This window comes from Azolla caroliniana, unplaced genomic scaffold (genome assembly GCF_043228905.1).
Source record: "Azolla caroliniana isolate FFs.n. ecotype wild unplaced genomic scaffold, voAzoCaro1.0.p SCAF_1, whole genome shotgun sequence".
In the NCBI taxonomy this organism is placed as follows: Eukaryota; Viridiplantae; Streptophyta; class Polypodiopsida; order Salviniales; family Salviniaceae; genus Azolla; species Azolla caroliniana.
In genome coordinates, this window is record NW_028230436.1 from 2073184 (window position 1) to 2143335 (window position 70152).

At 40.9% G+C, this 70152-nt stretch overlaps 7 protein-coding genes across 13 annotated transcripts; 4 read left to right on the plus strand and 3 right to left on the minus strand.

The window, feature by feature from the left end:
• Window positions 1–7473: 7473 nt before the first annotated feature.
• Window positions 7474–12584, plus strand: LOC147868232 (aspartic proteinase 36-like). The gene is made up of 11 exons (XM_087339516.1): window positions 7474–7551; window positions 7653–8164; window positions 8895–9024; window positions 9560–9792; window positions 9892–10119; window positions 10366–10525; window positions 10631–10704; window positions 11076–11178; window positions 11648–11714; window positions 11844–11921; window positions 12103–12584. The coding sequence occupies exons 1-11, from the start codon at window positions 7474–7476 to the stop codon at window positions 12264–12266; spliced, it is 1827 nt and encodes a 608-aa protein (XP_087195642.1). The 3' UTR covers window positions 12267–12584.
• Window positions 12585–15839: 3255 nt separating this feature from the next.
• LOC147868233 (cucumber peeling cupredoxin-like) lies at window positions 15840–17580 on the plus strand. Its single transcript, XM_087316770.1, has 2 exons — window positions 15840–16071; window positions 17220–17580. The coding sequence occupies exons 1-2, from the start codon at window positions 15897–15899 to the stop codon at window positions 17567–17569; spliced, it is 525 nt and encodes a 174-aa protein (XP_087172896.1). The 5' UTR covers window positions 15840–15896; the 3' UTR covers window positions 17570–17580.
• Window positions 17581–18589: 1009 nt separating this feature from the next.
• Window positions 18590–22949, minus strand: LOC147868234 (Phospholipid/glycerol acyltransferase family protein). 2 transcript variants are annotated; one of them, XM_087316756.1, is made up of 7 exons: window positions 22514–22949; window positions 21636–21757; window positions 21466–21531; window positions 20562–20759; window positions 19652–19770; window positions 19482–19578; window positions 18590–19161 (listed from the first exon to the last, which is right to left on the minus strand). In XM_087316756.1, the coding sequence occupies exons 1-7, from the start codon at window positions 22878–22880 to the stop codon at window positions 18634–18636; spliced, it is 1497 nt and encodes a 498-aa protein (XP_087172882.1). In that variant the 5' UTR covers window positions 22881–22949; the 3' UTR covers window positions 18590–18633. The 2 variants fall into 2 exon arrangements, with proteins under 2 accessions (XP_087172882.1, XP_087172879.1); XM_087316753.1 differs by having other exon boundaries at window positions 19470–19578.
• A 2976-nt stretch (window positions 22950–25925) lies between these two features.
• Window positions 25926–27915, plus strand: LOC147868235 (Cyclophilin-like peptidyl-prolyl cis-trans isomerase family protein). The gene is made up of 3 exons (XM_087316763.1): window positions 25926–26793; window positions 27193–27252; window positions 27431–27915. Exons 1-3 carry the CDS (start codon window positions 25941–25943, stop codon window positions 27601–27603), a joined length of 1086 nt encoding a protein of 361 aa, XP_087172889.1. The 5' UTR covers window positions 25926–25940; the 3' UTR covers window positions 27604–27915.
• A 1093-nt stretch (window positions 27916–29008) lies between these two features.
• LOC147868236 (uncharacterized) lies at window positions 29009–34475 on the plus strand. Of its 2 annotated transcripts, none has more exons than XM_087316802.1 (4): window positions 29009–29324; window positions 29997–30054; window positions 30888–30947; window positions 34340–34475. In XM_087316802.1, the coding sequence occupies exons 1-4, from the start codon at window positions 29023–29025 to the stop codon at window positions 34352–34354; spliced, it is 435 nt and encodes a 144-aa protein (XP_087172928.1). In that variant the 5' UTR covers window positions 29009–29022; the 3' UTR covers window positions 34355–34475. The 2 variants fall into 2 exon arrangements, with proteins under 2 accessions (XP_087172928.1, XP_087172920.1); XM_087316794.1 differs by lacking the exon at window positions 34340–34475 and adding an exon at window positions 31178–31348.
• Window positions 32508–37159, minus strand: LOC147868237 (stromal 70 kDa heat shock-related protein, chloroplastic-like). Its single transcript, XM_087316775.1, has 8 exons — window positions 36335–37159; window positions 35468–35726; window positions 35174–35253; window positions 34885–35027; window positions 34376–34477; window positions 33923–34112; window positions 33205–33603; window positions 32508–32940 (listed from the first exon to the last, which is right to left on the minus strand). Exons 1-8 carry the CDS (start codon window positions 37037–37039, stop codon window positions 32608–32610), a joined length of 2211 nt encoding a protein of 736 aa, XP_087172901.1. The 5' UTR covers window positions 37040–37159; the 3' UTR covers window positions 32508–32607.
• A 1236-nt stretch (window positions 37160–38395) lies between these two features.
• Window positions 38396–49688, minus strand: LOC147868238 (uncharacterized). Of its 5 annotated transcripts, none has more exons than XM_087316819.1 (14): window positions 49094–49686; window positions 47488–47565; window positions 47345–47399; window positions 45971–46034; window positions 45750–45864; window positions 44785–44915; window positions 44585–44683; window positions 43350–43488; window positions 41771–41955; window positions 41175–41292; window positions 39728–39829; window positions 39541–39645; window positions 39154–39330; window positions 38396–38580 (listed from the first exon to the last, which is right to left on the minus strand). In XM_087316819.1, the coding sequence occupies exons 1-13, from the start codon at window positions 49250–49252 to the stop codon at window positions 39175–39177; spliced, it is 1506 nt and encodes a 501-aa protein (XP_087172945.1). In that variant the 5' UTR covers window positions 49253–49686; the 3' UTR covers window positions 38396–38580; window positions 39154–39174. The 5 variants fall into 5 exon arrangements, with proteins under 5 accessions (XP_087172945.1, XP_087172938.1, XP_087172960.1 ...); XM_087316812.1 differs by having other exon boundaries at window positions 45971–46037; XM_087316834.1 differs by lacking the exon at window positions 39728–39829 and having other exon boundaries at window positions 45971–46037; window positions 49094–49687.
• Window positions 49689–70152: the final 20464 nt, after the last annotated feature.

Consider the following 70152-nt stretch of genomic DNA (forward strand, 5'->3'; position numbering starts at 1 on the left):
TCATGAGAAGTGAGAGCAGCCGAGAGAGAGAGAGAGAGAGAGAAACGAAGAGGTCGACGCCTCTGTGTAATACCGCCGCCTGTGGCGAGGACAGCGAGCTCAAGGTCGTCGCCTTGCAGCTCGCCATTGTATATTCCAGTGTATAGTGATAGTTGGAGTCGTGCACTCCCGTGGTTTTTCCCGTTTAGGGTTTTCCACGTTATACCCTGTGTATTCGTCTCTCTGTGTCTTTTTTTCCCCATTTTCTGCTGCATTGATCCGTGTTGTCTCGGTTGTGGCCGAGAGGCGAAAGATTTGATAGCGTCAAATCCCAACAGGGGAGTGGCTGCAGATCGGCGGGTTTTTGAAGACAATGACGCCCGATGCGTCATGGACGAAGGACGAGGCCAACCGGATCCGGAAGAAAGCATATCGATTCTTTCTCCGAGATGGGCATCTATGGAAGCACCCGAAGAAGAGGGACGGCGTCCCGCTCCGGGTGGTGGCGATGAAGGAAGTACAGGAGGAGCTACTGGCGGCCTACCACGACAGCCCTTGGGCTGGACACCGTGGAACGTGGGCGACGTTTGAGAAGCTGAAGGGGAAGTACTGGTGGCCGGGATTGTACCGGGACGTGCATCGGTTCGTGTCAACTTGCGAGAGTTGTCAGATGCACTCGATAGTCCGACACCGGGACGGGCTTCACCCTACGTACCCTCCGACTATCCACTTCAAATGGATGGTAGATCTGGTGACGATGCCGATGGGGGTAGGACAGGTGCGGTATCTGGTCCTAGCGCGGGAAGACCTGACGAACCAGGTGGAAGGCCGAGCCCTTCAGAACAAGACGACCGCGGCCGTGTGTCGGTTCCTAGTAGAGGACGTGATATGCCGGTACGGGTGCGTCGGGAAGATCGTGGCTGACCGAGGGGAGTTGGACGCCGAAGAGGCCGCGGAGCTGTTCGACCGGCTTGGAGTCAAGCTCTCGCTCACCACTGCGTACAATCCGGAGGCGAATGGAAAGGTGGAGCGCGGACACGGACCGATCGTCAAGGCGTTGATTCGGGCATGCGGAGGCCGAGTCGGTAACTGGCCCCGGCTGCTACCTTATGCTTTGTGGGCAGACCGGACCACGCACAGTTCGGTAACCGGGTACATGCCGACGGAGCTCATGTTCGGCCAGAAGCCGATCATGCCGATTGAACGGACGATCTCCTCGTGGGCAACGGTCGACTGGAGGGTCGAGATGAGCCGGGAGGAGTTGTTGGCCGCACGTATACGACAGCTCGAGCGGAGACCGGAGGACGTGGCACTGGCTACGGAGAAGCTCCGGGTGGCGAGGACAAAGAACAAAGCCCGGTTCGACCGAACGCACCGGCTACGACCGAAGAAAATCGACGAAGGTGACTGGGTGCTCGTCTACGACAGCAGCCTCGACAACCAGCACCGAGCAACGCGGAAGTTCGCACGGAGATGGTTCGGGCCGTACACGGTACAGAGCGCCAACGACAACGGGACGTATCATCTGGCGGAGCTCGACGGTACGAGAATAGCGATACCCGTGGCCGGGAAGAGGATCAAAGCTTTCAAGAAGCGGCACGACGACGAACCCGACCCGATTCTCCTGGACAGCAGCGACGACCGATCCGAGGCCGAGGAAGGGCCGGCAGGCGAAGAGTAGAGGCGGGCCGGTTTTCTCCGTGCCAACTTAATTTGGCGCATGCCGGTGGATGCGCGGTTAGGTGGGGGCGGATGTCGTGAAGAAAACCGCCCACAAGAGGAATCGGAGGAACAAGGCGTGGGAAACGGCTCTACACACACACGCGCGCCAAGAAGTACCTAAGGACGAAGTAGGTACATACGAGGATCCTAGGTGGGTAGATTCGGTTGGTATGCAGTTAATGCCAAACGGCCTCTTGACGGGCTATAAAAGGAAGAGGAAGAATAGAAGTGGGGCATCTCCCGCGGAGAGGACGAAGTGCTGCCGAACCGATTTCGGAGCTTCTCTCTCACTCCTGCTCTCTCTGTCTTCTGCTCCATCGCGTACCTGTGCAGGTTTCGAGGAGGCTTGCGCTGTTCCGTGGAACGCCCGAGTGCGTCCTGCAGCACCTCCGACCTGTTTTCCCTTTCTGTGCGTCGCGGCATACAGGGGTCGGCAGCTGTTCGCCGCCCTGTTCGTTTTCGTTAGTATCTATTTTGTGCCCCACCGTGGGTTGTAATACTTTAGTCTGTTATTTTCTTGCATTCATAAGTACATATCTCTCGTTGTTGCGTCCATCTGCGTCGGCGTTTATTTGTGATCTCTGTTTGTTGGGCCGTGTCCCTGTGCAATCGTCGGTCCGGCGCAATCGGATCTTCGGTTCTGTGTAATCGGGTCTCTCTCTCTTACTCCTCTCTCTCTTGCTCTTCGGTTCGAGACCCCCGTGGTCCCTCCTCCTTTCTACACGCAAGGGCGTAGTAACCCCGACAGCGCTTTGTAGCAGTTGATGGAACCGTCGGCGTTGTACCTCACTTTGTAAATCCATCTGCATCTGATCGCCTTTTTGTGTGGTGAGGTGGGAACGAGATGCCACGTCTCGTTCTTGCGTAGTGCCTGCATCTCCTCGTTCATGGCTTCGATCCATCGCGGATCCTTGGCTGCTTCGGAAAATGTTTCCGTCTCGCATATTGTCGCCACCTTAATTATAAAGGCATAGTGATATGCCATGTAGTTGTTGTAGCCGAATCGGTTGACCGGATTCTTTTCACGGATGGAGCGACGAAGCTTTTCATTTGCAGAGATGAGGGCTTTCTTAGCTCCGATTGGTACATCGAAGCCGCCGAACTCACTGTCGAGTGAGTGAGTCGACTCATCGTCGTCGAAGCGATCGTCTTCATATTCCACCATTTTTGCCTTGCCTTTGTCCATCTTCGGGCTAGGCCGTGATGTGCTTTGATCGCTCAAAGGCTCTTGTGGTCTGCTTAGTCGGGTCGTGATCGGACTTTCTTCGAACATGCGCGTAAGGCTATTTTCATCCTCTATCTCTTGTTCGGCGGATTCTGGGTCGAGCGGAGTCGGAGTTGTCTCTGGTGTGTACCAGGATGCAGACTCATCAAACACGACGTCTCGAATTACTCGAGATTTTCGAGTTGTGGGGTTGTAGCACTTGTACCCCTTTTGTTCGAGTGAGTATCCTACGAGGATACATTTCTCCGACTTCGGGTCAAGCTTTTAACGCTTCTCGTCGAGGATGTGCACGTACGCTATCGTGCCGAATATCCGGATGTGTGATAAGTCCGGCCTCTTTCCGAAGTATTTTTCGTGCGGAGTGGCCTCGTGCACGCCGGATGTTGTGCACCGATTCATTAGGTAGACGATCGTATTTGCAGCTTCGGCCCAATAAGACTTGGGCATATGCTTCTCGTTCATCATGGCCCGCGCTACTTCGAGGATGTGCTGATTTTTGCGCTCGGCTACTCCGTTTTGTTGCGGAGTGTGTCGGCAAGTGACTTCTCGCCGAATTCCTTCTTTTCGGAGATATGCCGTGAAATCGTCTGAGAAGTACTCCTTGCCGCCATCCGATCGAAGGCATCATTCTTGTATTTTTGGAAGTGTCCGAACACTTCGCTCTTTTGCCGCATCGAGTAGATCCAAGTGTGCCTGGAGAAATCGTCGATGAAGAGCACGTAATATCGACATCCGCCGAATGTAGCCGTCTATGCCGGTCCCCATACGTCGGAATAGACTATGTCGAGTAGACCTTTGCTCACGTTCCGCTCTTTCGGAAATGGGTGTCAGTGTTGCTTGCTGAATTGGCACGCTTCCCATACACCTTCAATCTCCTTCTCTTTGAATGTCGGGAGTCCTATGACGACTCCTTTGGATTTCATTTCTTTGAGTTTGTTGAGATTGATGTGGCCGATTCGCTTGTGCCATAGCTCTATGTCGAAGTCGGCTTTCGTGCTTTTTGCGAACATGGCGGATTTCATCTCGTGTGAATCGAGAATGAACATCCGGCCCTCTCTTCTTCCGTGCACGATGATCGGCCCTCTTTTTCGATGAAGCACCCTTCTTGGTCGAATCGTATTTGCATCCCTTGCTCAACCATTTGGCCGACCGAGACGAAATTCTTCGTGATGGTGGGAACATGCAAGACATTTTTAATGCATGTTTGCGTACCTCTTTTGCCAAACAGAACATTGCTGATGTGCCGAATCGGGTGCGTAGTGTCATCTCCGGTTTCAACATAACTGGGTCGCTCCGGCTCTCGAAGTTCAAGAAACCATTCTTTATGAGATGTCATATGGTTTGAGGCTCCGGAGTCAACAAACCATACATCCTCCGGATTGAGGGCACTAGTTGAGGTAGAGGCCGACATAGAGATTGCTCTATGTTTCAGCATGAACATTCCGCCATGGTCGGAGTTGTGTGCGTACATTCCGCCACGATCTTCGTAGTCGGAGTTGTGCCCGTACATTTCACTATACTCTTCGTAGTCGGAATAGTGCGCGTAATTCGTGAGTTGTCGACTTGTGGAAGCCGAATCACGCATCTTCTTTCGGCACTCTTCTTCGTGGTGGCCGAGCTTTCTGCAATATCCGCATTCGATTGCGTTTTCATGGCTCGGTCCGGAGTGGAAGCTCCCCCTTCTTGCGAAGGTTCCTCGTTGGCTTTCGTTTTGCGGCCGAAATTGGGAGTTGTTGTCGTAGGTCGGATCTGGTCCGCCTTGTCCTTGGCCGAATCGGCCTCTCACTCGTCCGCGTCCTCTTCCTCCGTTCGAGTGCGTGTAGAGCATGTGGCCTTCCGACTCATTGCTCCTTGTACACACGTGGTTTTCTTCGACCAATAGCATTGATTGGAGCTCGAAGAAGGAGGGAGATTTCTCCCTTGCTAGAACGGTGGTTCGCATCGTGCCGAACTGTGGTGCGAGGCCGCGGAGGCATATTTGCACCATCTCATCATCATCGATACTTACGCTTATCGAGCCGAGCGAGTTGAAGCCTTCTTGCGGTTGTGTTCATTGCAAAAATCTTTCATAGATTTTCCCATGCCTCCTTCAATGTCTTGGCTTCGCGAATGTAGCCGAGCATGTGATTGTGAACACATGTCACCAAGCAATACATCACGCGGCTTGCGGCTTGCTCCCATGTCGCGTATCCGAGAGCCGCTTCGGCGGGTCGGTCTTCGTGCTCTCCTTTGATGTAGCTCCAATAGCCTTGTCCGACAAGGTATTGGTGCATCTTGTACTCCCAAGATGCGAAGTTGTTTCGATCCAACTTCTCGGTAGGGAGAGCACTCCCCATTTGAGTATTCATTATGTCAATTCTTCTTCTTCTTCTTCTCTCTTCTTCTTCAAGCTATGTAGCGAAGCTACGACAACGATGAGCCGGTTCTTCTTGAACATCGGCGTAAAACTCAACACACGTGGATGGGCTAGATGGAGCTACCAAACTGCTCTGATACCATGTAAAGAATCGTGTATGATTTTTGTGTAGTGGAATAGGTGTGAACTCTGTGTGTGTGTGTGTGTGTGTGTGTATGAGAGAGAGAGAGAGTGTGTGTGTGTGTGTGAGAGAGAGAGAGACAAGGAGTAAGACACAGAGTATACGCAAGGTAAGTATATTAACAAAGGAGAAAGACTCAACATTTTACAAGGTGGGAGGAGGGTGCTTTATATAGTCACCCTCTCTCTTCATTAACTACTAGACTCATGTGGATCATGGGGAATGTGAAAGCTCATAAGTTATGTGTCATAGAATATGATTCTATGACTCATACTAAATGCTAGAATACAAAGTGGTGACATAATGGTGACTCTTGACCGTTGGATTGTCTATTCACTCTCAAGGTGAGTTCACACACTAGACCAAGTTGAGCTTGATTCTCAACACTTAGACATAATTGATTCCTTAACTCTCTTAAAATGTTTCACTCCTCAAGTTGAAACCAACAAGAATAGGTGATTAGTCAATGCCAATTGTTGGTTAATGCATCTATGCTTAAGAATTTTATGTGTGTCCTTTCCTGACTTTTATGGTCGTTAATACCTCTCTATAGTTCACCAATCCTTCAACTTCTAACTTTGTTCCATGCCTTTATGATGAAGTTACAATGTGATTTATATTCCTTTCCTTCAATGAGCCATTGGTTTCCATTATGTTGGTTAGTTCTTTGTACCAACTAATGTGCTAGCTTGGGATTGGATCCATGGATGATCAATGGAAGGGGGTTTTCTCACCTTGGGCCTCTTGTACTTTCACATTCATGATCCACATCCCACATGGCTCGAGCTATACTTGCTTTATTATTTAGCTTCCATTCTTCTTTGTGGTTGATCAGTGGTTGTATTGCTTGCTTTGTTCGAGTAGGTGCTTTGTTTTATGTAAATGCCAAATCTTTTCTCCAACTTAATCACTTGTTTTATTGCTTCTAGACAATTGGGGTTCTCCCTTATTCACTTGTTTATTTCTAGATGTCTCGACGATTGGGGATCATTGGGTACCTTATTTGCTTCATTTAATAATGGCATTTGGCACTTTCCATCACTTGAACCTCGAACATATCAACATTCTTATCTACCTTCCACCCATTATAGCTTTTCCATGTTTGGTCTTGCGTCCATTCAAAATACTTTGGGTGTGGCATACTTGGTCCCAAGCCCTTTATATATCTACAAAGATTGACCCCAATATCTTTAATCTTGAGCTTGGATATCTCAACATTCTTCATGTGCATGGCTTTCTATTGATTGACCAACATTTTTGCATCTTCACAAAGCGTGTAAATACCAATTTTCTTCAACGAGCGAGATAAGCGTTTTTACTTTTGCCTTCCATTCCTTTACTTGATGTAACCCTTAATTCAATTTTTATTCTTCTCTCTTAAACCTTATAGTTCCTTTTCTCCATTTATCAAACCTTTCAATTCATATTTCTTTCCTTAAAACCCTTATTTTATTTTATTTTATTATTTGTTTCGAAACAAAATAAAAACCACTAACACTTTTTACACCTCACTAGTCGTCTATGCTATTGACACTGTGGCGAGCTCCACATGGGTTGGGAACTTTATGCATTCCAAATCAAGGCCATGTGGTCAATGCCCACACAATTACAATTCATACAGAGTTCTCACCTTGGACCTTGGTTGGTGTCAAGGGGTGTCTCCTCCTTTGACTTTCCAAACTAATATCCCCAAGGAGTGACATATGTTTGCAATCATTAGTTTGTGCCATGAGAGAGATGGGCTCCGCATGCCCTCCATGACCATTTCACACGTACTATTATAATTATTATTAATAGCCAATATTATTCTCCGTCTATACTGTCCATCGAAGGTTTGGGACGGTTTGGGTGGAGGTGAGGTTCCATCTATGGGATCCATTGATGACCAATAGTTGCATGTAAGCTTCATGTTGCAAGGTCTGGGTCGCGGTCATGGACATGGTCAAGGTTATGGACATGGTGGACATGGATGGGCATGGTCAAGGGCCAAGGTTATGAACATGGATGGGCATGGTCAAGGGCCAAGGTTATGGTCATAGATGGGCATGGTCAAAGACCAAGGTTATGGACATGGATGGGCATGGTCAAGTACCAAGGTTATGGCCAAGGTCAAGGCCATAATGAAGACCAGGACAAACCCCACTTTGTGACTATTTCTTTGCTTCAAAATTCAATCAACATTTAACCAGAAATCTCTCTCTCTCCTTTTTAAGAAAAGAGAAGAGAAGAGCAGAACAGAACAGAGCAGAGCAGAGCAGAGAAGGGGAGAGCCAGATTTTTCTCTGACTTCTTCTGATTTTGTTTTAAGACATATAGCGCTTTCTGAAGCTAACCCAATTTCCGTCTCTGCGATGTTCCTCCATCGCCATAGCCGCCGAGCTCGCAATCCTCCTCCTCCTCCTCCTCACACACACTTTCTCCTCCTCCTCCTTTTTCTCCTCCTTTTCTTCTTTCCCCTCATCATCAGCAGCCATGGACCTCTGTTCCCTCTTCTTCCTCACAGATCTTCCTCATCGCTCGTCAGAAGGAATAGAAGGACATCTCTGATTTCTTTGGATCGTCTCTCTCAGGCCGTCTCTCGAGATCGAGCTCGTCATAGCCGGATGCTCTCTTCTTCTTCTTCTTCTTCTTCTTCTGTTGCTGCTGATGAGTATCCACATTCTTTTCCATTGGGAGGAACTGCAGACCCCAACATAGCTGGGTATACATGCTTAAAAAATATCGGGCTTAAATTAGGGATTGTTTCGCAAAGTTAGGGCTTCTAACGCAGAATAGGGTAAATGTGGGTTTTCTAACGCAATAGAAGCGGAAATTAGGGGGTTAACGCAATAATAGGGTAAATCAATGTTTCTTTCACAACTGCAAGATGAGGGGAAATTTTAGGTTAAATTAATTTTTCTCTCGCAAGGTTAGTGTAAATTAGAGTTTCTCTGGTAAATTACGAGTTCTGTCGAACATTAGAATATTTGAAAATTAAGGCTCCTAGTATTTTCCTTGGGTGAAATTATGGTTCTTCATGCAGGCTTGTGATGATCTTTGTATGCGAGTCTTTGTCCTATCTCTTGATGATCGTCTTGTCTTATCTTTTGGATCAAATGAGGGTCAATGGTTTTACGTAAACTAGCTTTTTTCCCACAAATTTGAATCAAATTAGGGTTTCTCTCACAATTATGAGCTAGGGTACCATTCACAAATTAGGGTTTCTGTCCTGCTCCCTCTCAATGAAGAGAATTTCTCTTAGATATTCTGGTGTAGGGAAGCCGGCTCTACATGAGGGTTCCTCTTTCAATTATGGATCAAACTAGCATTCCTCTCAGAAGTGAATCCAATTAGGGTTTCTCTTTATTGAGATGTTTGTTGATATTTGCCTGTGGATATGTGTCTTATCTCGGCCTTTTGTTTTCTTTCTTTTATTTTTGTTCTTTTTGCAGATTATATTTCACTGAGATCGAACTTGGCACACCTCCAACCAAGTACTATGTGCAGGTTGACACAGGAAGTGATATTTTGTGGGTGAACTGTGCAACTTGCAAGACATGTCCAACTTCTACTCAGCTCGGGGTGATTATCTCTTAACTTCAGTTTGTTTCAGTTTAGAGATTGTTGATAAAACTTTATTTTCTCTAGAGATGGTTATTTAGGGCTGTTTTTTAATTTGAGATGGTTGAAATTTTGGTAATAGATAGATGTTTAGGGCCTTTGAAGTTAAAGATGATTTGTGGCTATATCACAATTCAGATTCTGACTTCAGCAGATTAACTTACATATATAGGACATAAAAGTCACATAATCTAATCTTTTGTCAGCTCTCCTCTGGATTCAGGTATTTGTGTTATTTGAGTTGACATTAATTCATAGCATAATATGGAACTATCTCCCATTTGAGGCCACATGAAGTTGTATGATTATATAAAAATACTAGCTATTTGAGCTTGCATGAGATCATAACTACTATTATCCATTTTGAGTCCACATGAAGTTGTAACAACTATCATCCATTTTGAGCCCATGTGAAGGAACTATTTGAACCCATTCTAGTCATATCTCATTCATGGAGTGACGACCCATATTCACTTCGCCAAAGTATTTTTCCTAGGTGCATCTCGCTCTTTATGATCCCAAATCATCGGTGACAAGCCGGAGTGTAATGTGTGGAGATTCTTATTGTAATGATCCTCCACAAGGGTGTGTAACAGAGGAGGTGTGCATTTATCAACTGGGCTACGGAGATGGAAGCTCGTCTCAAGGTTACTTTGTTAGAGATGCTTTGCAACTAAATATGGTGGCTGGAAACACATCTGGGGTTACAAATGCAACTATAGCTTTTGGGTTCGTGAAAGCCATGCTTATTTGGTTATAAAAAGCCACAATGATGTAATATTTAAGAAATTGAACTAAGAAGGACAGTTGTTTCTCTTGTGTTTTTAGCTGTGGGACAAGCCAAGGTGGTGAACTTCAGAACTCAGATCAAGCATTGGATGGCATCATGGGTTTTGGTCAATCAAATCTATCAATCATTTCTCAGCTCAGGAATGAAAACATTTCCCCTGCGGTGTTTGCTCATTGCCTTGAGGGGGAGGGTGATGGTGGTGGCATTTTGGTGATAGGAAATGTACAAGCACCTGGGCTTGTATATACGCCAATAATCCCAAATCAGTAAGTAGCGTTAAGAAATGTCCTCTATTCATATCAGTAAGTACTGGTTGAAGTACAAATTTAGGCACTTGTTTTGAGCTCAACTCAATCTGACTGACATAGTATTTTGAAGTTATCATCTTTCCCGAATCAATTAATTAGGATAGTTTGAGTGCAACTAAAGTGTGATGACAATTCTAGTGCCTCCTTGGATACTGATGTTTGTTGTTGATAAGGGATACAAATATGTATGTATTCACTGTACAGGCCTCATTACAATGTTAATCTGAAAAGCATCAATGTAAATGGTGTGTCAACCTTGGTGAACTCAGAAGTATCAAGTGATGGAAGCACTGGCACCATCATAGACAGTGGCACAACCCTTGCTTATTTTTCAGAGGACGTTTATGACCATGTGCAAAAGGCAGTAAGTGATATGATTTGTTTAGTGGTTATAAGTGCTTCAATTTTCTTTCAGAAAGTAAAAGTCAATATTTTGATAAATAACCCTGTGTTTTTATTATTATTGAAGATTCTTAATGCCATACAAGTTCAAGTGACCACTTTTCAGTGGGAGGAAATGACATGTGTAGCTCTCAGTGGCAGGTAACATATTTTTTTCGATGTGATTTATCTTTTTTGATTGGATGTGATTTGTTTTCTGAACGTATGTTGCTTTTGATGTGTTTTATTCTTTGCCATGAGTGTGTATGGATAGTGTTCTATCCATACAAACTTTGTACAGTATGTTGCTTTTTTATGTGATTTTTTCTTTGCTATGAGTTTATATGGATAGTATTTTAAATCTTGTACAGTATGATATTTGTTTTCAAATTTTAGCTCAATTTGGCTCTGCATGAAGAGTTCCCTTTTCTGGATTTGAAAATTGCTATTAATAATTCGGTTTTATTGTTTATTTTAGCAGATTAAATTTTGTTGGCTAATATTACAGATAATGCTTGTGTTTTTTACAACAGTGTCGATAATGTATTTCCGTCGGTGACTCTTGTGTTTGATGGCAAAGGTGCTACGTTGACTCTTAAGCCACATGAATACATGATACAAGTTGAAGGGGAACAGGTAACATCTTCTAACTAAAAACTAATATCACTAAATTTTGCTGTTTCTATCATTTTCACTATATAATCTACTATTCACCAAAGCTACATATAAGGATTGGGAATCGTGGAAGGAAAGGAAATTTCCATCCTTGTGTTTTTTACTCCATAAAATTTGAAAATGCAAAGGTTCTATCATATTCTCTATTTCCATAGCACCATAATTCCATAGATTGAGAATGTTGAAAGCCAGTTGTGTCAAGGTGCATATTAGCTTGGGTCTATAAACTTGCGGGTTAATAGACGAACACAATTTCTAAAGTTTCTCCATACGCATTAAATATGGGGAAACCATAGAAGGTTCTAAATATAAGTGTCCGATAATTCCACACATCATTATCTAATTATACATTATTTTTACACGTCAATTTTTTCACAAGAACAGTCTTTCTTGTTCATCATTTTATATATGCGTTGTTCTTCTATTTTAGGTAACTGGTTGGTGTATTGGCTTCCAATCTCCTGGGACAAATAATTTGAATTTAAACATCCTAGGAGGTGAGAAACATCAACTCCAACCACAAGTCTTTTCTTTTTTTCATGTGATGATTTATCAACCACTTGGCCAAATTGTTTGTATTTTACTTTTGTTGATTGATTAATAATGTTCTAATTTTCTCTTGGTAGATCTTGTTCTCAAGGATCGACTTGTTGTGTATGATCTTGAACAACCTCAACCTCGCATCGGTTGGGTTGATTATGACTGTAAGTTGTAGAGTTTGTTATGAATGCCTATTTTTCACAAATTCAGTTAAGCTCCATTTCCATGTTTTGGTTTGAATTGAAAAAGCTTATTTTTTGGATGAATATTCTGTTGAATCTAATATTTTTTGTATTTAGTTTGGATACTCTACTAAATCTCGATTTTTTTAATGACAACTTATAGGCACTACAAATATTACAGTTTTGTCATCAACGGGTCAAGTAGGACATGTCTCAGCGTCTTCCATTCCCATTGCAAGCATTGGAAATAATGCTCATAGAAGAAACTATGGATTTTTTCAGACTACGTTTGGGGCTTTGCTGTTCATATTATTAGTCTGGCACTAGGTGCTTATGGTATTATATTAATTTCGATTTAGAAATGAAGAAAAATGTAGTGGCATTATGTAACTTTGTACAGCTTTACATGGGATGACCCCTCTCTCATTGAAGAGCTTTGGGTATTGATGATTCATTTGTATAGCGCGGCAAGATTTTTTGCTGCCAATCCCTCTCTCCTAGGTTTAGTGTCAAATGAACAGCAAAGAAAGAATCAATTCATTGGGTACACATGCCTCAGATGTGTGAGGATATAATTTTCTTACAGTCCTTGAGAGTATATATCCTGCTTACATGAAAATGAAATATACTTTTAAGTTTTAGTAATTCGAACTTCAAGAGTAATGTGTGTTTCATGAATTGTTTTCACTAGAGTTGGGAGTATCACACTCCAATCCAGTGCTAAATATTTGAGCTCTGCTTTTATCCAAATCTTTTAACCATGGCCCACACTTGTCTCTCAACCACAATCTGGAGCTTTGATTGTATTGTTTTGTGGTACATTTCTTGAACATTAGAGGGTTATTAACTTCACACTCTACTGAATGATTCACTTTGGCCGTTTAGGTCACATTTGACTAAGGATGATTATAAATTAACTCCTCTGGTAATGATTTATCATCAAATTTTCATTATTGATGGCCTACAGCCTCTTGTATGCCTCAGCAGCAACTTCATTGAGAGGATCCTTTCTGTGAACCCATGCATGAAACAATAACAAGTTGATAAATTTCCACAATCTAGACTCTTATCAATGTCTTATTTTAAACCTTAGAATCCATGGATCTGATCATGAGTTTCGTAAATCTTTGAACTCTAGGTTTCTCCCCCTATCATATGAATGTGTGGAGATTTTGTCTTGTGTGAAATTTTTGGAGAGCTTAAAAACATCATGAGGTGTTACTAGCAACAACATTGTTCTCTAGTAAAAATTAACATGCCGAAAATTGAGGGGAAAAGTTCTAGGTGTTACATTGGTTATATCTTTATAATTGTGAAAGTGAAAATGAGTGAATAACGCTAAAATCCTATAATATTGTCATTTTGTAAGGGTGTATATGGTGAAATAGCACTATCCATGAGCATAGCTTTAGTTGAGGAATTGCTTTTTTGAGAGAGAATGGTCCACAATACTTGAATCGTGGATGGTAGGTAGGAAGGACCTATTTGTGAGCTCATATACAAGTAGTCAAAATATTGAATAGAAGCATCAATATGCATGCAATCTCTTTAGTTGACAATGCATTGAACCTTTTTGTAATATATGATTTCTGCTTGTCACAAAACGTCGTATGCGCATGCAATTGATTACCTTTCTAAAGGTCAAAGACGGTATCCAATTAATGTCCCCTATCAACATACATTGCGACAAAGAATGCATTTATTTGTCACAATCTTTTTTCCCATCTCCTTTCACTTGGCCGATAGCATGTCGTGATAATATGGGTCCATCTGAGATTATATAACTTTAGTCAAGGCTTGTTAATCAATGTATTCCGGATTTGTGCAACACATTCAATAATAATAATAATAGCAAAGTTCACCATTGCATGTGGACAAGGTTTATATCTTCAAAAAGTCATGATAATGAAACACAAAAGGAAGTATATACCCTTGAAATCAAAATCTCATGTGCTTATCTCCATGTTTAAGCCCCACATAAACCATAAACTATACTTTAAATGCCCTAGTAAAATGATTTTTTAAAACATCTCAAGAACATGTAATGGTGATGACACAAGGTACACAAATAAATGTCTCCCTTATAGGTAAAGGTAAATGGATAAGTTCTTAAATGATAAGCTAAGAAAGAACTTGAGAGTCTTGAATTGATCAAACACGAAGCACTATTGATGATGGTGCTTAGTTTTTAAGAGAACCACATTAATTTGGGACGAAGTACACATAAATGATTATTTAAGAAAACACTTTTCAACATACAATTTTGGAAGCATCCATTGTTACAACTTACAAGGGGAATATGGTTATGTTTCTTATAAATTCCTAGTGTAGTATAGCTATTAAAAGTGCAAGTTTGGTTTTGGCTCAAGCTAAGTTTGAATAAGCGTGTGACGCTTTTCTACTTTCCGTTATTATGATTTCTCATGTAGTGTTATCCATTACATGAAATGCCTTTGTTTGGATCTAGGCTAAAACTAACAATATATGCACTAGGTTAAAATCGGAATGTGGAATGTTCATTACATTGTACAATAAAGGATAACTTGGTTTTCTCTTGTTCAGTACAAAATCAACAAGCATTTGCCTTTTTATAGTGGTTAATTTTCACATAGGTTGAACTTCAATAAGTTAGTTTTCAAATAAGAGAAACTTGAATAGCTAATAGCTATATTCCTTTTTCATTTCTTTGCATCGTAATTAGCTAGGATTGCTAAAAATGACTTGATCCACAATATGGACAATAAGTCGCAAATTGTGGCAACCTACTAATCCCCATCATGCTTCAACTATAATTGAGATTTAATCTCGAGCATTCGTAAGTGTTGGTTTGGTATGTCTACTATCATATTAGTGTGTTAAATTCATGCCCTATTATTTGAATAAATCTTATGTGACACAATGTTTAGAGGATTTATCTCAAAGAATCCCTTTATGTTTGTTATGTCTCCCATGACGCTAGTGGGAGTATAACCATATGCCTATTCTCTAAATATTTATGATACGAACATGTTGCAAACATTCTTTACGTTGGTTTAATGTCACTTTAAGATTTCCCATTATGGTCTGAATATTTGAGAGAGGGACGAGAAAATTGTTCTAGGTCAATTTGTATGGTTGTCTGAGCTAGACGAGAAAATTATGCAATCAAACCATACATTTCATGGTGACATTGACTCAATTAGAGTATATGGTGTCATTTGAGCCCAAATATATGGTGTTCTGGATATTGTAGTAGCATCTAATAAAGTGGTGCATATATCAGATTTGAACTCAAGCTTGGCCTATTCCCAAGGGTATAACTGAAAAGAAAAAACATAAAGACAAAGGGTTTGATGATTATTCATGGGTTTTAGGTAATCTGAAAAATGGTGTCTTCCACTCATGTGGCATGCCCCATGAGTAAGACTTGTAAAGTTAAGTGTAAGGAATATGGGACATTATGTACATAGTGTGTGAAAAAACTACTTCCCTACACATATATAGCCAAGTTTTAAATACATTGAAGATGACGATAAAGGCACGGAAGATAACTAACTCTTCCACATAATTCTCAACTAAGATGAAATTCACACACTTTGGAACTTGACTAGACTTGTGTGTGTGTGTGTGTGTGTGTGTGTGTGTGTGTGTGTGTGTGTGTGTGTGTGTGTGTGTGTGTGTACATATATATATGTATATCATCTTCTTCCTCGTGACATGATTAGTAATGTGTGTTCTCATTCTCTAGTTGCACTCAATATATTCTCTCTTTATCTCTCTATGCATGTATGCATTCACTAGTAGAGTATTCCCACCAACAATCATATAATCCTCCATCACATCTTGATGGAACAACTAGAGAAATTGATGAAAAAGATGAGCATGACTATTATGATACATATAATGGGGCCACCTACTTGCAACACATTCAATGATCACAATATTAACTTCTATCGATTCATTAGAGGTTTGGCATTCATGGCCATATCAATGATGATTATGGTGATAGGTTCAATTCACCATTTGGTGCATGCTAATGACCACATAGTTGGCGCAAATCACGGGTGGCAAATTCCATCACAAGCAGGGTTCTCAACTTCCTACTATTCAAACTGGGCCTCTAATCAAACCTTCTACCTTGGCGATTTCATATGTAAGCAAGCATAATGTCTCATTAATCCATATTCTTCCTTCTATCTCTCTTTGCCAAATGTGAGCAAGGTTTAAATAGTTTCCTCTATTTGTGCCATTCTTTACAAGGGAATGGATATGACTGACTTGGTTCAACAACACCCTCCCCCCCCTTTTTTTCGTTACAAAGATAACTTAACCATTCTAATAATTTTATTGCTCCTCTAGGGTTCTGCTTTACATGTTCCGACACATTCCTTACAATTTATCCCTTCTTTAGGGCCTTATAACAACCATGTACTTATTTAGAATTATCGGTTCTCTTGTTCGAAATATTTATCATTCTCGTCGTAGAGCAACACCTTTTCCTCATGTGCATAAGTTTCATTAGTACCAATGATAGGAGATGGGTTCCATCGATCCAACAAATCACCCATCTTTGGTTTGGACCATTTTCTTTGAGACATACTCCACCACGTCTTTACTAGTTTTGTTTCTTATTATGAAAAATGGTTTCCTTTATTCCAATAATTTTACCACTTTTTCAAGGTACCAAATTCTAATTATGTCATTAGCTATTATTCTTTTTATTCTTCAGCTATTTAATTTTAAATTTAATATTATTATACTTCGAAATTTAAAATATTTATATTTGTACTGATTTTTGTTTTCACTTTAATATTTACATTCTTCTATCTTTTTCTTTCCAAAAGATTAATGAAAAATGCATCATTTTATATTGCTTATCTTCAACTCTTTCCTTCTTTTGATGAATTGCTAGTTACGAAATTCACTCTTCACAACCAAAAGAAAACCTTTGTTCATCCATCCCTTTTGGGAAACAAATCTTTATCACCCAACATCTTATACAATTAGTGACTCTCATAAGTAGGATAAAGATTTGGTTTCTTTTACATATAAATATCTCACAAAATACTTCATTTACAACACATTCCAAGATATATTGTACAACCCTCACATTTTCTACATAGAAAATTCTAAAAGCTAGCTATGCATGACAATGTGAAGTGTCATCTCTTGTAATCGTTCTATTAACTATGAACACGACATTATAAAGAATTGGAAAATGCCACCATGACAATTGTTTGTTAAATTATGTATTCCAAGTTCAAACCCGAAGTAGCTCATTGGCTTTTATGTGTAATGCAGCCTTCCATTATCAAAAGAATTTACATTCGGTGTATGAGGTGAATAATGCAACATATACAAGTTGCATTTTCAATGAAACTGATGTGGATAACCGTAATTGGTCGACAAAGGGTGGCCGAAGCATAGTGCCAGTGAATGAGACTAGACCTTACTTCTTCATGTGTATCATTGGTGATCATTGCCAACAAGGCATGAAGCTTGCCCTTCTCCAAGTTTTACCTGTACCTCCAACCCCACCATCACCTCCTGATCTCCTTTCTAATATTATTGAATCTACCACCTCCCATTTAATTGCCCCTTTTTTCATTCTATGGTTACCTATTATTATGGTTACTATCATTTTCATGTAATATAAGTCTTACAATTTATGTTACCCTAAACATTGTGAAAGATTGTGATAAACTTTCAACATCTATGCCATCTAGCATCAACATTTCCTAAAGGAAAACTCCACATAATACAAATATCAGTCTTTAATGAAAATGGTTAGGACAAGGATATGTTTCTTCACCCACAATTGACTTTTGTGTCATATGCATACCACCTTTAATAATAAGAAACAACCCACGATATGTCTCATCATAAAACTACACCCAAACATTATGATAAAATGTCAGCCTCAAAGAAGTTGATTATCTTTTTATAACTAGTTTATTATGATACTCATTAATCAACACTTGCAAGCACATTTTTGCATCATAGGTCACTCAAAAAAGTTATAGCCATAAGAAGCTCATAATGATACGCATACAATGACTGCATTTCAAGGAGGGAAATGTATCCCTGTTTGAAATGGGAAAACATATCACTTTTCCAATGTTTGATAGATGCATCATCCAATTGTAAAAAAGAGCAGATTCTTTGAAGTAGCTGAAATTGTGTATATGAAGCGTACAATTGCAACATTAACCAGAGATTTCTTCAACAAAGAACCTTCTTGTTAGTGTAAATAACCAGAAACCCTTTTAAGAGGATATCAAGAAGAACGATGCATTAATCACCCTTGCAATAATGATTGTTCAATACATAAAACAGGCTAACATGAAACCATCTCATAAATACAATGTTTTTCTCGACAAAACATAACGATTCTAGATCTTACACACCAAGACATGCAACCATCTTACATGAGCAAAATATACAGGGATCAGGGATCAAACGTGGCAAGAAGAATTTGTATATCATATGAATGGCTTCGATGTGCCTTTCTCCCACAATGGGGGATTCGTATGTGTCTTTCTCATTAGTTTTTACTTGAGACTTCCAACCATTCTCCCCCCATATAAATCTCCATGCATCTTATTAATCAACATGTTGGATCCTTTTCAGCACCGGAAAGCCAAGCACTTTCACATGTATGCTCGAGAAAATCATTCAAAAAACACCCATGCACAATATATATGTATATTTAAACTCAATAACAGCTTGCTGATTCTCGTAAGTACCACTTTCTAATATCATGTGTGTGATTGTATCTCATTAATCCTTGGGCAGCAAAGCTTACAAATGCTGCAGGATCTTTAAATCTCTTAAGCCTCGCTATCACTCCTTCTTGAAAGCTTAATCTATCACCATCTGAATACAAACACCCCTCAGAAGACGATGATATCGATCTATCCCCATTGCTTCCATTCATTTTATCGTCACCATCATGTTTGTTATAGTAAACCATTTGATTTGAATTGACATCCTTGCTATTAAATACCACTCGATGATATCCATGTGGTTCGTCTCTATGCCTCAATTTACTAATGAATTCGTCAGAGTTGGAGGTACTTTGTTCAATGCCACATAACTGATCGAGCTCTGATTTAAGGTCTTGAAGATGTTGTCCGACTCGAAAAGCTATAGCTTCGTGAACCATTGTTTTTGAGATCCCACCCTCTTTATATTTGGAGAAAAGATCATCGAGTTTAATTGGATCACCAACAAGCACTACCACCTAATAAATATGCAGCGAGGTATTCATCAAATGTTAAAACATGGACAAAAAAATTTCAAAAAGTATCCTTCACATTGGAGGATATCAATTTGAGTTTACTTTGTGTGATAAAATACCATTCTTGAAAATTTTCCTTTCTGCTTCTTATAGCTTATGTAAAGCAACCTTTAAAAAACAATTAAATATCAAAAAATTATTTTTGAGCTTGTACTTTTCATTTTTAGCTTAGAAAAAGTGACCTTAATACTAATATTTGAAATTTTCCTTTGTTTTAGCTAGTTAAGGTCAGGCATAAAATTGCGGCTTACTCTCTTCCTCACAGATGGAATTTTGCGACCAATTGGCATAATTTCTTGCATCCCCGAATGAACAAAAGGAAGCACTATCGGTGGCACATCCCCAGCATCAAGTGCAAGCCTATAATAACTATATAGTGTCAGAGAGAAGGAAATACCACTGACATATTAGGCCAAATTTTTGTTAAATATACCTTCCAATTCCTCTCTTAGCACTCTGGATTGTTTTACCACCATCTCGAGAACGGCTACCCTCAGGGAAAATGTGTATCCAATCACCTCTTCTCAGCTTTTCTACTGCCATATCGATTCCCTGCAATTAAAAATAGAAACAAGCTGAGGTAAGTGTACAAAGAAAAGAAATATATCTCAAAGACCACATGCTTGCATGTTATATGTGCGCACATATACATGAACATTTACAGGGTATTGTCACCATATAAATTACTTCATATTGCTTTGTCAAAACATCCTCCATCACAAGAGTCAATGACCTTTTTAGCTTCTCTTGTTGATAGTATTTTGCTTATGATATTACTAGTTGTACGGACCATAAGTATGTATCCTACAAATTGTTGGGACTCCAACTATATTTCTATATATCGTTTGCTAATGAGGGAAAATATACACACTTAATTTATCTTAAGTTCTAAAATAGTATCTGGCAAGCTTCCAAGTTAACTCCGTCCAAATTGGAGTACTGCTCTACCTCCAGAAAAATGCATAGAATAAATTCTGTTACAAGACCATATGCAATGGGCCTTCTATTAATTAATACGCGCTACATTCTCTTGTGGCCAAACACAACATAAATAAGCAATTGGTTCAAACTACCTCAAAGATTTGGGTTTCATCCCCAATCACTAGAGAGAGAGTAAGCTCAAAAAAACAACCAGCCAATTTACATAACATGTTGAGAGAAAGACATTAGGACATCTATACAAAGTAAACTATTTAAAATCCTCTCTGCGTATTCAACTTCCAAAAATGGTGACAATTTTACAGCATCATCAGCGGTCTAGTTGTCTTCTAAAATTGATCAGATAAAGTAACTCTCTTCCAACAATATTTCAAACTTCACGAAAATATCATTAGTCTATACACCTTTTGGTAGACACCTGCGCCTCGTGCCAGGGGGAGAACTTTGACACAACGAAAGAATGCTGATGTTGCTGTGTTTGTGAAGCATCTATCAGTTGCACAAAGTGTCCACCTTAAGCGATTGGAATCCAGCAGAACATGGGGTGGTAGCATAGCAGCTAACACGAGGGGGTCATCAATTGATGCCACATGATTGCTCACCTTAAAACAAGAAAGAATATAGCAACATGTCATTAAATTAATTAAAAATAATTATTAGAATAATCATATCATATGCTTCATATATCAACCGGTGAACTCTTACAAACATGGTGTCATATGCAAATTTGTTAATTATATCAAAATTATATCATTGATATATCCAAGGAAAGGAGCATGAATAGTAAAATCTCAGTGAATATGATCCAGCCAAGGTTGAGCTCAGAAAATATCAGCAAATAACTTATCACCCAAATGAATAGAAGCATTCAGTAATGTTTTCATTGTTTCCAAATCAATTTGGTCAGAAATTGCAACGCTTCAAATCATGTGGGGTTCTTGAAAAGAAGAAAATCACAAATATGATCAAAGATAATAAGCTTTGGATGTACTATTCCTCCTTTAATCATAATCAAAATAAATGATAACAATTGAAAATGTATCTAAAGAAAGATTAAGATAATCGAAAGCTTTTTAATATTTAGACGGAATAAAAAGCAACAGATAGACTACTAACTAAGCACAAGCATGGTCCATCTTTGCTACCAGTGATCTCATTTTGAGACAGACAATCAAAATCCAAAGATCCTTAAGACGTCATATTTCTAGCTCCCATGTTTGGGTTTTCTATTATTTGGCTATGGAAACCCCATAGTGCACTCTGTAGAGACTAAGATTATTAATGGGAATAAAGCAAACACATACATACCGTAATAAGAGCTTGGCCTTGAGGGCGGTTTAACACTGCATCTAGAAGCTTATCAACACAATAAACCTGCATTCAGAGAGTTCTACTGGATCACATTCTCGCGATGCCAGGACATTCCAGATATAATTATAGTGAGCCAACATGAGAAACATATACAACTTAGTGAATACCTCTGTTCTGTTAAAACTATGCATGAATGCATGGCAAACATTTCCAATAAGTGGCAAGGCAACAGCTTGGAGGACCCGAACAACGTAAGAATTCTCTTGGAAAATGGCTGTGTACTTGTCTTCTGCAAATGCAGTTATAGAATAACAAGAAGTGAGCAAAAGCATAAATGCAAGCAATACAAAAAAAAAATCCAGATGAGAAATTAGGATAATGAATAATCAGCATGCAAAAGACTCACAATAATGGGACAAAATGCCCAGACGAGAGTTAGATAATGGAACAACATCAGAATGAACTCAACAAGCAGGGATCAAAATACAAAACATCTGCAACAATTCCTGCTTGTTTCTGTTTAGAGTTACAAAAATATGCTTGGCCAAAGTTGAGGCACCTAATCACATGAACATTAAGATTAAACACATAATTTAAAAGCATAACAATATATTTAGAGTGAAGATTAGCTTAATCCACCAAATAATCACTATTAAAGATAATTTTTTAGCTCAATGTTCCGAACAATATTGACAAATGACATGTAATCAAACAGGCTTCTATTTAATAGTAAAAATGAATCAAAATCATTTCCTAGCTTTCTTAATAAATGCAAATCGACCTTTTAACCAGAAGCACAACAGTAAATGAATCTCTGATTCGCCCAATTGAAAACATTCACACTTCATATTGAACCAATTAAAATCCATAACATTTCCCAATTTGAGTGTGATAATAAATTGTTCCATTAACAACAAATGTTGTGCCTAAAATATAGTTGAATGACCCAAATCGAAAAAATGGAAATTTTGTTACTAAATTAAATAATTAAAATCTTTTAAAAAATATCAGCAAAATGAAGCCCTGAAAAAAATTTGAAACAGACCTGTTTTCTGGCCAATGGTGGTGGATTGGACCATAGTGGGAGATGAAATTTGAGCCCCTCCATCCAACTCTGAAGGTGCGGAAAACCTCCCATAAAACGAAGACGACGACGACGACGATGATGATGATGATGATGATGATGAATAATTCATCTGCCTTGCTAGAACAGAGGAAAGAACTGCATTCAAAGGCTTGATGGAGACCCCGGATCCTAGAATGGCTTTCTTGTTCGCGTGATGGTATGCCCTTTTGGCCGAGAAATGGCGAAGAAGGAAAGCTCGAGGAGAGCAGGAAATGCGAAGTCTTTCCTTCACTCGAATCTGCATCGCTCTGAGGTTAGATCGCCATTGAAGCTTCTTCGACTCCATCACTCTTCTGGGAAGGTCGTAGTCCTCCTCCTCCTCCTCCTTTTCTTCTGAATCAAAGCCTTAGGGCATATCGGCGATGTTTATTATATGTGTATATATATTTATTTATTTTTTATTTTTTTATTTTTTTTAAAGAGAGATAGACACATATGATATGATAATTGCAGGAATACCCTTATCAGAGCATTATCCACAAGAGCTATTGAGTGCCCTTATCAATTTACCGTGGAAATCTACAAAGCTCACCACATTATGGGAGGTCATGCTATTCGTCCTTCTCATCTGAATTTGGCAGTGTTTATAGAAGAGAGAGGGATATAGGATATGATAATTGCAGGAGTACCCTTATCAAAACTTATCCACGAATGTTATGGATTGCCCTTATCATTTTATTTCATGAATCTACAGACCTCGCTCGCCATGTTACACAATAATGCCCCCCACCCCATTGGTGTTGTACACAATCTACCAACGGATACCCCCTCCCCTGCCCATGATGAGCATTTCAATTACTTCTTCTCACAAAATAAGCTTGATGAGAATCTAGATATCATCTTAGTTTATTACAAAGAACATAAATCAACTCGGCAAAAGAATGATTCCGTTGTTCTGCAAGTTTGGGAGCAATTTGCAAGAATATATGGTTGTCGTGTTAAATTAACCTAGAGCCTTCGGGGATACATGTCTCATCAGAAAGTACTTCTACGAATCATGTGCAAGCTCAAATTGTTCTAGACTAGCAAATGCCATGTTCAATGCAAGATGCCAAATGTTTTCGAATTTCTATCACAATTCCATCGGGGATTTTCCAAATATCATTTCACCTCTCGTATAGCTTATGGCGTACGCATAAGAATTGATCATTTACATGGGACTTTAAAATCAACCAAGACATTTGACAATTCAAAGCAAGCATTTACATGTACTTGCGTGTTGGCTCATGTTGACCCAACCATGCCCTTCATATTCATAGAAGTTAGTACATTTGATTTTGCATGCAAATGTGTATAGTATTGTATTGGCATACACATCCATACATTACTATGAGTTATTTACAACTATAGTAGGCCCATCAAGCAGAAATTCGGAATTGCTTTAATCAACCATTTTTGGATGGTTATGGTGATGGCACATAAATTAGGGTTCATCATACATAAAGTATCATATACCCATATGCTACTCTTATTACAATTCTTTTCATGGATATTTAGTCTATATGTAGTAGTTGATATGGAAATTTCAATCTCTAGACTTATGGTGCGTAATATAGGCTACATCAACACCTCCGAAACATCAAGTGAAGAGTACGAATTTAGTTAAATGATCACATTCTTCTCATCGCTTGAGTTTTGGTATTTCCTTATAACCAAGCTCTTTTTTTTTGTGATTAGGGCCTTCTTATTTTAAGTTGACTTGACTACTAGGACATAAGGGGTTTAACCACTTGAATGGTAATATTCGATCTATTATATTATCAAGGACTCCCATACAAACATTCCTCCTGTTATCAATTCAAAACATACATGGTTCTACCTCAAGATACACACATATATGTCCCATTTTATGTGATGATGTCAAGTGCGGGGTCCTTTGTTTTCCGTTACGGTTGTTTCAAGACCAACCCTTGTTTTTGTTCAAGTGAAAACCCCCATACAAGGGGAACTTGTGGTGAGAGCAACATCTCTTGTAAGGGATACTTTGGCAATTCCTCATGTACGCTCCACTTATGGCCACCTTTTCCCCTTGAGATAACTTCATTTTGCATAACCCCAAAATTTGTGTTTGTCTTTACGAGCTACCTTCCACAACACCAAACTAAAGACTGTGTAATGAAAAACCACAAAAACAATGTATTAGAAATTTTAACTATCTCTTTCAAGGCCTCTCTCCTATCTCTTCATTTGTAAAAGTTTGTCTTCTTATTCTGTTGGTTAAAAATATTTTCATTTGTTCCTTATGTGTTGAAAAATGCATCACCAATAATATTTCAAGAATCGGCAAATTGTAGGATGCGTAAGCATCTTCACAATATAAACGAAACCATGTGTGCGTGAAAAGGCCCAAATAAGTGGAGGTTGAGCTCGAAGTAAAAGAAAATAGAGTCAATGGGAGATTAATGATATGCAATGAATTGGCGTAGACCGATTTGTCCCTACAGTGGATCTTGCTGGCTTGGGAATTGAACAATGGTATTTATTGACGCTCATGGATGAACCCTGTGAAGGAACCCTTTGGGTGTGTGGGGGCATACGTGGAGTTTCATTGACCCCAATCATATATTCCTATTCCTCATAAAACTTGAGATTGGCACAATATGCGGAATTTAAGGCTTAGACTGATCTTGCTCTGGCTCACCTAGGCTCATGGTTCTTCATAGAGGGATCGTAGGGGAAATATAAGAACTACAATGTTTCATGTGTTATGAACGTTTGTTTTATCTTGCTTTGAACGCTAAAAAATCCCGAACCTTGCTTGAATAAATGGATTTTAGATGATTATTTTGTCTGATAAAATGGAAAGGAGCCTCGTCGTTTCCTTTTTCTAGAGAGAGAGAGAGAGAGGTGAGGAAAGCAGATATTTGGGCTGTTTTTATTTTCATGAAATCTCTCTCATTGGATAAGGCATATAAAAATAATATCGGAGAATCATAAGCACATTTTTTCTAGTTCCTCTATTATCTTCTTCATAAAGATATTAACTTATCCATATGCGTGGAAAAGAGATGAGACTGGAGCCACATCATTGGCCGAAGCATATCGATACAGACATGTGGGAAGTCACAGGCACAAACAAAAAGTTATGAAAATCTACCCACCACCACCTCGTTCGCTTTTTTCGACGAAGCACACAGATTAATAATATCCGAGAATTAGGGGGCATAGTTAAAAATTAAATGTGCTCCCTCAACAGGTAAAGTATGATAAATCACGCGAGGATACGATAAGTTTTTTTTTTTTTTTCAGAGATTCACATTCTCAGAGAGCCATTATAAACTGGTTCCTACACGGAAAATAACAGAGAGTCATTTGTTGTGGTTGTGGTGGGTGTCACTTTGGGCCAATGGCCAAGAACATGGGCAAGAACATGGGCATGATGAGGAGGGGCCTTGTGCTCACACCATCCCCTGCTCCTGCTGGGCCTTCTTCACACTGCCCCAATTTGCCCTGCGCCAATCCGCTGCCCATCATCAGATGCTGTACCGATGATGATGCCCATGCTTGTGTGAACGCCGATCCGCAGGAGAAGAAATCCAGGCGAGGCTTGCTGACTCAGGTCGGATTTGCCACTACAGGTGTTTCTCTAATCTCATCGTTCAAGTCCGATTTAGGGTTAGGGTTAGCTGAAGAAGCTAGCTCACCAGATTGCACTATTACGGACAAAGTTTATATGGACATTGTGAAATGCCCCTCTACTTTTAGCACAAGCAGAGATAATGCCAATGTGACACCACCATCACCATCACCATCACCATCACCATCAGTGTCATCACCATCATCCTCATCAACCACCATCATGAGTCCATCCTCATCTTCACCGATGTCGTACTGCAATGATCATGAATCTGTGGGCCGGATCGTAATCGGCCTTTACGGCAAGCAAGTCCCCGAGACCGTCGCCATCTTCAAGGCCATGTGTAGTGGCCAGGCCGGATCTTCATACAAAGGATGCTTGTTCCATCGTGTCCTCCCCGGACAATACATCATGGCCGGGAAGCAAGGATTCTCCAAGGAGAAAGGGGAAATCATCCCGCCCACTCGTCTCCCCCGGAACCTCGAGTCCGTCAAGCCCGAAGCGTTTGCACTACAACATCTACGGCCGGGGACAGTCTCTCTTTGCCTTTCGGAGAATGATGATGATGATCAATTCCGGTTATCGACCGATTATCGCAATGTCGAGTTCCTCATCACCACAGGTCCATAATGAATGTCTTGAACATATTAATGACCATATTCTTCACATCATGTGGATATACCAGTTTCTCATGTATATCATTTTTTGCATCATGTTATATATAATTGGATTAAAGAACAAAATAGGGAACTAGCAATGACTTGCTAGGAATGAACAGGACCAGATGGTTTTTATATGTTATAAACCCAGAGAAGGATAGAAATGTCAGGCAAATAGTTGAAATTCCCATCACGAGTTCTTTTTTTTATGTTGTTGGCCAATGTTACAAGCAAATATTTCTTACATTCTTTATGTCTATTTCGGTCAATTCTTCGATAAAATTCATGGTTACAAAATAGCCAAAAAGTTGGAGTTTTTTTTCCTCTTTATCCATATCCTTAATCATGCAATTCCTTTGTAGGGCCTGGTCCTGCACCACAGCTGGACAACAAGAACATTGTCTTCGGAGTTGTTTTAGAAGGTTTTATACTTTAACCTTAATTAACATTCATGTAGTTTAAAAAATTGTATATTTCTTGTTTTTTTTCTGTAAGCACTTGAAACTATCTAACTAGCTACCTATCCATATAGGTTTTTTCTTTAGAAAGTAATAAATTGATGTGAAAAAGGATTGTTAAAGTGAAGGGGAACTGATGTAGGGCTAGATGTTGTGAGGGCATTAGCTACTGTCCCTACATACAAGCCTGGCGAACGAATTCGGCAGTTAAATGAACTGGCTACTTTCTTGGGAGATGAAAGAGCATCCAATGCTCGGAACTTCTGGTACCGACCATTGTCAGCACTGTATATTAGTGACTGTGGAGAACTTTGAGGACAAGAAATCAATGTTTTGAGTGATTTGTATCTTTGAGGAGGATTATCTCTCTTGATCATATTTCTCTGTTGGGGAATATATAATGCAATGCCATCATCATTTGAGATAGATGGAAGGAGCTTTCTTTGTCTCCTCAACTTTGAGCTATATATAATATGTAACTCTTCGATATGCTAGAGATGCTATGTTGCACCTCTCGCCATGTTTCTCTGAGATGCCATTGATGTAAAAAAGTGAATAAAGAAGCTTGTAAAATGAGTTCTGTGCTTCGAAATGTTTGTGAAAATGAAGGTGCTCTATATGTTTTTTGCGAAGCATGTTACATTTGAAGGTGTATTTCTGTGGCACAATTGTTCATGAACGATATGTAATGCCGTGATGATTGGCCTTCCCTACCTTACATTCTCATATCAATATGTGATGGTATTTATTTGGGAGGCCTTCTCGAAAACATTTATACTTTGATCATTCGCATAACTTGCATTTGTAGGCATCATTTACTCTTCCTTTTTATTGTTCATATCATTGACTAACCTTGGATTCTAATGTATTACATTGCAATCATGACAACTCTAAACATAGGGCAGATCATTTGAATCGAAAATAGCATCATATTCGATAATGGTGTGATCTTTTAATACCCAAAGAAGCGTTCTGAGTTAATTGTGCATTCAGTGGTCTGTTTTATTTCTTGAGCTCTTGTGTTTGTTTGTGTTTTCGCTTGTGGTAGCATTTCCATATCTAGAGGTAAAATGGTGGGGGAAATTTTACATGCATGTATGGAATAAATGAAACCGAACGAACATACTTACTTTTGATATATACATAGTAAAATAAATGATATGACCTAATCTCATGTAAAAGAGGGAAGGGAATCGAGTAAGGGGCTCTCCTTTGAGTTTTTTGGGGCCAATGAGGTAGTGCCACGTGAAGATGGATTTTGGTCGCATAGTTGACAGTTATTTTTTTGTCCTGGTGGCGAGCGACCTGAGTTTTTAGTACCTTCTTCTCTCCATCTCTATTTGGAAGCCACGGTGGCCCCGGTCACGTGCAGTGCTTGCGGCCAATGAGCTAGTGCCACATCAGCAATATGTAAATGGACGGCCAAACCTCGACCATGAGCGAGCTTCTTGTTCTTGTTCTTGGGCGTGCTTTGCATGGTGTGCCATGTCAGCAAACACGTGGTGTGCCCCGGCCACGGTGCAGTGCTTGCAGCCGATGAGCGAGTGCCACATCAGCAATGTGGAGGGCCAAACCTGGGACCATGAGCTTCTTGTTCTTGTTCTTGTTCTTGGTGGTGCCATGTCAGCAACACGTGGACAAACCCCATTCATTCCTTCATTCAGTTTAAATTCTTCCCTTCTTATTGCTCTTCCTTTTTCCCCTCTTCCTTTTCTTGGCAGAGGCAGAGCTGCCATGGATCTCTCCTCTCAGCCTCAGACCCAGAATCAGCAGCAACACCACCACCATCTCCACCTCTCCAGACGTCCCAGAAGAAGACCCATTGGCCCCGCGAGAACCATTCATCCTTTGGTGCTCTCGGATCCATCCCGGTTACGGAAGAAGAAGAAGAAGACGAGCTTCTCAATTCCCGATCCTCCTCCTCCTCCTCCTCCGGTCTCTGTTCAACGTCCGAGAATGCAAGCTTGCTCTGTCGGGGAAGAATCTGACGAAGGAAATCCTTCTCAGCAACAAGCTGTGCTCGAAAGCCTTGCAGCGTAAGTCATTTTTCAGCTATGGTGATTTTAGATTCCGCACACCCACACACACAAAGGTAGATTTTGTTACTGCCCTAAGAATTCAAAGATGACCCGTGGGACCCCAGTGTGCGGCTTTTTTGGTAAGCCCATGTTGGATTTGGTGTCTCTACAGAACTGTAGAATGTAGTTTCCAAGGCATTTACTCTGATATCCGAATTTGGTATAAGATTGACCTTGCTTGCTTGGTGGTGAAGGTGTCACTTGCATGCCACATTAACTGATCCGTACGATGATGGCATTGAGTGTATGCAAAGATGGCAATAAACATCTTTCATTCCACTTGAAAGTGTTTCTTTGTTTGGCAATGATGGCTGGGTGACCTTATGAAAGTGTTTCAAGTAGAAGGAGGCATGCTTTGTAATTTAATGATTTACTTGACCCAAAAGAGAGAGCATTGATGATAATCATAAACTTGATTAACAATTTGTTTAATTTATGAAGCGAAATTTTTATAAACCAGGAAATCTTTTGCAATTTCTGTAATCTTGCAATCCATTTCTTTTTAATTTATGCAACTAACTAACAGAGGAAAAGAAAGTCTAATAAACTTCGATTAACAAATCGTGTAATTTGTGAAGCTAACCGTGGCTTAAAAATGAAAAACTGATAGTAAATCTTTGCTATATGAAGTTACCTTGAGGGAGAATTGCTTTCACGGTTACAATCATATTCCGAACTACTCGTGGAGGTAACAATCAATAATTTTAATGATTCAATCTGATCTTATCAAACTAATAATGGTAAGCCACAATGCATATCGTACATCCATCCATTGAACATTGGCTTATTGTTCTAGTGTTACTGTTTGTTCTATAACCTATGTTAGTCACATTTTGTCTGTATGCCAAGGTTATTCTATGGTTTTGTTTTTTGGAGTAATCTGTTCGAAAGTAATTGATGTATCTTCAAGTAATAGTAACACAAATTGTGTAGAATCATAAATTGACATGCCCAGACTACTTTTCTAGGAGAATATGCATACAAAAGTTTGGCTTTTTCCTAATCATTTAGGTAAAACATGATACCCATTAGAGTTCAGATTTGTATCCTATGGAGTAAATGTGTTTGGAATGGAAATCTTACTTTTTAATCTATTATGTTTTTCGGTAAATATGAAAAATACAACCTTGCACATGTCATTATCTACTGTTGGCATCTTCAAAAAATTCATTGCTACTCCGCTGTTTCTTGGCCTAATATCATCTACACTCATTTCCAAAATTATCAATTGTGACCATCAAAAGGTTAGACGTATTCAGGGAACTTAATTGGATTGCTAAATGAAGTAGCCTTTATTAAATTGCATGCAATTGAAGTGGATGGGTGTTTTTAATTAAATTTGTTTATTGTTGTTTTTTTACTTAATAGTTAAATTTTTTCTGGAAAGTGGCTTTTATAGAAAGAATTTATAATATAAAGAAAAAGTATGAAATTTCCAAACGGAAAGAGAGTAGTACAATATTGAGGTGTATTACAAGTTGCCAAAATTCAATTATATTTCTTGATTGTTGGATTATCTAGGCCGAGGGAATGAGTCGTGAACGCTCATTTTATTCTGCCAAGCTTCTTCAAATTGAGAAGGTACACAAGAAATCTCTCTTGCATCAGACTCGACCTTCAATTAAATTGACCACGATGCAAATTAAACTTTCAAGTATGTGTCAAAATCGTATGTCAAAGCTCATTGTAATTGCATTGAGCTCTAACATTATATTAATGCACCACGTGATTTGTAGGATTATTGTGGTGAATTTGTTTCTTTCAAGGTTTGTCTGTTGTCTTAATATTTGTATTTGGTTTGGAAAATGTAGGTGTGTAAGCATGTACAACCGTTCAAAGCAAACATCAGCAAATTAGATACCATATTATCCATTTTGAGCACAAATGTTGATATGCCTTTCGTTTAGTCAACAGAGCCTCATTATAAATGTAACAATCAAATACAATTCTATCCATATCAAATAAATGAAATCTTTCACACTTTCTTGTAATGCTATATCATAAACTTAATATAGCATGGAACCTTATCAAACTCAGTAATCTGGAAAAAAAACTTGGATTCTACAGATGACAAATCCAACCACTACCTTAAAATTCACTATCTGTAGGACCATGATAGCTGTGTGCCCCAACCACTAAAAATCCTCCAACCCACGTGTGGATATGGGGGCATGACATACATGTGAGGGCCATGATAATAGTTCGAAAGCTAGCTTGGTGATGACGTTTTTACCTAGTGCAGCATGTGAAGAAGTGGCTAGACATACACCCAATGGACCTGTATAATAATAGTTCTTAAGAGCTTAGGTTGGTTGGATTGGCCAACTGGCTGTTTTGCACAAGGGATCTTCGTTATTCCAGCAAAATATATTCCGGTTTTGCACAAGATGGTTGACAGCTGATTGTGCAGGTGAAGGGATAGGACCTTGACTATATCAATGAAAGAACCCTTCCCTTATGAACCTCCAAAATCTCTTTTATGCATTGCCCAATATCTAATTGGTTCTATAGCCTTACAAACAAATGTGCCTCAACAAACACATAACCTCACATCATGATGAAATTTACAGTATAGGCCTCATTTCCATGTATGAAAGCATCAAGAAATTGACAAATATAGAGTAAGTTATCTCTCAAATTCACCGCATATATGATCAGAGATCTCAAATGATAGTTGGAATAAGCAAAGATCATATATAATATCCTCTCAATTTCACTGCATGCACAATCAGAGACCTCAAATGATAGTTGGAATGACCAATGATCATGTATCAATATCCTAGATCGTGCGTGTTCACATCTTGTAGAAGGTTATATGGTCCTCATTTCCAATAGAAGGTTATATGGTCCTCATTTCCAATAGAAATTGAAAAATACGGACTCTGCCTCTTAATTTCAACACACATACGATCAGGCATCTCAAATGATAGTTGAAATGAACAGAGATCATATACAATATCCTCTCAATTTCACCGCATATATGATCAGATATCTAAAATGATAGTTGAAATGAGCAATATCTTTAAATGATGAATCAACGCATCATGTGAAGACTATTAATCTAATTAATTTAGCCATTGCGGCTGCTATGATGGTTACATCAACCCAACAAATTGGCAATAGAAAGTGTCTACTCTCATGACAACAAAGATCACCAATATGTATATATATTATGTGGACTCATATACATATTTGTACCTCTTTATGAAATATCAAAATAGTAACTACCCAAAAAATGGTATCATCCAGCTGAGTGAAGAGAACCTCCATCTGAATGACCAGAATTTTGTTGTTTGGAACCACCAATAGAGTCCTCAAATTCTATCACTTGCTTCTCAAGTATAACTATACTCTCTCTGATGTGTCGTGTGAACCCTTCCTCAAGTTTCTCTTTCAAATCTTTAAGCTTCTCCGTCATGTTGTTCCTTGCTTGAGTTGGCACATCAATAACTTCCCTCAACAACTTTTCTGTCCGATAAATTAACGAATCCGCTTGATTCTTCGCATCTACAGCATCCCTTCTCTTGTGATCTTCTTTGCTGAAGATTTCTGCTTCTTGAAGCATCCTCTCTACCTAAAAGACAATAAAGTTATTAGTGATAGCCAAATCATCCTATTTATAGCATATTATCAAAGCATAGATTTCAGAACCATAGCCAAACCTCCATCAAATTGAGATTATGCTTATAACATCTATGCTTTCATCATAAAAATTGCCAAACTACTCTCGAATTAATTAAGCCTCCCCATGAATTGACAAACTTCTCTCAAATTTAGCCCCTATCCAAAACATGTTAAAAAATATAGACCTCACTAAAAAAATAGCAAAATATCACACCTCATCTTTTGGGAGTGTACTTGCACCAGTTATAGTGATATCTTGTTCTTTACCAGTCTCTTTGTCTATTGCACTGACAGAGAGTATCCCATTTGCATCAATATCAAATGTCACCTCGATTTGTGGAACACCTCTTGGAGCCGATGGGATATCATCTAATCTAATGCTTGCAAGCCTTTTGTTGTCCTTAATGAATTCACGCTCACCTTCAAATACACTAATCTCAACGGTGGTCTGCCCATCGACAGCAGTCGAGAAGACTGAAGATTTTTTTGTGGGCAATGTTGTATTCCTTGGTATGATTTTTTCCATTACTCCACCAAGTGTTTCTACACCAAGGGACAATGGCATAACATCAAGTAGCACAATATCGCTTATTTCACCAGCTAAAACCCCAGCCTGTACGCATCCATCCAGATAATAGAAATCATCTTCAATGACCAGAACTCACAAGAAAACCAGTTATATGGCCACACCACAAAAGCACAATAAAAACACTTAAACTAATGACTTGAAGCATTCACCTCCACAACAACAAACTATTATTTTACCAAAGACCCCACAATCGAAACCATCCATCTAGACGAAAAGTAAACTATGTCTTATGCACAAAATCCATCTAGACATAAAACATTAAGAGCTGAATATAATTTCAGGAAAAAATGATCATATTTCCTTATCTGCAAAATACAGTTATATGACATATTTCACCACAAACCTGCACAGCAGCTCCTAAGGCCACTACTTCATCTGGATTGACCATCATATTAGGCTCCCTCTTAGTAAACCTCCGGACAATTTGTTGTATTGATGGAATTCTTGTTGAGCCTCCAACTAAGATCACTTCGTCTATCTGGTTGTGTTCAAGTCTTGCATTTTCGACTGCGATTTCAACTGGTTTTCGGCATCTACATTGAAGCAATTAGAAATCAAAGAAGGATCTTATGCATTAATTGGACAGCTTGATATCACAAAACACCCACATTCAATACACTAGAAATAAAAAGAAAACTGTTTTGCATACATTTGACAGTTTGATATTCATGATACATGTTCAGAAAACTGTTTTTACAAGCACTGGAGACATGCAATTTGCAAAATCTAATTAAAATTTTGAAAATGTTTATATGAGCAGCCCAGGAAGAATTGACATAGAGAGATTTGACACAACCTGTCCAGCAGATGCGAACAAATTTCCTCAAATTTTGCTCTAGTAAGAACGGTATCAATATGCTTTGGCCCATCAGCAGTTGTAGTAGTGATAAAGGGCAAACTGAAAGCCAACAGTAAAACACCGCAACACACTATTAGGATTTCTTTCTTTTAAAAGACCTGCAGATTGCCATACAACATACTGACTAATGCAGATCACTTCTCTTTTTAGAAAACATAAAAAGCAGATTGCCTTTGCGCACAACAGTGTAGATATTTTGCAAAATGTGAAAGGGCAGATTGGTTTTCATCAATACAGGCTAAAATAAGAAAGCAGATTGCTTTACATCACATACATGAAAAACACAGATTGACTTTTACACCTAACGTAAGAAAGCAGATTGCATTTGGAGATTGCCTTTGGCACTGGATCTATGAAAAAGCAGATTTGATTTCACCGCTTTCCACCAGGTGGGTAGAAAAAGTAGTTCTGTTTTTTTACCAGAGATGAATAAAGTTGTCATATACCAGATGGTGGTTTGTGTAAGCACTGATAGCTCGATCTTTGCCTTCTCTGCTGCCTCGAGAACCCTCACTAGAGCTTGCTTATCATTGCGAATGTCTATCCCTTCCTTCTCCTCGAAACTAGCAGCAAGCCAGTCCACAATGCACTTCAAAAACAGCATGTTTACACACACATGAGCACTTCATCAGAAATATCACCCATAAAATATAGATCTGTTGAAATTTTGGCTCAAAAGTGGAATGCCAACAACCAGCTCCAAAATCTACTGTATGATCGCAACACAGCATATACCTTATCGAAATCATCGCCTCCTAGATGCATATCTCCAGCTGTCGATAACACCTCAAATACTCCTCCTTTCACTCTCAACACTGTAAATAGATATCTTTTTCTCCATTACTGAATAGAATTTAAGAAAGAGACTCCATAACAAAGTAATCCCTAAATCTCTAGTTTGATCTATTCTACTATATATGTTCTAACCCTCAACAGTATAAAGATTCTCAGTATAAAGATTCTTCCACGTAACTTGATTGAGGATAGAAACAAAGCAATACCTTAATCTCTACTTTACTGTATCAATACCTGAAACATCAAAAGTTCCTCCTCCCAGATCATATACGAGAATAATTTCATCATCTTTCTTCTTTCTATGCAATCCATATGCTAATGAAGCAGCTGTGGGCTCATTGATGATTCTCAACACTTCTAAACCAGCAATCCGACCTGCATCTTTTGTTGCCCTTCTTTGAGAATCTGTGAAGTATGCTGGCACTGTGATCACAGCTTTCCGAACTCTCTCATTTAGATACTTTGAAGAATCATGCACAAGCTTTCTTAAAATCTATATACAAAGGAAACAAATCAATACACACGTTTCCCAAAAATATGCAAAAGTGAATTATAGTTTTCATCAAATCTACTTTAAGAAATTATACAGAGATTCTAACAACAAATTCAAAATGATCAAGATATATGCCACGTGACAATATTATTAGCAATTATGAACTTATTCACCCAATCAAATTGCATGCCAATATAACCAGAGCCTTAAAAATTCAATGCAATGAAAGGCAATTGCTCTTCATAAAAAACCATATTCAATGGCAAGTCCTATTAGAATGGAATTATGTACTAAAAATGCATGCATAATACTATTATCAGATCGTGACGGAGAGTCAATACAATGGACGAGTCGTGTGAGTAAGTGGACAAATTCATCTGGAAATCAAAGCACTAAACTATGTCGAATTGAACATCAAATGCCAGTATTATAACATGAAAACATGATGGACTTGATTGTAAACTCGAATGAAATGATAATAGTTTATTGATCAAGATTCTCTTTCATGAAATAATAGACCATTTCAATGCCAGAAATTATAGGATCGCACAAAGTCGAATGCCAAACGTTATTATTGATCAAACAAACCATAATGGACTACTAATAACCTGGGCAGAGATCTCCTCTGGAGAGAGTAACTTGCTAAGTGCTGGGACTGAAAACCTGACATTCCCCTTCTCATCAGGAACTACATTGAAAGGCACCCTCGATATCTCATCCTGAACCTCGTCCATTGTCCGGCCAATGAATCGCTTGATACCGAAAAATGTGTTCTCTGGATTAATGGCTGCTTGCCTCTTAGCAACAAGCCCTAATAACAGGTGGTGATTAAACTCAAACTCACCATCACCATCATGATCATCCTTCTTTTTCTTTTCTTCACCAATACTAGTGGTGGTGCCATCATCATGCTGCTTTTTTCCAACACTACCATCATCATGATGCAATATTTTCTTGTATGCAACGACAGAAGGGGTCATTCTCTGCCCTTCCACATTCGGAATGACAACTGGGCGACCACCCTCAAGGGCAGCAATGAGCGAGAAAGTGGTGCCCAAATCGATGCCAACCACTTTCTCGCCATCACCCAGCGAGGCTCCAACACTCGGCGGCAATGATGAGAATGATCGAAAATGCCTGTGGAGAGATAGATTAGCATTCTTATTGCCACTCCATGATCTCTTCCCCTGGATTATATATTTCATCCATGTCCTCTTGTTATTAATACTAGTTTTTGTGCTACCCATGAGGGAAAGGGTACCACAGCTACTCCTAGGGCACCCATGAGCAAAAAGATTGCAGAAGGCTTGCATCGATCTCTCTTCTTTCGTTCTTTCTTGTTCTTTGCACCCATTGTCAGACAGACAGACAGGCAGAGGAGGCAATATACTTCGACTCTAGAGCATATTTAGAAAGTTCATGGTATCGTTGACAAGTGTCTCTCTCAATTGAAAAATAAATAAATGTAGCTCTTGCAAATGCGAGAGTTTCCGAACAGAAATACAGTTCTCCATCAAAAAAGCCAAGACTTCTGAGATGATCAAAACACGTTTTCAAATTTCAATCGATCGAGAATCTGAGACTTTTGTTGGGACAAATATATATATGGTTGGCATCCTTCCTGAGGGCTTTGTAACCTCATCACTATGTGTCTCGTCTTGCACCCCTCCCATGCGAGGTGTGAACACAATTGTAGAAAACCATGATACACTGCGGTTATTCTCCCCTACGTACTCCAAGCACCATTCTTTCTAGCGCAATGTTCGTGCACGAAAACATTTTGTGTGTGGGATTGTACTAATCGTTCAGATGATCCTTTTTGACACTTATGGTTTAAACCAAGAACCATTTGTTGGAAGCCATTCGAGGACAACGGCAAGGTAATGATGGAGTAACCCAACCCTAATAGGGTATACCAAATCACATATCTAAGGAGATCCACCCACAAGGAAAGGGATGCCAAAGATGAACCTAGCCAAATTGTTGGTATTCCCATAAACTCATTAAGCCAAACCATATGAAAAAAATGGAACTAGCCAAAATGTTGGTAATACCCATAAACTCATTGAGCCAAGCAAAGTAAAGTTTAGACCAAGGGGATTACTCACCCTACCTACCCAAGAATCACAAATTTGCTATTATTGAGAATAGCCCAAAGACGTGTGCTCTTATTATATTGATGTGGATGATTATAATTTCCAAATGTAGATTGTGAAGCGAATTCTCCAGGGTTAATTGCATCCTTTACAATTGTGATATACAATTTCATGCTTGCTACTTTTGGGCATCACTATTTCATTTGCACACTTATAATAAAAATAATATTAAGTTTGTACACATAAGATAACAGCTTATTTAGTTTCAATGCCTTAAATACTACAGGTAATTTGAATTCCCTTTCCCTTTTAATATGTATAGAAACCGTTGTCTCACATGTTGGGTTTTGTTTTAGGATTATGCACACATGTGAGGTCTATTGTTGAGCTGTTTGATCATTCCTTCCATAATACATTACAACTTTTCAAATTCAAATTCTTATTTCTTAAAGTATGTTTTAACCTTGATAGGATATAGTCTCATTGTTTAACACATTTAAAGGTAAGGGTGTACAAATACGTCAGTTTGCTTCTATGAAAGCAAGAAACAAGGTATCTCGCTGCATGCAAACATAAAAAGGAAGTTCACATGATGTTTCTTTAAAAGCTCTACACAAGCTCTAGAATCGGTGTTTACGCAAGATGGCCCCAACAGCTTCTTCCATATAAGATTTTGATGGCAAGTTGAGAGGTTGACAACTACTTTATGGTTCTTTTGAGGCTACTTTCATACATCCTATGTATGACTTCTTCATATCCTGCAGGCATTCATATCATTGCATACATTACAAGGAGTGCTATTTACAGTACTTAGTCATTACCAAGGAATGACAATATTGTGTATTACCAAAGAGGATGCTTGGTCATCCAAAAAATGATGAAATATTGCAATTTGACACTCAAATTCCGTATTCTAGTCTAAACTTCTAAATTTGACACAACCAAATTTATTTCTTTCTAATCTATATGGCTTGCAGTAACAACTGCTGTTCCATTGAAAAAAAAATCCTAAAACAAAGCTATAGATAATTGGGTCAAATGATAATATATTTTCATGAGTAAACCAAATTACAACATGATAAGGTTCTAGGATTTAATTTAATTTAAGTGAATGGATTGATAATAAAATGTATCTTATTATTTGGGATTACATTGGGTTTTTGACCAAAAAAAAAACTTCCTAATATCCTATGATACACATTTGCGTGCTATTGATAATTTCGGATTACAGTTGGGTTCAGTCCTGAGTAAAAACTTTGAGCCTTTGTAGAAAGCCTGGAGTCAACCAGAAAACTAAATACTCATGAAATAGTTAACAGAATGAAAATTACCATCCGCAACCAATGTTAAGATCAAGTGGATGCAAGCAGATCGAGGAGTTTCATTTGTCGACGTGCGATTTGCTTCATGTCAAGATCAAGATTCAGAGGCTGATGATTTGATGAATACATTTGTCCCCTTGAAGTCTGGTGTGTGGAATTCACATCTTCAAAAGTTCTGTCAATATCCTAATAAAGAATTGTACATAAAGGGTATGAAACCCTACATAATTATGATTCCACAAAAAGATCACACACATTATAACAAAGGTGAAAAAAAGGGCAACTTATGGACACCTTCAAACAGACATATTATAAAATAACCTGGCAACACTATGTACAGACATTAAAGTATAGTAGAATACTTCCATGAATTTTTTTCGAGTATTAGGTTATTACCTGTGGAATCGTTTGTGATTTTGCTCTCAATTCTACTGCATGTGACTTCAATGTGTTGTAATCAGATGTTTGCATTGCAAGGACACTGTAGCTTTGCTTTAGGCGCTAAAACCACAAGCACTTCCTGCATGTCAGAATTTTTTATATGGCAATGAAAATGAGACTTGTCTACCTAGTCTTTACGAACCTTTTTGAGACTCTGATTTTGTTTTAAGATTTTTGAAATCCTATCTTCAATAAATGAATTCTTTTCATAGAGTATTCTCTCTCTATCCATCTCCCAACTTGCCTACATCAAAGTAAAACACGGAGTTAATTTTAAATTCATCTGTTTGTCAGTTTGATACAAAAAATTGATCATCTCTTTGGGTGATAATATCAGCAATCTTCTAGATGCATCCTTTTATTAGTTTTCTTCTAGATGCATCCGTTTATTGGCTTTCTTTTAGATGCAGTGAATACTTTGGGCTTTCTTTCTCCATAGGGAATCTGAGAATAAGATTCTAGAAAATACCGCTTACATCATCACATGTTTGTTTGCTTAGATGAATTCCATCAGACCTAGCAAGGTTTTCTAATGCAAAGGCAGAGCAATACAGTTTATAGAAGAAAATTCATAAAAGGATGCATCTAGAAGATTGCTGGTAATATCAGCAATTTCTAGATGCATCCTATCATTAGTTTAGTTTTCTTCTGGATGCATCCTTTTATTAGCTTTATTTTAGATGAAATAAATACTTTGGGCGTTCTTTCTCCACAGGGAATCTGGAATATGGCTAAGATTCTAGAAAATACCACTTACATCATCACATGTTTGTTTGCTTAGATTAATTCCATCAGACCTAGCAAGGTTTTCTAATGCAAAAGCAGAGCATTGCAGTTTATAGAAGAAAACTAATAAAAGGATGCATCTAGAAGATTGCTGGTAATATCAGCAATTTCTAGATGCATCCTATCATTAGTTTAGTTTTCTTCTGGATGCATCCTTTTATTAGCTTTCTTTTAGATGAAATAAATACTTTGGGTTTTCTTTCTCCACAGGGAATCTAGGAATATGACTGAGACTCTAGAAAATACCGCTTTGTTTGCTTAGATTAATTCCATCAGACCTAGCAAGGTTTTCTAATGCAAAAGCAGAGCATTGCAGTTTATAGAAGAAAACTAATAAAAGGATGCATCTAGAAGATTGCTGGTAATATCAGCAATTTCTAGATGCATCCTATCATTAGTTTAGTTTTCTTCTGGATGCATCCTTTTATTAGCTTTCTTTTAGATGAAATAAATACTTTGGGTTTTCTTTCTCCACAGGGAATCTGGGAATATGACTGAGACTCTAGAAAATATCGCTTATATCATCACATGTTTGTTTGCTTAGATTAATTCCATCAGACCTAGCAAGGTTTTCTAATGCAAAAGCAGAGCAATACAGTTTATAGGACAAATGTAGAAGAAGCCCATAGCTGATCAAGGGGATCAACTTGATATAGATAATGATATAGAATAGTCGTGAACAAGAAAATACAAGGTTCAACAGATGATGCAGCATATAATCATAATAAGTGAATGTTTATTCCAAAAATGGAAATTCTTAAAGATGTTTGACTGTCACATTGATTATGTAAACATGATGAAACCTGATAATCTTTCAGTTGTTGCTGATAAAGATTTTCATCATCTTTGCGAAGTTCAATGACTGCTGTGATGTTATCGTGAGCAGCAGCTAAGCTCTCTTGTAACTGCTCATTGGCATGCCTGTACAACAATGAGTTAGGCTGGTTCTCCAAAGCAAGTATATTCTGTATTCAAGAAAAAGGTACTATATTGAAGAAAAAAAGTCACCAAAGCTCTGTCAGTCTACTGATATGTCATTAAGGCTCTATTCTACTCAGCGAGCAGAGCTTCATATCAACTAATACTCAATTGATAACAAAGCCCTGATTCATAATGAGTACCAATACCAGAATCATGTTTCAAGACATAACGGTTATCTCCAAATTCCAAACTAAAACTCAGTTGAGAGTTCTGTAGTACATGCTGATTCTCACAATATGAATACTTAGCAAGAAGAAATATCACTTTCATGCTGCAATTGAAAATGAAGAGAACACAGAAGTGGAGAACTTCAACGTTGAATACTCTGATTTGATGAATCATTCATAATCACAATTGTGTATAACTGGTCAACACAAAGTTATTCTAAATCACACTTTTCACCATCCAATTGTCTTACATGTAGCTCAAAGAATTTTGCTGGTGCTGATAAGCATCATTCAGTGCATCTTGAAGTTGTGCACGTAATCCACCAGATTCTGCTCGCAGCTCAACAATCTCCTTTTGTAACTGGATTATAGATTCTTTTGCAGATTTCCACTCTTTTTTTGCATTAGCCAGACCTTCCTCCAAACATTTATTGTCCTAAAGTAACGTTACATTTATCAGGTTCTAAATTAGTTTCATATGCTCAAAAAGTGATTTACCCTGGAATGTTGTCTCACATTGCAAGTGAGCTCACAACCATTTATTATGACTTAGAAATAATGCACAAATACGCTTATAACAATTTATATTCCTGGTTTACAAGAAGTTACAAATTCTACATATCGATTATCACAATACAACTACCTAAGAATAAACAAAAGAAAACCCAAAAATGAACAGAACTAAAGAGAGCCCAAAAACGAAACGAAATCAAGGGAGTACAAAATGAGAAATTTGAATTACAACAAAACAGAGCAAATGGCATGAACATGGCATTCATTTGTAGAATCTGTAATCAATGATTGTGAGTTTGAACCAGTGAAAAAAACTACCACAGTCGTCCTCCCAGTGGCATGCCATCAATACGAGCCCTCACTTGGCCATCAAGTATCTGATGGTTTAAGTTCTAGGATCCAATTTGGCAGCATCAACGCTTTCTCAAGTGGCTCACTTCTTTAGTTTGCACCTTGGAGATGAGATTCTTACATGATTTTTAGTATATGCAACATTTTTTCTTGCCTGAAGCTCGTCTTGTAATATTACAGTTGTGTGGCATATGATGAAGGTCATTATCGTAGGCTTCCAGCCTTTCTAGCTTATCCTCTTTCTCTGTCATATCATTGTTGTCATATGTCCAGTGCCCTCATTCCCATTGCTAAGGCCACTCTTAGCTTCCAGGCTTTGCAGGCCTTTCTCTGTTTGTATTCAGCCCACTGAGGAGATTCATCACTACAAAGTCTTTGTATCATTTGTTCATGTGCTTTCTTTTCATTTTCAACTCAAGGAAAGTGGCTTCCCACTTGCAACATTTAGCTGCAATTCACCATCGCATTACCCTGGGCATTTAGGCATTAACTACATTCAGGGCTGTTACACCTCATTATTCTTCTACTACAGGTCATATACGCATCTCACATTCCATTTCTATTTGTTTCATTAGCACATAAGCAAACACCTCTGTACATTTGATTTGTCTCATCGGCCGATATACTTTAAGTCTCTTTCGTCATTCTTTCTTTCTCTTTCTTACCCAACAACCAACATAATAGTGTTAATTTCGGAATCTTCTGACCCAGAAATAAAGAGAAGAACTTGATAACATTCATTACAAATTAATAGAAAGAAAATGAAATTAATAATGTAATTTGAAATCTTCTGACCCAGAAACAAAGAGACTAACTTAATAACATTCATTAAAATTGATTTTGTATCTCAAGGAGTAGTTGTTGCAGATATCATAGACTGGTTTAATATTAAGAAAAGTGACTGGTGTAACACAGCAACCAAAGAAACAGAATCTTCTATATCCTGCTACAATAAATGGTTGGTACCTTCTGCACAAGTCCAATGCTTTCCGCATGCCTCAATTCAGCATCTTCAGCCGCTTGTTCCATTCCAGCAAGCATCGCATGCAGATCTGTGACTTGATTTTCCAAAGCTCTGCATGTTTCTTTGTAGTTCAGTCTTTCTCTGAAAATGCAAAAATTACCATGTTTGATAACTTGAGAATCAGATTCTTTAGTCTCTTTTTAGCTTATTTACTTTTATATTTACTTAGTAATATTTATTTTATTTTGATTTGTTGTTCTCAAAGACGAGACAACACTTCATGCTTGTAAACTGTCTCAAAAATCATTCCACCACATGCATTAAGATAATGATCATGGAGCAGAACTTTTATTTTTGTTTTAGTATGGATGACATGAATTCACACATATTTGTAATCAACATTCATCTAATCTCATAGCCTGATTTTGGCCTCTAATAGACGTTGGTTATCTCTCTCCCTCTAAGTATATGTAATATAGTTGTGGCATCTTTTGTTAGCAAATTGACAGCAATCTGTGAGTCCCACAAGATATTTTCTAACAGAGCTTCCTCAGACCACCAATGTTAATAGATGCTCTGTTTCTAGCAATGTCTTTTATACAGGCTACAGAAATGAGCACAAACAGGCTATATCCCCATAAGATCCGTGGTCTTAAGAGACCATCAATGATGCACTATAGTCTTGAGTATCAATATGTTTTAGTACTCAATGGCTCTTAGTTCATGGTCATGATATAGATACCCCATAACATTCAAATAATAGAGTTGTGGGCCAAGTCTTCAACTGTCTGCATAGACAACATTTCTCCTCAGAAGTAAATATAATAGTTAAGATGATGGTTAATTATGATTCATGAAGAGTGCATATATGGATACATTTAATATCACATATTGAGACTGGTGTCTGAGAATCTGAGAACCCCTCAAAAGTACAAGATTTTCATTTCCTAACAAGTATGTATATGCCAGCAGTCCTAATGTTTTTTAAGGTCATTTCTAAAAGCTTAAACATTAATCAGAACATTATAAAATTAAATGTTTCTGTTTATATTCGAACTTTCATATGCATTTTATTTCCCCAAGTTGAGCGCTGCTTGGTTGGAATAATTAAACCTAGATCTATTTGAGTTTTCTTTGGTGATCAACTAAACATTCTTTCTGAACATGTTCTTTTTCACACAAGGCACAGCTCAAAGATGCAATGAACAACAATAATACAACTTTCCAGTTAAATTACCTCTCAATATCATCTATTGCCTTCATCAATTCATGTCTTTCATTACCCCAATTCTTGTATTCAGATTCTCTTTCCTGCTCCAATCTTTGAACATTCTCCCTTGATAATACTTGAGATTAAGTTATTTTTGTGAATTTGCCATTACACTGCCTACCTTACTTTAGTATTAAAATCTAGAGAATGGTTTGTTTTTTCCTTACTCCAGCTGTCGTTTCACTTTTTCAAGTTCTACAATCCTTGTATCTTTTTCATGGGTTACTTTTAAAAGTTGGTCATGTGCAGACTCAGCCACAACACAAGCTGTTTCAAGTTCAATTTCCAGATATTTGCACTGCCAAAAAAATGATAGACTATACAACATATAACTTCTAATGAATAATCATGGAATCAGATTCAGAAACACTTAATTTGGTTCTGTTTAGACAACTTCACAAAACGGCATACACATGTAATGGAGTGCATCTTATGTTTGAAGTATCATGATCACAGAATATAAACATAAATTGTAATAACATATTAATGGAGCGCCTAAGATGTTTCAATTTTAAAGTTTCAGAGCAGACTCATCGTTTCATCTTCTTCACCAAGTTCCGCATTCCAGAGTATACAACTTCACATTCTCATAGAGACATCTTAAGCCCATATAGCCATTGGCAGAATGCATCATGTTTATCAAAGCAAAGACACCGCACATGCCAACATCGGCAAATATAGGTAAGCCATTATGAAATACACAATATATCCAGCGATCAACCAGAAAACATGAATTTTATGTTAACAGATAGTTACTCCCTCCCTTTACCAGGGCTGGAGCTAAAATGTGCTCGCATGATATCTCATATAACGAATCAAAGTGATACCTGTAAGTATACTGCAGTCTAAACAAAAATAATCTAAAGTTCTTCTTAAATCCTGAAAAGGGGCTTCATCCTTTTCATTTCCACTCTATATACAATGTGAGTCTTTCATAATCCAAATATAAAATGTGAGTTTATTGGGGACTTAAAGCTAGAGGGAAATTGCAGTTTTGGTTCATACCTTCTCTATGAAAATTAAATTTTGCTAACAAATAATAGAATATATTGAAGCATCCACTTATGTGAGCCATTTATCCACACAATCAAATGCAAAGGCTCTGAGAGCAGTGGCAGTGCTAAGTTCTAACCTTATGTGCAAGATCGCCAACTCTCTGTATGTGTTCCTCCTCCTTCACTGAAAGGAGTTTGACACATTCTAGCTCAATTGACTCTTTTTCCTTAATAGCTTGGTCTCTCTCAAAGCTGCAGTACCAGACAAGTTTAAATACTATAAATTGTCATAGTTTTCAATTGTAATGTAAAGAGTTGTGCAATAGAATGTGCTAGAAATTCATTTAAGGAAACCTACCAAATAGCCTCCATCTCTTTTGCAAGAAAATCATGTCCTTTATCCAAAAGCCTGGCTGAACTCTCCTCTACTTTCCAAGGGTATATAATTCCAGGGATTACATGAATGTAAAGTTGGATTTATTGCATTAAATAAACAAAAAAAAAATACAAATATCTACGGGTGATTATTAGAGGGAATGAAGGATTTTCACTAGCACAAAATAAGATAATCTTGAACTAGAGATAGTTTCAACAAGAAAAACGTACTAAATAATAGGCTTCAATAATAGCAATTTATCAAAAAAATAAAAGGTGATAAATTTGAAGAGAAAAAAAAACAGAGAAAAGGAAAACAGAAAGTCGCCAAATTCCATCCCATTTATATAGAGGTTTTTCTTTCCTAAAATTCTGTCCCACAATGCAGGGCTGCCCTCTGATGATAACCATAATGTGGTGGTCCAATATGGAAAGATCCTCAATGTCATTTGATGACAGTTTTGCTTTTACAAAGATGTGCATATTCGGACCAAGTCCAGACATGCATTTGTGTCATCCACAACAAAGCGCAATTAGCCAATATGTTGTCATCTCTGGGATGGTTGCTTCCATGTTACTAAGAGTGTCCCTAGTAGTATCCATGCAGCAGAAGTCCGTAGGACTACTCTGCATAGATGGATCTCTAAGTATTTTCCTCTCCTTAAAGAAGCATCCTTCATCTCCTTATCTCCAGACGGAGGAGCAATGAGCATATTTGATCAGTGTACTCGTCATTCTGGTGCGAGATCCACATCCATCTCGAATTATTCCTTTGCATAACCTGACATGAAAACCATCGAGGAAGAATGGTGCATAAAGATACAAGCAGCAATCAAGTTACTCTGAATGCACTAGCAGAAGCATCCGCTTTAATTTGTCGTTTGGATACAAATCTGTCCTTCCTTATTCTCTTGATATATTGTATGCATTACATTCTATGTTATGTTCTTCAAATTTCATGGTCATTCATTACTACCACTTCATGGTAATATGTGAAAGGCTCATTTATGGTCATCAGAATTACAGCATCATCAGCTCATTTATGGTCATCAGAACCTCATACATGGGTATGAATCATCTTCCCTAGGAATCTCGAAGCCAAGCAATTTATGTTTGTGCATAGAGATCCTTACTAGATGCCCTTTTTAGATGTTCATACTCTAAGAAGACACTCCATTCATCTCAGTTCAATGTCAAAACATGGTATCCTACAATGGTGGTACATTTTTCCAGGAAGACAATAAATGTTAGTAGAAACTACACCAATTTAATGTAAAAATTTATATATAAGGCAAGAATCTTTCTGTAAGAGAATACTGTGAAACAATATGTCAATGAAAGAACAGAAGTGAACAACCTGAATACTTTCCAAATCCATTTTCATCCACGAAACTTCTTCCACGTGACTGAGCCTATTTCAAGAAAAAATCAACATATACTTTTAAGTATAGTATTGGCATGCACGCTGATATCATAAGTTATAGGAAATAAAAGTTTTACCTTTTCTCCTTGAAGCCTCTTGCATGTTTCTCGTAAATGGTGATTGACTTGTGATAATTTTAGATATAGATCTTTTAGCTAAAAGAAAGAAAGAATCATGGATGTACAAAATTAAATGAAGAGACGTATGATGCAAAATAAGGTTCTCATCAAATATTCAAACCAAAAGAACCACAAAGAAAAAATAGATATCTATAATACACAAAATTTCTTTGGCTAAGTGATCTGAGGTAGAATTTTCATAAAACTAACCAAAGAATCACAATTAAAAGGTGTATGTGATTCCAAAATATTCAGGTTTCGAATAATCATAGCAAAATACTTCAAGTGATTCATTTATGTATTCTGAAGTGCAAAATATATTGCATACAGCGTTCAATTAGGCTTTTCTCTCATTCTGTCATACTATGCCCACAAAATGCCAAAAAAAATATGAGGAACAAAATGCATTACACCAAATCAATACTCCATTTCGAGGATCTGCTTAGTAGGATAAAAACCACCAAAGAATATTTTATGTAACAATAATTACTGATAAAGCTATGGCTGCCTCAAAGGATGTGTCTAGGCTTCAACCTCCAGCAAATTTCCTTTGTTAATTGGCTGAGTTCTGTTTTTATGGATGAAATTATAGGAATTTGGAAATTATGAGAAATTGCTATAATTTTGTAGGAATGTAATATAAGCTTTTATATACTTATGTCTAGATTGTGTTCCCTTCCATATAATAGTACAACATGCATAAAAATGACTGAGGACAGCTTTTCATGGATGAAATACTAGGGGATTATGAAAAATAACACAAGCTCATAGGAATTTGATAGAAATTGTTATCTTTCGTGCCCAAAATTTTGTTTCTTTCAAAAATATGTAGTTTCAACCGGCAAATTCAAATATTCTATCAGCATTGTAGTGAATGTGTAAGGGCACCTTTTCAAATTTATGGGAACATACAGCGAATCAATATAAATATAATAAAGAAATTTGTACATTTCACAGGTTTCTGGTTCAGCACGTTCAACTATTCAACCACCCTTCTCATGGATGAAAAAAATAAAATGATACTAAAAAGCACAATTTTATAGCAATCTAACAGAATGTTTTTAATATCTCTATTCTTTTGCAAAATATTTTCTAAAATCGCTTGATGATGATCTAGCATTGAACTAGATCTTACGCATGAGTAGATGAAAGGGGAAACCTTTTCACACATGACGCAGCAAGAAATTACAAAAAAATGCCACACTTCTACAATAAAAAAACATATTTTTCGAATTTTGCTCCCTTGATGAAATATTTTCCAAACAAATCATGCATGCAATAAAGTTAATGTAGGAAACAAAGAAAACAAAAAACTCGAAAGAAAAAGATTATGAGAAAAAAACCACAAAGTTATAGGAATCTAAAATAAGCTTCTTTAACTATTTGTGTTTGGATTTTAATACCTGATAAAAGTATTTTCAAAAAAATTCAATATGACGCTTCATCTAACCACCATTGATTGATCGGACTATCTATTTCTGAGCATCTCATACGTGAAAGGTTCCATGCATGTATCTATAAAAGAGGAACTTAAAGGAAATGAAAAGGAAAGAAGATTTCTTACGTGATCGAAGTTTCTCCGAAGCGATGCATTACACAATTGCAATGTGTCAGCAGGAGGCTGCATATCTGCAGAAACGCTCCCAGCTTCAAGGAACTGTGCTGCTTCTTCCGTTTCCTCCCGTTTCTGTTCGGCCAGAGGAGATGAAGTACTACACTCCATCCGTCTTTAACCCTTCTTCTTCTCTTCTCCTTTTACTTTGTTGATTTTTTTAACCCTAACCTTTGATTCTTCTTCTTTGTTGATTTTTTCTTAACCCCAACCATTGATTTTTCTTCTTTGTTGATTTTTTTAAACCCTAATTATCGGTTCTTCTTCTTCTCTTCTATGTTGACGGTAAACCTAACCTTTTTTAATTCAACTTCTTCTCTCTATATTGATCATAAACCATAGCCTTTGGCTGCTGCTCCTTCTTCGTCTTCTTCCTGCTGTTTCTGATTCTCCACCTCCTCCTGTGTTGGATTGTTAACCCTAATCGGACACTGAACAATCATCGTCAAACAAAACACAAACAAAACAGGTACTCGATCAATTTAATTTATTTGAAAATTTTAGTGCTATTTTTTGTTTTTCTGAAAAATAAGAAATAAGTTAGAGTTAAAATTATATATTTATGCTTTGCGTGCTATAATATATAGCATGCGTATGTAGGTATATATGGATGTATGTATGTATGTTGACATTACCGTGGCCATACCCTGAGCCTTTTGGCAAGCTTCGTTACCTTAGGCACTATGACCTTCTCGCGCCACTTTTATATCTTGCTCCTTACTTCCTACTTAATTTATAGTTGATACAACAAAGATACCCATTTGGGTTGGTGGCTACCAGCTAATGCATGCATGCGTGTTAAAAAGGTGGCACAAAGGTACACCACAACATGAAGGCTTGGAGGTTGGCCAATGATGCAACATCAGCCATTGTTACCTAGCCGTTTTGCGTTTGAGACTCATTTTGTAATTTCCTACCGTGACGTCGTACGTGGTCGTAATTGATTGAAGATGAAGCACTTGCGGCGCCCTTGTGCATCGCAAATGGGAAGGTTGCGGCAAGCCTCCAATTGAACGTTGTCGCGTTGCTACGCGCGTGCGTGGAGAAGGGCGGGACCACAGGGGTCTTGGACTAAGGAGTAGAGGAGAAGGAATCGGACATGGAATGGAAGCTTTGCTCAAGAAGAAGAAGAATGAATAAGAGATTAGATCGAACAAGAGGAAGATGGAGACAAGATGATCAACAAGATGTATTAAAACGAAATGAACGATTACAAAATGGTGGCCGCATAGGCCGCACCAAACGACTGCTCGAAACCCTAACCGACGAAGATGAAGATAAAGATAAAGAAACCCTAACCCTAACGCTCGACCTATGTGGTATACCTCGCACACTCAAAATAGGCAACCCCCACAATGGTGCCTTCCCTCTCCTTTTATAGCACAAGGAGGGAAGACCGTTTACAAAAGTGAGACTAAAATATCCCCTTTCATTCAAAGGGGATATTTGCCTTGATTTGGGGAGGGTGAGATTGATGGCCCCTTAACTCCCACCTCCACACAAACAACTAGGTACCTATGTACCGCATAGTACCTCTCTCTCTCTCGCGTGTGGATGTGTGCACAAGACCACATCACCTTTATACCTTAGGGATCCTATGGGGCATTTCTAGCACCATACACTTTACCCTTATTACTATTACAAATACATTATGTACGTGTGCAACGTTGCACATCGCTCTTTAGCTCTCGTTGCTCGGGTTTCCGCTTGTGGACGAAAATCTTCTCGACAACGTCTTGGACATCAATGTCTATGGGGGGCGCTCCCTGGTTGTTCAGTGGTAGCGGGGTCCTCGTTGAATGTCTTGGGACCTTGGTCCCGGGCACGGCAGGCGATGTCATGGCGTAGACGGGGCCACAAGAAGAAAAGTTTGACATGGTCATGCATAATGCGTCCTCAGAGGGCAGGTTGGAGAAGGATTTTGGGCGGATCTTGGAATCAGGACGATCATGAGACCATTCAAAGTTGACTGAGAGGAAGGAGAGCATAACCTAATTTGTGTGACTGATTTGAATCATGGTGTTGGAGAGGACTTGCATGAGCTACTCCATTCGGAAGTGTCGTGGTCACTCGTGAGGTTGCAGGAAGGAGTTGGGAGGCCATGAACAAGGTGGTGGGCTAGTGGTTGAGATTGTACCTCACTTTTCCACCAATATGCAAAATGCACATAGAGAGGATCCAAACTAGTCTATCTTGCTCCTTACTTCCTGCTTAATTTATAGTCGATACAAAGATACCCATTTGGGTTGGTTTGGCTACCAATTAATGCATGCATACATGCACGAAGGCTTGCTAAAAAGGTGGCGCAAAGGTACACCACAATATTATGGAATCTCAGTTTCCCAACATAATTTGTTACATTCGAAACTTATTGTTTAAAATTTTGCTTACAAAACGCAATCTAGTCAAAACCACACCATATTAGAACTTAAAACTACAAGTGGATTCGAGAACAACTATCCACAACCTAGCATTGTGTTAACAAGTAGTTGGCATAAATGACGCTACCTTCATCATGAAGGCGTAATGCTACGCCATATAATCGTTGTAGTTGAAACGACTTACGAGGTTCTTTTCATGGGTCGATTGGTGGAGTTTCTCGTTTGCGGATACTAAGGCTTTCTTCGCTCCATCTGTCCAGATAATTGAGATGTCTAGGCCTTCGAACTCACTGTCAAGGGAGTGAGTCGACGCGTTGTCGATTGGATCTTCGTATTCGAACATCTTGGCCTTCCCTTTGTCGAGTTTCGGACTCGGTCGAAATGTGCTTTGGTCACTCAGGGGCTCCCGTGGTCCACTAAGCCGTGTCGTAATCGGGCTTTCTTCGAACATGCGTATGAGCCGATCTTCGTCTTCTATCTCCATTTTGGCAGATTCCGGGTCAAGCGGAGTCAAAGTCGAACTTCTTTCTAGTGCGTACCAGGATGGGACTCGTCGAAGACTACGTCTCGACTTGTTCAAGCTTTTCGGGTAGATGGGTTGTAGGATTTGTACCCCTTCTGTTCGAGTGAGTATCCTACGAGGATACATTTCTCCGACTTCGGGTCGAGCTTTTGTCGTGTATCGTCGGGAATATGTACGTGTACGTAGGCAATAGAGCTGAAAATGCGGACATGTAATAAGTTCGGCTTCTTTCCAAAGAACTTCTCATGAGGAGTTACGTCATGTACTCCCGAGGTTGTGCACCTATTCATGAGGTATACGGCCGTGTTCGCCGCTTATGCCCAGTACGATTTCGGCAGGATCTTCTCATTCATCATAGCCCGTGCGACTTTTATTATGTGCCGGTTTTTACGCTCAGCTACGTCGTTCTGCTGAGGTGTGTGACGACATGAGAATTCTCGTCAAATTCCTTCCTTTCGGAGATACGTCGTAAACACATCCGAAAAGTATTCTTTGCCTCCATCCGATCGAAGGTTGCGTACGTGCCGACCCGTAGTTTTTTCGACTTCGGCTTTGAATCTCTGGAAGAATCCAAACACTTTGCTCTTCTGTCTCATCAAGTAGATCCGGGTGTGCCTAGAGAAGTCATCGGTGAATGTGACGTAATATCGGCATTTGCCGAGTGTGCTTATCTGGGCCGGTCCCCATACATCTGAATGTACGACATCCAATATCCCTTTGCTCACATTCTAGTCTTTCGGGAATGGATGTCGGCGTTGCTTTCCGAACTGGCACGCTTCGCATACGCCCGTAATCTCCTCCGCAGTAAAACTCGGGAGTCCGATTACGACTCCTTTCAATTGCATGTTCTGAAGCTTCTAGAGATTGATGTGACCAATTCTCTTGTGCCACAAGTTTAGGTCGGTTTCGACTATGAGGCCCTTTGCAAACATGGCCGATTTTACCTCATTCAATTCGAGGACAAACATACGGCCTTCACGACGGTCGTGAGCTACGACTTGATCTCATCATTGTTGAATCGTACCTGCATTCCTTGTTCGACAATCTGACTGACCGAGACCAGGTTTTTCGTGATGGTAGGTACATGCAGTACGTTCTTGAGATAGGTTTGTTTGTCATTGTTTCCGAATGGGACGCTCCCAATATGTTGTATTGGATGAGTCGTATCATCGCCTATCTCGACATATCCGGGTCGTTTGGGTTTTCTTAATTCCAAAAACAATCTTCATGAGATGTCATGTGGTTGAATGCTCCCGAGTCAACAAACCATATGTTATTTGAGGCGGAGGCGCTATTTGAGGCTTGTGCTAACTTCGAGTGTGCTTTGTGCCTCATTACGAACATTCTGCCACGGTCGTCGTAGTCGAAATTTGTGGCGTAATTTGTAAACATTCCGTTACGATTGTCGTAGTCGGAATTCGATGCATAATTTGTGAGTTGTCGGCTAGTTGAAGCCGAGTCTCGTATCTTTTTCTGACACTCCTCTTCATAGTGGCCGTGTTTTCCACAGTACCCGCATTCGGTCAGGGTATTACGATTTCTTGGTCCGGCGTGATGACTCCCCCTTCTGCCGAACTCTCTGGGGGACCATTCCTGTCGCTTGCCATTGGTGGGAGTTATGCTCTTGAGTATGCCGACCATTATGGCTTTGTTCGAATTGACCTCTATTTCCACGGCCAAAATTTCTTCTATCATCCGACTGGGAGTAGAGCTTATGACCCTCTGGTGCGTTGCTCCTTTCTCAAGCGTGATTTTCCTCAACCAACAATATTGATTGGAGATCGAAATATGAAGGAGGGTTCTCCCTTGCAAGGATGGTTGATCTAATCGAGCCAAATCGGGGTGCTAAGCCGCCGAGGCATATTTGCACCATCTCGTCATCGTTGATTACGACATTAATCGAACCAAGGGCATCACACATCTCCTTGATCTTTAAGGTATAGCCTGTGATCGACATGTCCCTCTGTTGCATGTTGTTTAGTTCGTGTCGAAGTTGGCGCTTTCATGCAGCCGTGTTGGCCACAAAAATCTTCTTGAGATTTCCCCAAGCTTCTTTTGGTGTTTTCGAATCTCGAATATAGCCAAGCATATTATCATGAACGCATGATGCAAGGCAATACAACACACGACTTGCGGCCTACTCCAAAGCGGGATAGTGGGTGTGTGTTGGGTTGGGTTGAGTTTCATGAGCTCCTTCAATGTAGCTCCAGTAACCTTGTCCGATGAGGTATTGATGCATCTTGTATTCCCAAGATGAGAAGTTCATTCTGTTAAGCTTCTCGGTAGGAAGAGCGCTTCCCATCTTAATGTTCATTATGTCGATTTCTTCTCTGTTGATGAGCTGGTTCTGTTGATCGTCGGCGTGTATCACAACACAGTTGAATAGATTCGATTAAGCAACCACACGCTCTGATACCATGTAAATAAATGGAGTTGGTGGTGTAATGCAACGAAAGATAATTGAGTGACTGAGTGTGTGAGTGAGTGTGTGTGTGTGTGTGTGTGTGTGTGTGTGTGTGTGTGTGTGTGTGTATGCACGTAAGGCAAAACAGAGAGAGACAGAGAGAGCTTAGGACAGAGATAAAAGACTGTATATTACATTAACCAAAATACTTCCAACAGTAACTAAGTTACAAGGGGTTGGTTTAAATACCAACTAAACTAGGGCAAGGGCCCTTTCTACTATTTACAATACTAGCATGGTATGTCCATGAGCTAGTGTGAAACCTATCTCTATGGGAAGTTGAGTTCAACTCTCAACATTTACAAAGCAATAATTTTGATCCAACTTGAAGTGGACACAAATTCTAATCAGGCCGCCAATTCATTGGGTCAACCTTGTCTTCACCTTCACATTAGTGTCACCACCTCCTCGTGTAACAAGAAGTAAACTATTGTTTCACTCTTGAGCACGTGGGTGGAATATAGGGGCATGGTTTCTACTTTTGATGTCATTTGCCTTAAATGAATATTGATGAACTTCAAGGAAGCAATTTGGATAGTTTGCAATGAACGAGCAATATAAATATTTAATGAATGTAATAATCCCTACCCAAACTAAGTATGTATGAGGTGCATGCATTTTGTTCTGATGCTTGCACAAATCTTTCTCTTACTTCATACCATTAACATCGCGTCTCCTTGGTATTTCTCTTACTTGATGAGAGTGCAAGGGAATCGGTTGGTATATCCAACACAACTTTTGTATTTCTTATGATTTTATAATTACCAGGGCGTATCCTTTTGTCAAAAAAAATTGACTCCTTGGAGCGGGATACCTTGATTATACGTATGCTTTAGTACAAACAATAGAAACCTCTAATTGCACATCACATGAAATCCTAATTTAACCCATGTAGCAAAATTACGGGCATATACAAGGTTAATTACCTAAAAGCAACAAACAAAGCCCAATAACTCATATATATGTGCTATAAACCACTAATTTAAAGAAGCAAAGCACACATGTATGTATGTTCACTAGAGAAACCTCCAAAAATGCAAAGTGAATACCTTTCAAACATAAGAAAAAAGCAAATACTAAATGCTAAATATTGAACTATACAAATCCATGGAAAATCAAATCAGTGATTTGCATGAAACCTTTAAACCTAGGAGCCTCTATAAAAGCAAACATTCTTCGAAGAAAGGTGAGTGGAGTGGGACTTTGAGAATTAAAGCATACGAAAGGCAAGCTTGATCAAAATGATAAAGTATAACTTAGACATGTATGATATGACTTTACCAAGCTCAAAAAACCAATAATTCAATACCATCAAATATGATGACGAGTGTGCCCTTGCTACTCAATGTTGATCAATTCGTCACAATGATAGTGCATTTGGTTGATTATAACAATTAGGATTCTAAAAGAACAATTATGATGGGCGTGGGAAACATGAGAATATGATGCCACAAATGACATTAGCTCTAGAGAGTGGAGTGGGACTTTGAGAATTAGAACATAAAAAAGGTGAGCTTGATCTAAATGATAAAGTATAAGCTTAGACATACGAGTTTACAAAGCTCAAAAAACCAACAATTCAACAGTATCGAATTGTGCCCTTGCTAATTAATGTTGGTCAATTCATCACAATGATAATGCATATGGCTGATTATAACAATTAGGATTTTAAAAGAATGATTATGATGGGTGTGGGAAACGTGAGACATACGATGCCACAAATGATGTTAGTAATGAGAGTACTACCGGTTACAACCGGTTGATACACGTGCCTACAGGGGTGCAAAGATCGAAATGACAAAAACCAATAGACGGGAAATAAAAGTACAGAGACACAAGAGTTTTTACGCGGAAACCCGAAAGGGAAAAACCATGGGAGTCCACAAACTCCAAAAAATCACTATGGTAGGAGAATGTACATAGGAGACTCTAGGGCAACAACTTTAAGCTCCTTTTCGCATGATGACGGCTACGACAGAGTTGCAACTCCCTCTCACTCTCTCTCCTACACTCTCTTACATTCTAGTTACACTAATGATTTGCCCTAAGTGTATTTATACTCATACACAATATGGGCTAATTTACAAATATAGCCTATTGTTGAGAATCGAACTCAAATTCCCTTAGAGAGAGTGTTCACACTAGTCAATGGACATCGTACTAGGATATTTTTGTAATTAGTAGAAACTTGGGCACTTGCCCTAGATCAGTTGGTATTTAAACCAACCCTTTGTAACTTAGTTATTGTTGGATGTAATATATAGTTTCTTGTTTAGAGTTCTCTCTCTCTCTTTCTCTCTCTCTCTCTCTCTCTCTCTCTCTCTCTTGTGCACATACACACACACACACACACACATAGTCCTTCCGCTACACAAAATCACCCTCGATTCTTTACACCTACTAAGGGCACATTGAGGCTATTTACAAATATCACCCCGCGTCGGCTTCGACCGATTCGGCTATTGGCCGAATCGATTATTATTCGATGTTCGACTTCGACATATTAAGCTTACTCTTCTTTCCAACTCGTGCACTCCTACCCATCCGGAGGGACCAATTTCCTAACAAATAGCTCTAATGAATGAGAGGTACTTCAAGAATTAAAACATAAAAAAGGCAAGTTCGATCTAAACTATTAAGTATAATCTTAGACATATGAGTTGACAAAGCTCAAAAAATCAATTATTCAACACCATCGAATATGTTTTTTTATTTAGTAACGCTTTTATTTACTAATGGGAAACCTCAAAGTGAGGTGAAAACCCACAAAGAATAAAGAGAAGTTTGTAAGTGTTGATTAGACACTAGAGAGTTTAGAAGCACTCGACAAAGTAAATAGTGTAAATTTGCAGTGTGATGTCTCTAAGTTACACACAATCAAACAAAAATTGCACGAGGGATTGCTTAAAGAAGCTAACATGATGTTGTTGGTTTCGATCAAAGACCTTATGGGCTATCCAAATGGACCAAAGTGCCCAAAAATCTTGTCCATTGGAGAAAGTAGTCATTGCTTTCCAAATAGCCAAAAGTGCTTTCCAAGCCTTGAACGAGGAAATCTATGGGAAAGAGATTCACTTAGTCTTTGTACAAATGTTGTATTGTGTAAAGAATCAAGAGATGGATTCTGTGCAGCGGAATAGATATAAACTGTGTGTGTATGAGAGAGAGAGTGAGTGAGTGAGTGAGAGAGTGAGAGAGACAAGGAGTAAGACACAAAGAATATGCAAGATAGAGTATATTAACAAAGGAGAAAGGTGGGAGGAGGGTGCTTTATATAGTCACCCTCTCTCTTCATTAACTGCAAGACTCATGGAGCATGGGGAATGTGAAAGCTCATAAGTTATGTGTCATAGAATATGATTCTATGACTCATACTAAATGCTAGAATACAAAGTGGTGACATAATGGTGACTCTTGACCATTGGAGTGTCTATTCACTCTCAAGGTGAGTTCACACACTAGACCAAGTTGAGCTTGATTCTCAACACGCCCCCTCAAGCTCAAGTCGGGTTGATTTTAGATGGTATCCGGAATCTGCTTCAACTCGCGTTCTGGAGTCCGCGTCGACTCGCATCTATGCGGAGTTGCGGAATCCGTTCTCCAGCTTGCGTTGTGCGTAGTTGCAAAGTCTGTGCTTTGGCTTGTGTCTTTCTTCGCGGCTTTGCGTGGTAGATCGGCTCTTCGCGGCTTCGTTGCGCAGTTGCGGAATCCACGCGCTATTGCGTAGTGTCTTCAGTACTCCCCCTCAAGCTTGGCAGGTCATGGATCGTCAATCCGAGATCGGTCATGAATTGCCATAGCTTGTCAGCTCCTAAGGCTTTAGTGAAGATGCCAGCCGTTTGAAGATTTGTGCTAATGTGTTATAGGTCGACATCGCCAGCTAGAACGCGCTCTCGGATGAAGTGATAGTGCACTTTGATGTGCTTTGTCTGCGCGTGGAACACCGGGTTCCGAGCCAGATAGATACTACTCATGTTGTCATAGTAAAGGGAAGTCGGATTCTTGATGGGTACGCCCAGATCCTTGAGTATCCTTCTGAGCCATACAACTTCACATGCGGCCACTGCCGCGCCCCTGTATTCCTCCTCTGTGCTCAAAAGAGCGACGATTGGTTGCTTTTTGCTGCTCCAGGATATTGCTCCGCTGTCGAGGGAAAAAACAAATCCGGAGGTTGATCTTCTATCGGCTTTGTAGCAAGCCCAATCAACATCTTTGTACCCCTCGAGTTGTATTGGCATCGCGGACTTCTAGAGGATGTCGCAATCCATTGTGCCGCTCGCATATCGTAGAACTCGCTTAGCGCAATCCAAGTGAGTATCACGCGGTGTTTGCATGAATTGACTAAGGAGATTGACCGGGTAACTGAGATCGGGTCGAGTGATCGTGAGGTAGATGAGACTCTCGAATGTGGCCCATGTCCCGCGGTGCCCGGCCCAAGGACTCTCGTGTACGCCATAAGCAGCGCTTTCTGCTCGTCCTCCCTCGCCACTACGCAGAGTGGGGTGCTGCTTTGCTTCTTTCGGTGCTTCCATATGCTCCCTTCCCATAGGAAGAACCGGTACACCTTCTTCCGCACCTGGCAGGCCTCTTCTCTCGTCCACGCCGCGTCCAACGTCATCGTCCGTAGGAACCTCCCGATTCGAAGCCGCTCTCCATCGTATTCGCTCTCGTCGAACTCGTTAAGCGCCGGAGTGCTCCCAGTTGTCATGCCAGCTGATTCGAAGAAGTCCTCGCCGACCTCTTCGTCTTCCGAAACCATGCCGCCTTGTCGCTGAACCGCGCCCTCAAAAGCATGTCGGTCATGGTGTTGTCCTTTCCGGAAATGTGTCGCATTTCCGGATTCAGGGACTTGACGTACGCTATCCACCGGAGCATTGCCAGGTCCGGCGTCGCACATCCGGAAACCATACCGAGAATCAACAGGCAATCCGTCTCAATGATTACTTCTGTCCCGATCAGATAGTCTTTGTCGGCCTTAACTGCCGAAACGATACCCCATAGCTCACGCTTAACTTGGGCGTATCCTTGTTGCCGCTTGCCCCTGTTGAGAATCAAGCTCAACTTGGTCTAGTGTGTGAACTCACCTTGGGAGTGAAGAGACACCTCAACGGTCAAGAGTCACCATTATGTCACCATTATGTCACCACTTTGTATTCTAGCATTTAGTATGAGTCATAGAATCATATTCTATGACACATAACTTATGAGCTTTCACATTCCCCATGCTCCATGAGCCTTGTAGTTAATGAAGAGAGAGGGTGACTACATAAAGCACCCTCCTCCCATTTTGTATCATGTTGAGTCTTTCTCCTTTGTTAATATACTTTTAACCTTGCGTATTCTCTGTGTTTCACTCACTCACTCTCTCTCTCTCTCTCTTACACACACACACACACACATAACTCACATCTCTTCCGCTTCACAAGAATCCATCTCTTGATTCTTTACATGGTATGAGAGCGATTTGGTAGCTTGGTCTAGCCCATTCGCCTCATCGTGATCGTGTGTTGTGCTCCACGCTGACGACCAAGAACGGGCTCATCGCTATCATAGCTTTGCTACATAGCTCGCATTCAAAGAGAGAAGAAGAAGAAGAAGAAGAATCGACATAATGAATACTCAAATGGGGAGCGCTCTCCCTACCGAGAAGTTGGATCGAAACAACTTTGCATCTTGGGAGTACAAGATGCACCAATACCTTGTCGGACAAGGCTATTGGAGCTACATCAAAGGAGCGCATGAAGACCGACCCGCCGAAGCGGCTCTCGGATACGCAACATGGGAGCAAGCTACAAGCCGCGTGATGTATTGTTTGGCGACATGTGTTCACGACCACATGCTCGGTTACATTCGAGAAACCAAGACGCCGAAGGAAGTGTGGGAAAACCTACGAAAGATTTTCGTTGCCAGCACGACCGCGAGGAAGCTTCAACTCTGCCAAGAGTTGAACAACATTCAACAAAGGGATATGTCCATCACGGCATACACCTTGAAGATCAAGGAACTTTGCGACTCGCTCGGCTCAATAAGCGTAAGCATAGATGATGATGAGATGGTGCAAATATGCCTTGGCAGCCTCGCACCACGGTTCGGCGCAAAGCGAACCGTCGTTCTAGCACGGGAGAAATCTCCCTCCTTCGAGCTCCAATCAATGCTATTGGTCGAAGAAAACCACTTGCATACAAGGAGCAATGAGTCGGAAGACCACATGCTCTACACGCACTGTAATGGAGGAAGAGGACACGGATGAGCGAGAGGCTGATTCGGCCAAGGAAAAGGCGGACGAGGTCCGACCTACGACAACAACTCCCAATTTCGGCCGCAAAACGAAGGCCAACAAGGAACCTTCGCAAGAAGGGGGAGCTTCCACTCCGGCCCGAGCCGTCAAAACACAACCGAATGCGGATATTGTGGAAAGCTCGGCCACCACGAAGAAGAGTGCCGAAAGAAGATGCGTGAATCGGCTTCCACAAGCCGACAACTCACGAATTACGCGCACAATTCCAACTACGAAGAGTATAGCGGAATGTACGGGCACAACTCCGACTACGAGGATCGTGGCGGAATGTACGCATACAACTCCGACCGTGGCGGAATGTTCATGATGAAACATAGAGCAAAGTTTATGTCGGCCTCTACCTCAACTAGTGCCGTCAATACGGAGGACGTATGGTTTGTTGACTCCAGAGCCTCAAACCATATGACATCCCACAAAGAATGGTTTCTTGAACTTTGAGAGCCAAAGCGACCCGGTTATGTCGAAACCGGAGATGACACTACGCACCCGATTCGGCACATCGGCAATGTTCCGTTTGGCGAAAGAGGTAAGCAAACATACATTAAAAATGTCTTGCATGTTCCCACCATCACAAAGAATTTGGTCTCGGTCGGCCAAATGGTTGAGCAAGGGATGCAAGTACGATTCGACCAAGAAGGGTGCTTCATCGAAAAAGAAGGCCGAATCATCGCACGCAGAAGAAGAGAGGGCCGGATGTTCATTCTCGATTCGCACGAGATGAAATCCGCCATGTTTGCGAAAAGCACGAAAGCCGACTCCGACATAGAGCTATGGCATAAGCGAATCGGCCACATCAATCTCAACAAACTCAAAGCAATGAGATCGAAAGGAGTCGTTATCGAACTCCCGACATTCAAAGAGAAGGAGATTGAAGGTGTATGCGAAGCGTGCCAATTCGGCAAGCAACACCGACACCCATTCCCGAAGGAGCGGAATGTGAGCAAAGGCGTACTCGACGTAATTCATTCCAATGTATGGGGACCGGCCCAAACGGCGACATTCGGCGGATGCCGATATTACATGCTCTTCATCGACGACTTTTCTAGGCACACTTGGATCTGTCCGATGCGGCAAAAGAGCGAAGTGTTCGGACACTTCCAAAAGTTCAAGAATGAAGTCGAGAAAGCCACGGGCCGACATGTATGATGCCTTCGATCGAATGGCGGCAAGGAGTACTTCTCGGATGATTTCATGGCGTATCTTCGAAAGGAAGGAATTCGGCGAGAATTCACTTGCTGACACACTCCGCAAAAAAACGGAGTAGCCGAGCGCAAAAATCGGCACATCCTCGAAGTAGCGCGGGCCATGATGAACGAGAAGCATATGCCCAAGTCATATTGGGCTGAAGCGGCAAATACGTTGTCTACCTAATGAACCGGTGCACAACAGCCGGCGTGCACGAGGTCACTCCGCACGAAAGATTCTTCGGAAAGAAGCCGAACCTATCACATGTTCGAATATTCGGCTCCATTGCGTACATGCACATCCCCGACGAGAAGCGTCAAAAGCTCGACCCGAAGTTGGAGAAATGTATCCTCGTAGGATACTCACTAGAGCAAAAGGGGTACAAGTGCTATAACCCCTCAACCCGAAAATCTCGGGTAAGTCGAGACGTCGTCTTTGACGAGTCCGCATCCTGGTACGCACCAGAGACAACTTCGCCTCCGACTCCGCTCGACCCGGAATCCACCGAACAAGAGATAGAGGATGAAGATCATCTTACGCGCATGTTCGAAGAAAGTCCGATCACGACCCGACTAAGCGAACCATAAGAGCCTTTGAGCGATCAAAGCACATCACGGCCTAGCCCGAAGATGGACAAAGGCAAGGCGAAAATGGCGGAATATGAAGACGATCGCTTCGACGACGATGAATCGACTCACTCACTTGACAGTGAGTTCGGCGGTTTCGAGGTACCAATCGGAGCTAAGAAAGCCCTCATCTTTGCAAATGAAAAACTCTGCCGATCCACCCGTGAAAAGAAGCCCGTAAGCCGATTCGGCTACAACGATTATATGGCGTATCATTACGCCTTTATGATGAAGGTAGGGACAGTACGGGAGCCGGAAACCTTTTCGGAAGCCGCAAAGGACCTGCGATGGATCGAAGCAATGAACGAGGAGATGCAAGCACTACGGAAGAACGAGACGTGGGATCTCGTTCCCACCTCACCACACAAAAAGGCGATTGGATGTTGATGGATCTACAAGGTGAAGTATAACGTTGATGGCTCCGTAAACCGCTTCAAAGCTTGACTCGTAGCGAAAGGATACGCTCAGACGCATGGCGTCGACTACGAAGAGACCTTTGCCCCGGTGGCAAAGATGACAACGGTGCGGATCGTAATTGCGTTTGCCGTAGCGAAAGGGTGGCACCTCCATCAAATGGACGTCAAGAACGCCTTTCTACAAGGCGAATTAGAAGAGGAGGTGTACATGATACAACCACCCGGCTTCAACTCGAGCACCCATCCGAAAGTTGTTTGCCGACTCAAGAAGCCTCTATACAGCCTCAAGCAAGCACCGCGTGCTTGGCATTCGAAGATAACGCAATATCTTCATCAAATCGGCTTCTGTATGTCAAAATCGGACAACTCCCTCTACATATGAAGCTATTCCGCAAGTCTAATTGTCATCATTTTATACGTGGATGACCTAGTCATTGGAGGTGAGCATATCGTCGAAATCAATAAGGTCAAATCCCTCCTTTCCGACAAGTTCGAGATGATGGCCATGAAGGAGCTCCACTACTTCCTTGGCATCGAGGTAATTCGGACTCCGGCCGGAATCATGATCTCTCAACGGCACTACATCCTCAACTTACTATATAAGTTCGGGATGGCTGAGTGCAAATCCGCGGCAACCCCGCTCGATCGCAACCTCAAACTAGATGCGAACTCCGACACAAAAGCGTGTGAGCCGACTCAGTATCGGCAACTCATCGGGAGTCTCATCTACTTCACGATCACACGACCCGATCTCAGTTATCCGGTTGGTCTCCTTAGCCAATTCATGCAAACACCGCATGATACTCACTTGGAGTGCGCTAAGCGAGTTCTACGATACGTGAGTGGCACAATGGATTACGGCATCCTCTACAAGACCGCGATGCCAATACAACTCGAGGGGTACACAGACGCTGATTGGGCCGGCTACAAAGCTGATAGAAGATCAACCTCCGGATTTATTTTCTCCCTTGGCAGCGGAGGAATATCCTGGAGTAGCAAGAAGCAGCCTATCGTCGCTCTTTCGAGTACGGAGGCGGAATACAAGGGCGCAGTCGTAGCTGCGTGCGAAGCCGTATGGCTCAAGAGGATTTTGAAAGATCTGGGCGTACCCATCAAGGATCTGACTTCCCTTTACTGCGACAACATGAGCAGTATCTATCTAGCTCGGAACCCGGTGTTCCACGCACGGACAAAGCACATCGAAGTGCACTATCACTTCATCCGAGAGCGCGTTCTGGCTGGCGATGTCAACCTACAACACATAAGCACCAATCTTCAAACGACCGACATCTTCACTAAAGCCTTAGGAGCCGACAAGCTATGGCAATTCATGACCGATCTTAGATTGATGATCCCTGATCTACCAAGCTTGAGGGGGAGTACTTAGGACACTACGCAATAACGCGTAGATTCCGCAACCACACACCGTAGCAGCAAAGAGCCGATCTACCGCGCAAAGCCGCGAAGAAAGACGCAAGCCGAAGCACAGACTTCGTAACTACGCACAACGCAAGCTGGAGCACGGATTCCGCAACTCCGCATAAAGCAAGTCGACGTGAGTCGACGCGGACTCCCGAACGTGAATTGAAGCGGATTTCGGATACCGTCTGAAACCGACCCAACTTGAGCTTGAGGGGGCGTGTTGAGAATCAAGCTCAACTTGGTCTAGTGTGTGAACTCACCTTGGGAGTGAAGAGACACCTCAACGGTCAAGAGTCACCATTATGTCACCATTATGTCACCACTTTGTATTCTAGCATTTAGTATGAGTCATAGAATCATATTCTATGACACATAACTTATGAGCTTTCACATTCCCCATGCTCCATGAGCCTTGTAGTTAATGAAGAGAGAGGATGACTACATAAAGCACCCTCCTCCCATCTTGTATCATGTTGAATCTTTCTCCTTTGTTAATATACTTTTAACCTTGCGTATTCTCTGTGTTTCACTCACTCTCTCTCTCTCTTACACACACACACATAACTCACATCTCTTCCGCTTCACAAGAATCCATCTCTTGATTCTTTACAGCCACGAACCAGATCGGGAACTGTACGCCGTCCTTGTCCTCCTGACCGATTACCCACCTGATCCCAGTCGGGTTCGTGTCCACTGTCACGTAGATGGGAACTTCCTTGCCGTATATCGCTCTCCGGAGAGCCGGTGCCGCAGCAAGCACCTCCTTCAATCTCCGGACTGACTCCGTGTGCTCTGTGCTCCACTCGAACCTACGCCCCTTCTTCAATAGCCCGTAGAACGATTCCGCGACATGTGCGTAGTGCGGAATCCAGATGTGGTAGAACGTGCATGCACCCAAGAATCTGCAAACCTCCATAACCGACCCGCAATCGTCCTTCATCACGGAGATGACTTCTACCTTTGCCGGGGATGGTTTCCGGCCATAGGGCCCGCACAGGTGTCCGACTACCAGGAGCTTCGTCTGCCCGAACGCTAATTTCTCTCTGGAGAAGGTCACTCGCGCGCTCTCCAGCCTCTGCAACACCTTATCGCAATCGTTGATGTGGATCACGACGAACCTCTGGCATCCATCCGGCTCGACCGTTTCATCTACATCCTCCACCGGACACCCTTTTATCGGTACGTCGTCTAGGAATGGCATAGTGATGTCCGGGATGCAGTCCCTCAGCACCTTGTTCATTGCGTTCACCATGTGCGCCACCGAATTCGTTCCTCCTTGCGGTAGGGCACACATCCGCACCAAGCCGAGAGGAGTCCGCATTGTCGTGATGTCACTGCTCTATACGACTAGTTGGAACTGGTCGTACCCCGAGTATAAGTCACCGACCGAATAGATCGACCTTCCGGCGAAGGCCTCCGCGAACTCGTCTATGGCCGGCCTGATTCCCGCATTACGGATGGTCACCTTGTTGACCGGTTGTAGGTCCTGTATGAAGCGCAACGTGTCGTTCTTCTTTGGCACCTGGAACCACTGATTTGAGTATGGGGCACTCGACAATTCGAGGATGCCCATCTCCACCTTCTGTTTCAACAGCTCCATCAGCTTCGGGATGTGAGCTCTGGGTACCAGAATCGGTTTGAGAATCCACAACACACGTGGTACCGTGAAGATCACCATTGGTTCAACAATTGTCAGGTCTACGCACCTCATCTCCTCTGGCGAGAATGTGAAGGCCTTCCCGTGCCTTCCGAGCATCCTCCGAAACCGGTCCTCCTCCTCCGGCAGTAGAAAGCCACCCCCACCAACCTTGAGCTCCCGTAGTGTTATGTCGGTGAACCAGTGCCCTATGCCGGCTGGATTCCGTAAACTCGGGTCCAATGCGACCCCTTTTATCCGCTCTTCGCTGCCCTCCGGCAAGGGTGCCGCAACTGGCCTCACCTTCCAATCCACAGTCTTATACTTCGTATCCACGCGGGCCGTTCGATCCGACCGATCCTCTCCCTGAAGTCCGCGATGACTTCGTACATTCCCATCGAGCTAACCGGAACGGTCCGATCTTCGCTAAGGCCTTCATCGACCACCTTTCGTAATTCGCCCAAGGTGTCGTTAAAAGAGACCGCCTCCACGGCGCCGCTAATTTCTTCATCGGGGAAGAGGACTCCACACACCCTAAGTCGTCTCTCCGCTCGCTTCCTCTCTTGGCTACTGATGTTGGTTAACGTATAACCTCTGTTTTCGGAGAGCCAAAATTTCCTACCTATAATACATGTGTGGGGTTCTTCCGGGGTGTCTGGACTATCGCGGCCCCACGCCTTGATAGTCCTCTCTAAAAATACCCTCGGCTGTCGCCACCGAGGGTCTCGTGGTTTCGCTCGTGGTTGGGTCGCACTGTCATGAATTGGACGGAATGCCGATCGTCTTGGCTCTTGACGCGCGCATATGTCGAACCGTTGTCCAGTACTTTCGTCTCCATGCATGTTGCTGTAATGTACGATTCGCCGAGAATTACCGGGTGCGAGGAAGTCTCTTGCACGAAGAAATGTTGATCTATCTCGACGTCACCAATCTTCACGCATACGTTCGGGCACACACCATGCAACTGCTCTGTAGCGCGCGTCGCCGCGCGTATCTTCCACCCGTGTTTGGTGTTGATCGGCCATTTCCTCTTTTTATAGAAGTCCATGGACATCAGGTTGATCTCCGAACCGTGGTCTACCAATGCCACCACCAACTCTTGGATGTCACCGATCCGAACAAGGGTTTCCGTAGTGGCCCTTCGCGTAGTGGCCCTTCGCGTAGTGGCTTTCCGCCAACTCATCCTCTAGGGCCGTGTCTTCTAAGTGCGTCGTCCGCATTTCCACCGGCCTCTCCGGTTCCGGCTCCGTTGAGAGCCTCTTCCACTTCACCAAGTCCACAATGGACTCATGGAACTCCTTCTTGGCGATTCCCAGCACCTCTCGTAACGACAACTCGACCTTGTTGTCGAGAATTCACTCTTCCAGGACCTTCCGCAGGTCCGTTGTTCGTTCGATTTCGGTGCTCAGCCGGAAACTGGACTGCTTCTTCTTCTCCGGTGCCTTGGCGTTGGTAGCCTCATTCGGCTTCGGTCCGAACCTGGTCTCATACCGCTGCGAGGGGCCGCCCCCTCTGGCCTTTCCCGCGCGCTTGTCTTCTACAAGAACCTCGTAGTTCTGGCATGCGGCAGCCACGAAGCCAGTCTTTTCTTCCATTGGGTCGTCCCATCCGGTAACCTCCCGGATCCGCTGTTCCGCGTGGTCTGCCTCTTCCTTCTTCAACCGTAGTCCGTAGAGACCCTCTAGCACCAACGGCCAGAATTCGGAGTCCTTCGCTTTCCGGGCCTCATCACCCCCAACCCGGATTCCCATCGATGCCGAGTAGTTAACGGCCTCTACATGTCATGTCGCGGCCTCTTCCATCAACCGCTTCATTCCGCCGCGCCCCGTATTCAACTCTAGGGCTTTCCGGGTCTCACTCGCGTGCACCCACCGTTCCAGAGGTACACCACGTTGGTCCTGAGTGCCTCAGCAAAATCCGCGCATTCTTTCCGGATGTTGCCGACCGCGTCGCACCACATGCACTGCTGCCCCGCCGGCGGCCTTCGGTGACGAGATTGTTCGCCGCTGTCCCTCCGGGCCTGTGCGATTTGGAGATCTCGCACCATTTGCGATAGCTCTTCTAGAGCCGCGCCTCTAGAGGGACCTTTGACCACTCCGCTCAGGGCTGAGCCTGTCTCAAGCCAACTCCGAGTTTCTTCCTTCCTAGACAGTACCGACACCGGCTCCTCGAGCTCCCTTGCCGGGACCGGTCTTGCCACCGACGAGCCCTCGTCGTTCCACTCGCGCCGCTTGTCCAAACGACCGCAGACCCTCCTTACCATGGCCCAATCTGTCGTGAGCCCTTCATCTGTTTCCAACAAGAGACCCACATTCTCCCAGTCCATGGTGTCCACCGACTTGACGAATAGTAGTACCCGGCTTGTGTCGAGCACGGTCCTGTCCAGCGTTGACAGCCGTGCGAACCGTTTCTAGAACTCCTGGAGGAGTGTCGTCATGTTCCTCCCCTTCCCAGGGCTCTCAACCCACGCCATGAAGTCTCGCTTCGACAACCGAAGCGAGTCATCGAACCCATACATCTTGAGGAGCTGCAACTCGAACCCCTCCCAAGTTTGGCATCCGGCCAACACCTTGAGCACCTCTGCGTGGATGCGCGGCATCACCACCCGAGGGAACCCGGACAACCGCTTGTCCACCGAGATATCCCTCATGATCATTTCGGCCCGGTAGGCCTCCAAGTAGCTCGTGGCATTCTTCCCACCGAATCGACCTACGGTTCCAACGATCGACTCAATGGCCCTGTAGAGGGCACCCGTTCCCTCGCGAGCGCTCACTAGCCGGTCGACGGCTACGACCATAGCTTTAGCAAGCTCGTATTCCCCTCATCCTTCACTCCTTTTCCGCCAGTTTCACATCGGGTTCACCAAATATGTCGAGTTGTTACGCTCTTCGCATGCGAAAAGAGGCGGGACCGCGGGGGCCTTGAACCAAGGAGCGTGAGAAAGAGAGAGAGAACAAAGTCTTAATTACAAAATCAATAACGATTACAATCGGCAAGCCGGCAACGGAACTCAGGCGAACACACACACACACACAACGCTCACGTACGCACACAGACCCGACTGCACTGTGGAGCCTCTGCCGGAAGCACACGGGTTGTCCATGAAGTAGAGGCAACTCAGTCCGAAATCCTGCAGAGAATGACAAAAGATGGAGGAGAGAGCTCGGTCCCCGTCCGAAAGCACTTCGTCCTCGCTCCTAAACGCCCCCCCTATCATCCGCCTTCTTCCTTCCCTTTTATAGGCCGTCGAGGCAGGTCGTTGCACCCTTGTTTCCATCAATTTATTCTTTGTCCTTTCGGACAGAGATACTCTTCGATTTCCAAGACATTCAATGCGTCACATCTAGTCTCTTTGCTCCCAGCATCCTACTCCTAGTTATGTACAAGGTATTAATTGGTGTGGAAAAGTGTAGGGCTGGTTCATGCGCCCTGCTTCGTTGATTCTGCTTCTGGCCAGTTTTCTTCACGACAACGGAATGTGTTATAATATTATCCATTAGAATAATAATGTTACCATTTTGTAGCATTCAACCCTAAATCATGGGAGCTTCGTCTTGAGGGGGCACAAGTACTACAGAAAGTACCAACTATGTGACTTGATACCATATAACTCAATAATGTGGCCCAAGACTATAATAACATGTCATGTCAGTGAAGTGGCGGCCCATAGAACGTAATATTCGTGTTCGTGCAAGCATTCAAACGATTGAAAATGAACATGTTTGAAAAGGGAAAAATATATACTTCTTTTTTTCTATCTTAGTGGTAACGAGATATGCTATTGTTGTCTACGTCTTGGGTTCAAGTCACAATTTTCTCATCTCTCTCTTGTTAGTACCATAACAAAATTTTATATTAGTTTTTTCGTTTTTTTTCATTTTTTGTTATTAGACATGAGCTTAACCTAGTGGTAAGTACTATTGCTCGTGTTAAATTCCCAACTTTCTCATATCCTCTTGTTATTGTCATGTTACTTCTTTTTTCTTTGTTTGTTATTAGAGATTAGCTCACCCTAATGGTAAATTTTTATTCTACTACTGCCTATGTCATGTTTTCTTCA

Excerpts from the sequence above, each read along its gene's own strand:
- LOC147868232 (XM_087339516.1), top strand. The coding sequence starts at position 7,474 with ATGGTCAAGGGCCAAGGTTATGGTCATAGATGGGCATGGTCAAAGACC. Across the intron at positions 9,793-9,891 it reads AATGCAACTATAGCTTTTGG|CTGTGGGACAAGCCAAGGTG; the intron begins GTTCGTGAAAGC and ends TTGTGTTTTTAG. Across the intron at positions 11,715-11,843 it reads GAATTTAAACATCCTAGGAG|ATCTTGTTCTCAAGGATCGA; the intron begins GTGAGAAACATC and ends TTCTCTTGGTAG.
- LOC147868233 (XM_087316770.1), top strand. The coding sequence starts at position 15,897 with ATGGCCATATCAATGATGATTATGGTGATAGGTTCAATTCACCATTTG. Across the intron at positions 16,072-17,219 it reads CTACCTTGGCGATTTCATAT|CCTTCCATTATCAAAAGAAT; the intron begins GTAAGCAAGCAT and ends TGTGTAATGCAG.
- LOC147868234 (XM_087316753.1), bottom strand. The coding sequence starts at position 22,880 with ATGGAGTCGAAGAAGCTTCAATGGCGATCTAACCTCAGAGCGATGCAG. Across the intron at positions 20,760-21,465 it reads AAGGCCAAGCTCTTATTACG|GTGAGCAATCATGTGGCATC; the intron begins GTATGTATGTGT and ends TCTTGTTTTAAG. Across the intron at positions 19,771-20,561 it reads GCGCAGGTGTCTACCAAAAG|GGAATCGATATGGCAGTAGA; the intron begins GTGTATAGACTA and ends TTTTAATTGCAG.
- LOC147868235 (XM_087316763.1), top strand. The coding sequence starts at position 25,941 with ATGGCCAAGAACATGGGCAAGAACATGGGCATGATGAGGAGGGGCCTT. Across the intron at positions 26,794-27,192 it reads CGAGTTCCTCATCACCACAG|GGCCTGGTCCTGCACCACAG; the intron begins GTCCATAATGAA and ends ATTCCTTTGTAG. Across the intron at positions 27,253-27,430 it reads CTTCGGAGTTGTTTTAGAAG|GGCTAGATGTTGTGAGGGCA; the intron begins GTTTTATACTTT and ends GAACTGATGTAG.
- LOC147868236 (XM_087316794.1), top strand. The coding sequence starts at position 29,023 with ATGGATCTCTCCTCTCAGCCTCAGACCCAGAATCAGCAGCAACACCAC. Across the intron at positions 29,325-29,996 it reads GTGCTCGAAAGCCTTGCAGC|TTACCTTGAGGGAGAATTGC; the intron begins GTAAGTCATTTT and ends TGCTATATGAAG. Across the intron at positions 30,948-31,177 it reads AGCTTCTTCAAATTGAGAAG|GTGTGTAAGCATGTACAACC; the intron begins GTACACAAGAAA and ends TGGAAAATGTAG.
- LOC147868237 (XM_087316775.1), bottom strand. The coding sequence starts at position 37,039 with ATGCAAGCCTTCTGCAATCTTTTTGCTCATGGGTGCCCTAGGAGTAGC. Across the intron at positions 35,028-35,173 it reads GAGGCGATGATTTCGATAAG|TGCATTGTGGACTGGCTTGC; the intron begins GTATATGCTGTG and ends CTGTTTTTGAAG. Across the intron at positions 33,604-33,922 it reads CCTTAGGAGCTGCTGTGCAG|GCTGGGGTTTTAGCTGGTGA; the intron begins GTTTGTGGTGAA and ends GGATGCGTACAG.
- LOC147868238 (XM_087316812.1), bottom strand. The coding sequence starts at position 49,252 with ATGGAGTGTAGTACTTCATCTCCTCTGGCCGAACAGAAACGGGAGGAA. Across the intron at positions 41,956-43,349 it reads GCATTGGACTTGTGCAGAAG|GACAATAAATGTTTGGAGGA; the intron begins GTACCAACCATT and ends ACGTTACTTTAG. Across the intron at positions 39,331-39,540 it reads AATCACAAACGATTCCACAG|GATATTGACAGAACTTTTGA; the intron begins GTAATAACCTAA and ends ATTCTTTATTAG.